This window comes from Schistocerca gregaria, chromosome 6, assembly GCF_023897955.1.
Source record: "Schistocerca gregaria isolate iqSchGreg1 chromosome 6, iqSchGreg1.2, whole genome shotgun sequence".
Classification (NCBI taxonomy): Eukaryota; Metazoa; Arthropoda; class Insecta; order Orthoptera; family Acrididae; genus Schistocerca; species Schistocerca gregaria.
In genome coordinates, this window is record NC_064925.1 from 460264054 (window position 1) to 460336142 (window position 72089).

General features: G+C 37.3%; 1 long non-coding RNA gene across 1 annotated transcript; it reads right to left on the minus strand.

Annotated features, from left to right (window-relative positions):
- Window positions 1-21162: 21162 nt before the first annotated feature.
- Window positions 21163-37550, minus strand: LOC126278122 (uncharacterized). The gene is made up of 2 exons (XR_007550649.1): window positions 36778-37550; window positions 21163-21312 (listed from the first exon to the last, which is right to left on the minus strand). It is a non-coding gene; the product is annotated as an uncharacterized LOC126278122 (long non-coding RNA).
- Between the last annotated feature and the right edge of the window lie 34539 nt (window positions 37551-72089).

The following is a 72089-nucleotide window of genomic DNA, read 5'->3' on the forward strand; positions in this document are numbered from 1 at the left end:
CATCGTGGACATGAACCGTATGTGCAGTTGACGGACTTTGAGCGAGGGCGTATAGTGGGCATGCGGGAGGCCGGGTGGACGTACCGCCGAATTGCTCAACACGTGGGGCGTGAGGTCTCCATAGTACATTGATGTTGTCGCCAGTGGTCGGCGGAAGGTGCACGTGCCCATCGACCTGGGATCGGACCGCAGTGACGCACGGATGCACGTCAAGACCGTAGGATCCTACGCAGTGCCGTAGGGGACCGCACCGCCACTTCCCACGAAATTAGGGACACTGTTGCTCCTGGGGTATCGGCGAGGACCATTCGCAACCGTCTCCATGAAGCTGGGCTACGGTCCCGCACACCGTTAGGCTGTCTTCCGCTCACACCCCAACATCGTGCAGCCCGCCTCCAGTGGTGTCGCGACAGGCGTGAATGGAGGGACGAATGGAGACGTGTCGTCTTCAGCGATGAGAGTCGCTTCTGCCTTGGTGCCAATGATGGTCGTATGCGTGTTTGGTGCCGTGCAGGTGAGCGCCACAATCAGGACTGCATACGACTGAGGCACACAGGGCCAACACACGGCATCATGGTGTGGGGAGCGATCTCCTACACTGGCCGTACACCTCTGGTGATCGTCGAGGGGACACTGAATAGTGCACGGTACATCCAAACCGTCATCGAACCCATCGTTCTACCATTCCTAGACCGGCAAGGGAACTTGCTGTTCCAACAGGACAATGCACGTCCGCATGTATCCCGTGCCACCCAACATGCTCTAGAAAGTGTAAGTCAAGTACCCTGGCCAGCAAGATCTCTGGATCTGTCCTCCATTGAGCATGTTTGGGACTGGATGAAGCGTCATCTCACGCGGTCTGCACGTCCAGCACGAACGCTGGTCCAACTGAGGTACCAGGTGGAAATGGCATGGCAAGCCATTCCACAGGACTATATCCAGCATCTCTACGATCGTCTCCATGGGAGAATAGCAGCCTGCATTGCTGCGAAAGGTGGATATACACTGTACTAGTGCCGACATTGTGCATGCTCTGTTGCCTGTGTCTATGTGCCTATGGTTCTGTCAGTGTGATCATGTGATTTATCTGACCCCAGGAATGTGTCAATAAAGTTACCCCTTCCTGGGACAATGAATTCACGGTGTTCTTATTTCAATTTCCATGAGTGTATAAGTCTTACATTAAGTTCAAGGACATATTTCATGTGTTTATATTGTTACAAAATTTTATATAAGGCAAAGATAAAATATATGTAGGGTGGTCCATTGATCATGACCGGGCCAAATATCTCATGGAATAAGCATCAAACAAAAAACTACAAAGAACAAAACTTGTCTAGCTTGAAGGGAGAAACCAGATGGCGCTGCCATAGGTCAAACAGATATCAACTGCGTTTCTTTAAATAGGAACCCCCATTTTTTATTACATGTTCGTGTAGTACGTACAGAAATATGAAAGTTTTAGTTGGACCACTTTTTTCGCTTTGTGATAGATGAAGCTGTAATAGTTACAAACATATAAATACGTGGTATCATGTAACATTCTGCCAGTGCAGATGGTATTTGCTTTGTGATACATTACCCATGTTAAAATGGACCGTTTACCAATTGCGGAGAAGGTCAATATCGTGTTGATGTATGGCTATTGTGATCAAAATGCCTAACAGGCGGGTGCTATGTATGCTACTCGGTAACCTGGACGACACCAACCAAGTGTCTGGACCGTTCGCCGGATAGTTTAAGGAAACAGGAAGTGTCCAGCCACATGTGAAACGTCAACCTGCAACAAATGATGGTGCCCAAGTAGGTGTTTTAGCTGCTGTCGCAGCTAATCTGCACGTCAGTAGCAGATAAATTGCGCGAGGATCTGGAATCTCAAAAACATCGATTGCAACCGTACCATATTTCTATGCACCAGAAATTGCATGGTGACAACTTTTAATGTCACGTACAGTTCTGCCACTGGGCACAAGAGAAATTACGGGATGATGACAGATTTTTTGTACGTGTTCTATTTAGTGACGAAGCCTCATTCGCCAACAGCGGTAACGTAAACCATCATAATATGCACTATTGGGCAACGGAAAATCCACGATGGCTGTGACAAGTGGAACATCAGTGACCTTGGCGGGTTAATGTATGGTGCGGCATTGTGGGAGGAAGGATAATTGGCTGCCGTTTTATCAATGGCAATCTAAATGGTGCAACATATGCTGATTTCCTACGTAATGTTCTACCGATGTCACTACAAGATGTTTCACTGCATGACAGAATGGCGATGTACTTCCAACATGATGGATGTCCGACACGTAGCTCGCATGCAGTTGAAGCAGTATTGAATAGCATATTTCATGACAGATGGATTGGTTGTTGAAGCACCATACCATGGCCCGCACGTCCACTGGATCTGATGTCCCAGGATTTCTTTCTGTGGGGAAAGTTGAAGGATATTTGCTATCGTGATCCACCAACAACACCTGGAAACATGCGTCAGCGCATGGTCAATGCATGTGTGAACATTACGGAAGGCGAACTACTTGCTGTTGAGAGGAATGTCGTTACACATATTGCCAAAGGCATTGAGGTTGACAGACATCATTTTGAGCATTTATTGCATTAATGTGGTATTTACAGGTAATCACGCTGAACAGCATGCGTTCTCAGAAATGGTAAGTTCACAAAAGGTACATGTATAACATTGGAACAACCAAAATAAAATGTTCAAACGTACCTACGTTCTGTACTTTAATTTAAAAAATCTACCTGTTACCAACTGTTCATCTAAAATTGTGACCCATATGCTTGTGACTATTACAGCGTCATTTATCACAAAGCGAAAAAAGTGTTCCAACTAAAACATTCATATTTCTTTACGTACTACACAAATATGTAATAAAAAATGGGGGTTCCTATTTTTTAAAAACGCAGTTGATATCCGTCTATCCAGTGACTTTCACATAATAGGTATGGTAACAGGACACGCCAAATGAGAACACATATATAAGACTACAAACAGTCTAACCTATTCTAATCACATCTCAGTTGTAAAGTGATAGAATGTCACTATAACAGCACAGATATCTTAAGTAAACTTCACACCAACTCTTAACATTTTCTCAACTTTTCACAAAATCATCAGCAAAATGAGAGTACAACATTATCATCACAGTGAGAGTATCATATCCAAAATGTAATGTAACAGAACCTCATAATAACAGTACAGACATCATAAGTAAATATTACACCAACTCTCCTCAAAATTCATACTCTGGTTGTATTATTAAACCACACATTATTAAACCCGCCCAAAGTTTGTACTCATATCCAGATAACTAGAAAAAGGCAGCTCGCTTAGTATAAAATGCGTGCATCAGTTCCTTTTGGCATCCAGTCTCTAACTATTTGTTCGAATCAGAAAGTGGAAAAGGGTGAGTTTGCACAGAAAAGTAAGAGAGGATGTGATTTGCAAAGGAAATAGTCACACCAGCTCGGAGCCTTGGGTTCGCCACCCGATAAATTGCAAAAAGAGATTGCAACCTCCTGAGGATACACAAATCTTCTGATATTATACGAGTGATGGAGGCTGTTTGTATAATTTCAGCTGTGTAACATTCCTGAGTCCAAATAATCTTTTGGACTTAGGATACGCACGTCTATAAGCATTTGGCTGTGGGTTTTCAACAATTTCAAATGGTCCTATACAAATATCAAAAAAATTCTTTATTTCTCTGTTTAGTGCTTTAGATTTGGTGTAACTTTTTGTCAAAACTAGATTCCCAACTTTGATTTCTGTGTATTTTTTTCTGTTTGTCATGCCCTTCCTTTCTCTTTTCATAGTAATCTTTCATAGTTCTTCTATCTATCTCCTCTCTTTCAGCTGCTGTTATATTTTTACAATCTGGAAACTCTGTAAGTTCTTTGATTAGGAAAGGTGGTTTTTGGTCAAACATGATCTCATAAGGAGAGTATCCAGTGGTAGTATGTTGTAGACTATTCATAATGTCTTCAAATTCATTAATATAACATAGCGACTTTGTGTGATCTTTCTGACAGTAAGTTTTACATAATCTACCAATTTCCCCTCATGTACTGTTTAGTTGTGTTGCATTTAGGTGACTAGAATGATATTAAGACTACTTCAATGAAGTATAAAAGGATAAAATTTCATATATTTAGAAAACAAATCTACAACGATGAAAATATACTGAAATCCCCCTTTAGCTCTTGGAAGTTGACCATTCAAATCTATCCCTACCAAATCCAACTGTTTATGTGGCACCACATTTTTAAAAGTCCCTTGCTGGTTTTGTTACTAACTTTTGTTCTTTGACATCTATCACAGCAGGCAAGTAAGGTCCTAACTCTCCTAGACATATTATGAAAATATATACACTCTTGTATCTTTTGAATACATTTCAATGGACCACAGTATCCGAAGCTTTCATGTGTGTATTTTATCAAAGTATTTATGTGAGAATCTGGCCAGCAAACTTTCCAAGCATCACTATCTGTGCTGTGTCTATAAAATAGAATACTTCTGAAGACCTGATAGTACATTTGTACTTTCTCATGACCTTTCTTCCCTAAATAACTTTTAACAAGCTTCCAGTGATCATCACCATTTATATATCTTCTCAATTGATTACAGATTTTTCTAATTTCACTTTTCTCTTTGACATCTTTAAAATACATTATTTTAAATTCTCTCTCCTGGCTATTGGTTTCATCATCATTTCCATTCCCCACTGGCATTCTTGACAAGGAATCAGCGATGACATTTTAATTACCCTTTATAAAATGAACTGTGTATTTGAACTGCTGTAAGAACATTGACCACCTGGTAACAGTTTACACTCTTGTAAGTAAGTTAATGCTTTATGATCTGTATAAAATTTGACTTCATGACCAAACAAATAATTTTTAAATTTTTTGAATCCCCATACAATTGCCAAAAGTTCCTTTTCAGTTATCATGTTCTCTCATGTTTCTGTAAGGTTCCGCTTGCAAATGCTGTAGAATCATGTTCAATTTTCCCATTATTTTCTTTCTCTTGGAATAAATGTACCCACAGTCCATAATCACAACTGTCTGTCATCAAACAAAATGGTAAAGATAAATCAGGTTTATGGAGGATTTCACTTTCTACCAATTCCTTCTTAATTCTGTCAAAAACTAACTGGCAGTCATCAGACCAATATACATTGCATTTTTTCTTAACAGGTTATTCAAACATTGTGCATTAAGTGCCTGTGTTTTCACATATTTTCAATATAAGTTTACTAATCCCAAATAAGACTTTAAATCTTTTTTATTTCTAGGTTTTGGCAATTTTGTGATGGGCTCAATCTTTTCTCCATCAGGCAAAATCCCTTTTTCATTTATGCAGTGGCCAAGAAATTTAAATTCTTTCATTGCAAACATACATTTTTCTAATTTCAAAGTCATACAACACCCCCCCCCCCCCCCCCGGCTCGTTTCTCTCCAATTTCCTTTAAAATTTGAATATGTTCCTTCCAGGTCTTACTTGAAACCAAAATGTCATCCACATAAATAATTAACTTTTCTAAGAGTTCTTTATCCAAAACATATATGTCCAATCTCCTAATAAATTCCACCACAGATACATTTAAACCGAATGGTACTGTAGTGCCCCCAGAATTTTACGTAAGTCTGGAGACACTTGTGTTCCAGCCGTTTCGAACACACGTTATTTTAAAGCAGGGCGTAAGGATGAGCATGGGATACTGCACCCATTTATTGTTTGTGCAGGCGAAACTGGAAGGGAAATAGTTCATCAGCACTGGCAAATGTTCGGCGCGGCCTGCGAAGATTAAACACATACGGCCCGGAAGCTCCGTGGCCGGCTGCAAAGAGTAATGTAGTTTTGTATTGTTGAAAAACAAATGGAGTGACTCGAGATAGTGACTGTTTTAGTAAACGTTGAACTGCTGTTGAGAGTACATGGACTGGACGTGGATAGTCAGCTACGATAAAAGCTTCTGTATTAATTGTGTTCAAAAATGTGTAATTAACTGATCTTGGGTGCCCGGTAATGTGTGGTCTTACGTCATAAAGTTTAGTTGTTTTTTTGTACAAAGTGGAAATAAATATGTTCTGGTGCATTGAATGATATTCCATAGCCACTGGCTTTCCGGGTCTGCAAAAAAAATTGTTGTACTGGAGGTTTTCTCTTTTTTCTATTTCCTCGCGCAGGACTCGTCTTTTCTATGTAAAAAAATTTTAGATTTCAAATTTACCAGGAGAAACTTTCCACCACAATCTCAGGTCACTATACCACCCTTTCCCTTGGGTTCCAATCTACATAAGGGTTGATACTATGAAAACATCTTCTTCCTCATCCTTGGATAGGTATGCCCTTTCCTTTTATACTAAATTATGGTACACGTCAATCCCCTTTTTGGTGCCCCTGCCCGCACAGTATAGGTCAGCCTCCTCTGGGTCTGCCTACCTGCCTCTCTTTCTCTCATTTTGTCTATATCAGATGCACCCTCCCTATCTTCTCTGACAATGATTCATAGTCTTGCCTCTTTCGTACTGCTCTGCACACTATTTTATTTAAAATTTCCTGGTAAAATTTCTATCTACCTCTCCTTTCCTCCTCCCGAGTCCTTCAGCCTACTTTCTTAAATTCTGCACTTGTTCATTGCTTACAGCTCACTTACATAGCCTTAATAACTAAATATGTTTCATCCATGGTTGTAACTTTACTTCTTTTCATCTGGCTGTTCGGTCTGCACAATCCCACTATCCATCAGAAACTTATTTGACTCTATACCTCTGGCTTGACTCTACACCTCTGGCTTTTCATCTCTATTCATATTACTTTGTACTACTATAGCTATGAACACAGGTGGATATACACTATGTCCCCCCCCCCCCCCCTTGTTCCTTTAGCTTAAGCTTACTATACCATTTCACTTGAGATGTGCAACCGTCATTACTTAGCACATGTGCTCGAGCCCTTCCTGAGCACTACCTCCCCCCTTATCTGTGACGGTTGTTACATCTCCCTGTGTATTACTTGTCTGCATTTTTGTATTTAATTGTTTGAGTGTGGAAGTGTGATCATGCGTCCTGATTCTTCGGCGCACTAAGGTTCTTAGTTGAAGATTTCTAGAAATCACAGAAAAGAGAAGGACTTCAGCGATGGAAGTATATGAACGTGGAAACACGGAAAGATAGATTGGTACTCTTAAGCGGAGTAAGAAAGGAAATAAAAGAATTGGTTGCTTACATCGAAGAAAGGAAGAAGACAGCCCCAAAGACAGGAAACTCTTCCCACCCCCCTTCCCCAGGATCCCCACTTCTCCAGTACTTAAGTGAGAAGCAGGAGGAGGTATGATGTTCGGCGTCTCCTGCAGAATGGACATTCTCACCGTCACCTTTGAAGTCCCCAAAGAAAAGATCTTAGCAACTCCTATGGAACGGCAAATGATGATGAACCAGTCACACATGTTTGCGAGGGTTGTATGAAGGGCGGGGTGTGTAGGTTGTGTCTGTGCCTATGCTACCAACCCCTTTCAAAATTAGATATAAGCCCACCCCAATCCCATCACACTTTACAAAAAATATAAAACATTCTATAAAAATAGAAATTATATACACTATAATCAAATAGTTATTCAGTTAGTCACTTCATTTTATATTCCATACACATGTTCAGTTTATACCATCTAGGTATCATTCTTCCTAAACAGTACCACCATATTATATCTCCTGTTAGAATGTTACCCTGTTAATTTTATCTCGTGCTTAGAGGTTACTGTTTATTGTAACTCCTTAAATTAGTCATAATCGTGTAGTCATAATTGGTCTCTTTTAATACTAATATGATAGGATAGCTTAAGGGCTATAAATAGATTACAGGATAGTCGAAGATTTGAAGGGAGTTCGGTGTACGAAAACTAACGTGGAAGCAACACTGAACTCAACTCAGGAACTGGTGGACGTCACTCCGTCCGTTGACACAGAACGTCAACGTCCCTGGGGGTTTTGTACATATTGTTTTATATCCTTAACATTATACATTCCCTTTTCCTCTCCCGTCACAGGATCTACTAAATATGCGTTTTTTTGTGTACTATTGATTGAATATGATAAGGTATGGCTTGGTTAAACCGTTTTAAGAAATGGGTGGGGTGTACCTCCCCATCTGGTTTGAATTTAGGCAACTGTCTCGACAAGCCTGAATTTGATCCCCATTGCAAATCAGTTATCATGTCCTTATTTAATATAATATTTTGGGGAACTGTGCCTTTCTCTAGTTTCTCCTGCATAAGCTTGAATTCTTTCCTCAACGTTTCTAAGTCTTTCTTAGTGTTATCTAAATCGGAAGTTATAGGCGAAGAGATATCAACACTTTGTTTCTCTTCAACCTTCCGTCCTATTAATCCTTCTACTTGTTCTTCTAAGCCATTCAAATTTATAAGCTCTGCAGTCATTAACTTTTCTTTGAAGTTCTGTTCTACGGTTTCCACCCATGATTTGACCCCTGAAAATTGCACCTGTACTAGGGGGAGCCAATTATCTTGTTTCTGGACATTGGTTTTTAGCATAGTTAATTCTTGTTCGACCACATCAAATGTAACATTACATACAACACACAAACACACACACAGAATTTCTAGCTTTCGCAACCGACGGTTGCTTCTTCAGGAAAGAGGGAAGGAGAGGGAAAGTCGAAAGGATGTGGGTTTTAAGGGAGAGGGTAAGGAGTCATTCCAATCCCGGGAGCGGAAAGACTTACCTTAGGAGGAAAAAAGGACAGGTGTACACTCACACACACGCACATATCTATCCGCACATACACAGACATACTTACCCCTAAGGTAAGTCTTTCCGCTCCCGGGATTGGAATGACTCCTTACCCTCTCCCTTAAAACCCACATCCTTTCATCTTTCCTTTTCCTTCCCTCTTTCCTGAAGAAGCAACCGTCGGTTGCGAAAGCTAGAAATTCTGTGTGTGTGTTTGTGTGTTTTATTTATTGTGCCTGTGTACCGGCACTTTCCCGCTTGGTAAGTCTTGGAATCTTTGCTTTTAATATATTTTTCCCATGTGGAAGTTTCTTTCTATTTTAGTAACATTACATACATTTTTCAAAGAGTTGTATTTTTCGTTAAACTGTGTTTCCAAATTACTACATTTACAGTCTACATCATATTCTAATTTTTGAACTAATCCTTTTATATTCTCTTCATTTCCTTGTTCTAAATCCTTAAATAATTGTCAGGGAATCGGACAATTCTTTTTTCATTCTTTTTTTCCATTCTTGCATCTAATTACTTAGGATATTAACTTGATCCCCTAGTTTTGTGTTTTGTGATTCAAACTGCACTTTGATAAACCTCATTAATTCGCCCAAATCTGGCCCCTGTTTTTCAATCCCCATAGCCCCAACAGACTCTTTTCCATTGAGTTTTGCTTTGCCTTTAATCTAGTTATCATTAAAAGTACACTCGCTTATTTCCACAACACTTCACAAACAAAGGTCAGTAGTAGCTCACCCGGCGTCGGTGGAAGGCGGCATCGGCACTGGTGTACGGCGATGTCAGCGTCTTTGGAAGGCGGCATTGGCGTAGGTGGACGGGTGCATCAGCATTGGTGTGATGCGACGTCAGCGTCGTTGTATGGCGGCGGTGACATTGGTGTACAGCGATGTCGGCGTTGGTGTACGGCGGCGTCAGCGTTTGTAGATGGCAGTGTCAGTGATTTGAGACTAACTGCAGTGTTGTGCAATTTTCTTGATTCCCTGTTATGCAGTAATCTCTTTCTTTAGAAGTTACTTTCCACTGACTGAATGCCATGGAGGTCACTCACATTATGAACTGTTCTACTGGATACAAATCTATCCACAGTTCATGGTCAACTATTCTTTTAAACTTGAGCCAGAGTTCCTCTAAATGCTCCTGCCCTGTGCTGAAAGTTTCAAGTTCCTCATTGTGACTGACACTTCTGATTTTTTTTTATCTAGTTTACTGAACACATATATCACATCCTCCAAAGGTCTGGTTCATTTGTTCCATTTGGTCCAATATATTTCTGAACTATCTGTTCGAGGTAGTTTTCAGAGAAGGCATTTAGTTAAGTTTCACAGGATGTCTTATCACGCCCACCACTAACGAAACTGTAGTTTTCCCAATTGATTGTTGAATGATTAAAGTCTCCACCTATGATTAAAGTAAGATTGGGGAACTTACTTAATACAAGTGAGCTGAGGTCTTCTTTAAAGTATTTGGTTATATGAGAAGATGAATCTGGTTGGCAACAGATGGATCCAGTTATAATTTTATGCTCACCCTTGACACTGAGTTTTGTCCAGTCTCCCATGCAGCTTCAATTTCTATCTCAGTGGATATGAGTTTCTTGTCTACTGTGACACCACCTCCATTCCCCATTTACCTATCCTTTCGATATACACTTAAATTTTCCCCAAAAATCTCACTGCTATCAATTATATGTTTCAACCAGCTTTGTGTACCTAGTATTACATGAGCTTCAGTGCTTTTTCAGGAACGCTTCAAACTCTGGCACTTTGGTGCAGAAACTTCGGCAGTTTACCATTAAGATTTTAAAACGCCCACTTCTAGGAGACATTTACTTCGACCTTGCTCTGATACTTCTGAGTTTCCTACAGCTATCATTATCTGGATTGGATGGAGAGTTGCCTAATCTAAAAAAAATCCTTGCATGTACCCCACAAACAGCTACTTGAGTAGTAGCTTCTGATGTGTAGTGCACCCCTGACCCATTTAGGGGGTTCCTACAGATCTCAACCCTATGGCACAAGTCTAGGAAGTCGCAGCCTAGCTTGTCACGGAACCTTTGAAGTCTCTGGTTCAGTCCTTCTCCTCGACTCTGAATAAAAGGGACACCACCACTTCCGGGGACAAGCTGCAAACTGTGAGCTTCATTGAAACTCCACGTGCAAGCTGACCTTCTCAACCTTCTCTGCCAATCGCTGGAATGATTCAAGTATGACTTCAGTGCACAGATGACAGTCATCATTTGTTCCAACAGTGCCACAATCTGCACTTGGTTGAACCTTGTTCCCTCGATAGCAGCTGGAATAGTCTCTTTAACATGCTGAATGAGGCCCCCAGGTAAACACACTGAATGCACCTCGTATCCTCTCCTGTCCCTTGCTGCCATTTCCCTAAGGGGTATCATCACTCGCCATACCTTTCAACTGCCGATTAATAGACCCTACCCGTTTGCATTTGCCTCTTCCTGACACTGGACAAAACAGGTTTCAGTGAAAGACAGCACCTCAAACGTGTTGGTTAGGGGAATCAGTACAACACCCTGAGTCCTCCGTGATCCCCAGACACCCTCTACAGGATGCCTAGCTCTACCATTGAAACACCAGTCACAGTCAAGTGGATGTGCAATAACAGATCCCCTACTTTCCTTAGAGGAGGCAGCATCTACATCAACGAACAGTATTTGGAAGTATCTTTGGTGCCAGTACCATAAATACAAGTTGAGCTTAAAGTTGCTAATTCCCTATAAGAATTGAAACAAATACAATAAATGAGATTTCTATTAAGGCAAAAACCATCTGGTAAAAATTACTAGTTTCATAAGACTTTTGAAGTTAATTATAGTTGTTAGTAAACTCTATACAGAGTTGGTTTACAATGACTGTACATAATACATAGGGTTACTCCTCTTTAAGGGAAAACTAGATGTAACACAATATGTTAGGTTAAATATCTGCTAAAGTAACTAAATCACAAACACTGATTTCTACAAATTAGATCATGCACAGGACATTAGTAGCTTCCGAAAATTCACAAAAATGCACATTTATTTGTGTCGATATTCCATAAAATCCAGGGGTGCTATTAGATGTTTCCTGTAATCCTTTCAAAGACTCATCACCTATTTTGCACATTAAAGGTGCATCCTCAGGTGCATATCCATATAAAAGATTCACAATCTTTGTATCATAAAATGTCATAAATTCATTTTAAAAAAACTTAAAAACCTTTCACCATAAATGCTATTCTGTATAGGTATTGTTAATTACCACTGTGTTTATTAAACTTCAAAAAAATTTTGTTACAAATGTGATGTCATATGTTGCTGCTGATCGTCAGTTTCCATATTCATTATTTACACATGATCATTTCATGCCTGATGAGAATTACAACGTTCCAAGGTGCAACTATAAATGAAATTGAATGATCCTTCAACAGTTGTCATGAAACTAAATGTTAGTAAACACAAATGGTGGCTGCGCTAAATAAAAGAATAATGTGGAATAATGTTCTCTGCCAAGAACCAGGTTGCTACAGCCATTGGGTAAGAATGAAAATATAGCTCACCAACAAATGGGAGGAGTGCTCAGCGAAATCCCCAGAACAACACATTTGGTTTGTTGAACAGTAATGCTTGTACAAAATTCAATAATGACCTTTGTCAGATGGATAAAACTGGCTTGCCGAGACTCTAATGGGTCCCTATTGTAGAAATAAACCATAATTAGTGTTGATATTGTAGAGGTGTGTTAGATTCTCTGTGGGCTGATTTGATCCAGCCAATGAAGGCCATTATTGATTTTTGTACACTCATTCCTGTCAAACCAACTGTATGTGTTGCTGTGAGAAATCTAGTGACATTCCTCCCATTTATTGGTGAGTTACATTTTCATTCTAAACCTGTAGCTACTGACCCCACAACTGCTGTTCATTTTATTAATTTACTTACTTCAATAAATGATTACTGGTTCCTGAAAAAACACATCCTTTCATTACAGGAACTTCCACACCCCTATTTTCCCAGCTTATGAATTTTATTTCAGATGCCCACCATTATTCCTTAACAACCTTTCAGTTTGATGACAACAGTTGAGGGATCAGTCAATTTCATTAATAGCTATGCCTTGAAACCTCATAATTCTCATCAAGTTGACCATTCGTAAGTACTGAATATGAAAATTGACATACGACAGCACCATATACTATTGCTTATGTAAAAAAAAATTATCAAACCTGACACTGTTTAGTGATACCTTCACAGAATAGCTTTTGTGATAAAGGTTTTTTTTCCAACTCATTTATGAGTTTTTTCTCATACAAAGACTTTATTTCTTTTATACAGAAATGCACCTGAGGATGTACCTTTATGGTGCGAAACCAGTTGTGGGTCCTTGACATGCCTACAATAGACAGCTAATGTGCTCATATGGACTTTCATCTATTTTAATCCTATTTTGCTTTTAACACCTTGCATAATGTTATGGTATCAAAGTTCCACTTCCATCAATGATGTATTATTTTATTTGTGGCTGCTCCACCTGTTGAGTAGTTTGTATGATAAGTTGAATACTATGCTAAAACACTTATTAACATCTATGTAGTTACCGGTACTGGAATACTTGTTTACACACACACTATTGTGAAAAGGAAAGTTGCTACTCATCATACAGAAGAGATGCTGAGTCCCAGACAGGCACAACAACAAGACAGTCACAAATATAGCTTTCAGCCAGTAAGGACATCGTCAAAATTAGATGACAAACACACTTATACACACTCGTGCAAAAGCAATTCGCACAACTGCAGTGTCGGGTAACTGTGGCCACACTCAGAATGTTCGCGTGAGTGTGTATATATGTGTTTGTCGTCTAATTTCGACAAAGGCCTTACTGGCTCAAAGCTATATTTGTGACACACACACACACACACACACACACACACACACACACACACACACACACACACACACACACACACGATTAACTAGAACTGTATATTAATTACATACACAAACATATTAGTTACCTACATTTACAGTTTACAATTCCTTATTGCTACTTTAAACAATAATACTAGTATACATAAACTGTGGCCAAGAGACAGCAGGAGCACCCAGTTGCTGAACATGCTGCCTAACACAAAGTGCTTCACTTCAATGACTACTGCACAGCTTGCACTATCTGGATCCTTCCTACTAACACCAACTTTTCTGAATTGAACATGTGGGAACTCTGACTGCAATATATCATATGTTCCTGTAACGCCCTGGCCTGAACCCCAGCTAGTCCAATCTTTCAACCACCTATCCCCTTCACTGCCCCCACTCCAGCACTACATGGCCCTCTACTCCTTAGTCTTTTTGCCCTCATCTATTTCTCTTCTTTTCCATCCACCTCCCTCTCCCCCCCCCCCCCCCTCACCCAAACCTCCTAACTGCACCAAACAGCCCTACCCTGTCTCCACCCTATCTGTGCTGTGCTCACACAAGCTGTACTACAACCTTCCTAAACCCAACCCTGCTATCCCTTCCCTTCCCAGCCCCAGCCACCTCCTTAAACCCAAGACTCAATTATCACTTCTCCCAGTCATTACTGACATCGTTTCCCAAAATTTTTGAAAATGTGACATATTCTGCACTAGTGTGCTCCCTAAGGAACAACAATACCCTCAGTAAATCACAGTTTGGATTACAGAAGAGTTGTTCAACTAAAAATGCCATTTATATGGTCACACACCAAATTTTATAAGTATTAAATAACAAAAATGCACTGGTTCATATTTTCTGTTACATAAAGGATTTGACAGTGTGAATCACAATACTCTTAGAGATAAGTTGATGATTTGTGCAACTGATGGTATAGACAGCCAATAGATAATGTCATGCCCAGCCAGACTTCTTAGCAAACAAACTAAACAGCCTAGCTGATGCAATGAATGTCTTATCTGGTACCACCCTTATGGACACCAGGAATGTTGTCTTCCCACAGATAATTTCGAATTACAATTCAATATGGAACAATTTTTTCTGGGGAAACTCTATAAACAATCCGAGATTACTTGCACTTCAAAAGAGAATCATAAAAAACATGTTTACTTAAAAAAAGAGCATCATGTCACCCATTGTTTAAAAAATTTAAAATACTACCCATTCCTTCTCTGTACATCTACCAAATTTTTATTTTCATATATAAAAATCAAAACTCACTTAATAATTTTCATTTCAACCACAATTACAGTACTCATGACAGACACAGTTTCAAATGTCTCTCTCATAATTGAAAACTTTACGCTCAAACACCAATCTACATGGGATTAAAAATTTACGATAAATTAAATAACACAAATCTGTTAAATATGGACTTAAACCAAATAAAAAGTTATTTAATACACTAGTGGAAAAGGTTGTTGGGCATATTCAATTGAAGAATTTATGCAGGGCAGTTTGGCAATTTGAAAAGAAAAGAAACAAAGATAAATTAGCTTACTATGCCTGCTTTCATTCACTGCTTTCGTATGGCATCATATTCTGGGGTAATTCATCGTTGAGTAGAAAAGTATTCATTGCTCAAAAACATGTAATCAGAATAATTGCTGGAGCCCACCCATGGTCATCCTGCAGACATCTATTTAAGGATCTAGGGATCCTCACAGTATATATATTCACTTATGAAATTTGTTGTTAATAATCCAACCCAGTTTAAAACTAATAGCAGTGTGCAAAGCTATAACACCAGGAGAAAGGATGATCTGCACTATGCAGGGTTAAATCTGACTTTGGCACAGAAAGGAGTAAATTATGCTGCCACAAAAATCTTTGGTCACATACCAAACAGCATCAAAAGCCTGACAGATAGCCAACTAACATTTAAAAATAAATTAAAAGAATTTCTAGATGACAACTCCTTCTACTCATTGGCTGAATTTTTAGATAAAAAATTAAGGGAAAATAACAACATTAGTGTCATGCAATATTTTGTGTAATGTAACATCTTGTACAGATATCTTTTATTAACCTGACACGTTCCACACCATTATAAAGTGTCGTATTCATGATCTATGGAACAAGTATTAATCTTATTTAATTTATCATACAATAAATTGTTAATAAATGGTTTTGCAAGCTGTAAAATGACCATAAACGTTACCGTTATATATGTTCTTGTTGATGTCTAAAAATTCAGAAATGCCTGCTTATATATGTTAATTGTTATAACCTCATTTTTTAAAAGTAATCTGACATGTCTACAGTAGAAAAATCTTTGATTTGTAACTGTACGTTATGAGATGAAGAAACTACATTAGACACTCCAACGTAGTCCAGAAATGAACAACAAATAGGCCAGGAAGTTTTACTTACTAAGTCAACCAATATATTCAGGGGAGATTCTAATGGCACAGGAGAAATTGCATAGGGGGTCCACCAAGGATCAATCTTAGATCCACTATTGTTTCCCATAAATGTAAACTATCTCCCATCTATTACAGAACATGCAGAAGTAGTTCTTTTTGGAGATGACATTAGCATTATAATCAATCTTAACATGCATACATACAGCAGCAAAATAAAAGGCAAAAAATATTCTCAAAAGCATTACTTACTAGTTTTCTGTGAAGTGTCTCATTCTCAGTTTCAAAAAGCAAACATTCAACACCATACACCTTTGGCAATTACACCAGTTATAAGTGTAACATGTGGTGAAGAAATAACAAATAGGATGGAAACTTTACAATTTGTAGGTGTCCATAGTGATGGGAATTTAAAAGCACATTTTGGAACAGCTAAAGCAATTTAGTTCAGCCACATTTGCAGCTAAAATCGTTATAAACATTGGGGAGACAAATATCAGGAAGTTGACATATTTTCACTCAATAATATTATATGGAATAATGTTCTGGGGTAAATAATCTTCAAGGTAGAAAGTTTTTAATATTCAATATATATTATAAGAATAATACCTGTTGATCATATTGTAAACATTTGTTTGACGATTTAGGAATTTTAACTACTCCTTTACAGTACATTTATTGCCTTATGAAGTTCATTATAAATAATCGACTTCTGTTAAAATATAATACTAATGAACATAATTACAATACCAGATGAAAAAAGTGACATTCATTACTCCACAGAGGTTGTCCCTAGCACAAAAAGAGATGCATTATGCTGCAACGAACACTTTTGATCACTTAGCCACTGTTATAAAAGACTGACAGGCAACAAAGTAAGATTTGCAAATAAATTCAAAAACTCTCTCATTAACAACTCCTTCCATTCTGTAAATGAATTTCTAATATTGTAACATGTAAAAGTGTTGGGTAGGTATTACTAACTCACATATGTATATTTTTTTTTAAATGGTCACCATTTAGCCACGTTTACAAGTTAACTGTTTTTTAAATAAATTTAAAAAAGGCAGCTGGTTTCACGTCATTAGGATTTATAATACACCATCCAGGCAACAAAGAACTAGCTCATGTACAGTTATATGTAATTTTTGTTTTTGTATGTGGTATGTCTATTTCTGTGTATGTGCATACATGTGTGCAACACTAATCTGCACAGTAACGCAAAACACAGCATTTCTTCCCTATTTTTAGGATGTCGTGCATGGCATAATGTAAAATTATCTAAGGACAACTAAATAAATTATATCAACTGAATGTCACATAGCACTGATTCCAGTCAAACGCAAAACTCAGAACGCAATAAAAAAATCGTAGAAAATCAAAGCTTACGTAATTCGGCGAAACCCAGACTGCAAAGCAGTTTTTCTGACTTAAGAAGTTTATGAAATTTAAAATCACCATCAAGTAAGAGTGATTTTCAGCGTTCTGTAACATGCGGAAAGTCACCATTTATTTTTTGTTAAGCACAAAACACAATAATATTACTGTCACATAGAAATTAGGTCTTACACATTCAAATGGCTGAAGAACATTGCGAAGTATCCTATCGAACTGCTCAAGTGTGTCTTTTTCAATCACAGGCACTTCATCGCTACATTTATATAAGTAACGCTGCAATTTTAAGACATCTGCCGGAACATTTACCGATTTCACAACTTTGCACAGCCATGAAACTTTTGACCCTCTGTCCATCGCGGATGTTTACGTGAGCCACTAAATATGTAGTATAAGCATGCTAGTTGCAATAGGTATTTTTTTAACCTACCATCCGGATACAAATAGAAACTGACTATTATAAGGCAATTATTATAACATAATCAAGTTATCGATTACATACAACGCCACAACATAATTCGAAACTCCCTCTAAAACCTATTCCAGAGGTATTAGAAAATATAAACACCTCTCATTATCGATACATATCCTTGTTAAATTACATGGATGCATGGTTTCGATCTGTGGCAAAAAGTTCATGTTTTTGGAATTGTTTATTTCTCTGGGATGAGGTGTATCAGGAATATGATGCTAATTTAAAATATAACCTATTACGGTATATGATACGTGTGTGAGAACTTTGGAAAAACAATTTCCCTTTGAAAACAGTGAAATATCATTGTAGGAACCCATGTAAGAGAGCATGGCTTACCAAAATAACAAAAATACCTTATCCTGTAACAGGAAACAGGAAATGTATCTAATACCTAGAAAGACTAACGACCTGCAAACAGTCAAATATTATAAGACTAGGAAAGTCATCAAAAATCCAGAAGTATGTGCATTATGTCTGAGATTGACGACTCTGATAATTGGAATATTGTTGAAAAGGAAACAGGGCCACAAAGAACACAGGAAGACTGTAGTACCATAACATTGAATGAAACGTTCATCAACTAATAGGCAGAGATTGAAAATATTTTTAATGATCATTTCTTAAATGTTGTGAAGAAAATCGGATCGAGAAAAACGCAATGCTTTGTATGGAAGAGGCAATACCTGACCAATTTGATAAAACACTAGTTCTACCCAATTCTCCTTAAATTATAAACTCACTTAAAAGTAAAAGCCCTATGGAACTGATGGCATCTCCAAAAAAGTATTAAAAGCTTGTACCCAACAGATAAGTAGGATTCTTACATGTCAGGTAATTACGTAATAGTGCATTGAATAGGATCATTTTTCTTCAGAGACTAAAATACGCTATCGTTAAACCATTGCATAAAAAGGAGGATAAATCTGATGCCAACAACTACAATCTCACTTCTGACAGCTTTGTTCAAAATTTTTGAAAGAATAATGTATTCAAGGGCAGCTTCACATTTTTGTAAAAATAAAGCCTAACAAAATGCCAATTTGGCTATCGAAAGGCTTTTCAACAGAAAATACCGTAAACGTTTTCACTTATCAAATATAAAATGCTCTGAATAGCTGACCCACCAAATTGAATTTTCTGTGACTTCTCAAACCCTTTGACTGTGTAAATCATGGAATTCTCCTAGATAAGCTTAAGTATTGTGGTATGAGTGTGACAGTGCACAAATGTTTTAATTTGTATTTAACACGAAGAGTAAAGAAGGTTGAATAAACAGTTCACATAATGCACAAAAATCAGCACATTCCTCAACTAGGGAGGTATCAAGATTGGGGTCCCACAAGGTTCAGTCTTGAGCCTCTTATTGTTCTTAATATACAACTACATCTACATCTATATTTATACTTCGCAAGCCACCCAAGGGTGTGTGGCGGAGGGCACTTTACATGCCACTGTCATTACCTCCCTTTCCTGGTCCAGTCGCGTATGGTTCGCGGGAAGAACGACTGCTGGAAAGCCTCCATGCGCACGCGTATCTGTCTAATTTTACATTCGGGAGGTATAAGTAGGGGGGAAGCAATATATTCGATACCTCATCCAGAAACGCACCCTCTCGAAACCTGGAGCTACACTGCAATGCAGAGCGCCTCTCTTGCAGAGTCTGCCACTTGAGTTTATCAAACATCTCCGTAACGCTATCACGCTTACCAAAGAACCCTGTGACGAAACGCGCCGCTCTTCTATGGATCTTCTTTATCTCGTCTGTCAACCCGACCTGATACGGATCCCACACTGATGAGCAATACTCAAGTGTATGTCGAACGAGTGTTTTGTAAGCCACCTCCTTTATTGATGGACTACATTTTCTAAGGACTCTCCCAATGAATCTCAACCTGCCACCCGCCTTACCAACAATTATTTTATATGATCATTCCACTTCAAATCGTTCTGTATGCATACTCCTACATATTTTGCAGAAGTAACTGCTACCAGTGTTTGTTCTGCTATCATATAATCCTACAATAAAGGATCCTTCTTTCTATGCATTCACAATACATTACATTTGTCTATGTTAAGGGTCTGTTGCTACTCCCTGCACCAAGTGCCTATCCGCTGCACATCTTCCTGCATTTCGCTGAAATTTTTTATTGCTGCAACTTCTCTGTATACTACAGCATCATCTGCGAAAAGCCACATGGAAGTTCCGACACTATGTACTAGCTCATTTACATATATTGTGAAAAGCAATGGTCCCATAACACTCCCCTGTGGCATGCCAGAGGTTACTTTAACGTCCTCCATTGACATCAACATGCTGTTTTCTGTTTACTAAAAATTCTTCAATCCTGCCACACAGCTGGTCTGATATTCTGTAGGCTCTTACTTTGTTTATCAGGCGACGGTGCAGAACCGAATCGAACGCCTTCCGGAAGTCAAGGAATATGGCATCTACCTGGAAGCCAGTATCTAATATTTTTTGGGTCTCATGAACAAATAAAGTGAGTTGGGTCTCCACGATCGCTGTTTCCGGAATCCATGTTGATTCCTACAGAGCAGATTCTGGGATTCCAGAAATGACAAATGAACTGGAACATTTCTAGGACTATTATTAATCCCATCACTATTTTGACTTACACCATCACGAATTAACATTATCTGAAATAAACTAAACTTTACCTTACTTAATGAATTTAAAACACTACTTGGACCAAAATCAATTAATGGAACAACATTCATTTTCATCTCAATTTTTATTATAATATTATTTAACAATTTTATAGGATTATTCCCTTATATTTTTACTAGAACAAGACATTTAGCATTAACATTTGCAATTGCCCTACCTATATGACTAAGATTTATATTATTTGGATGAATTAATCATACTAATCATATATTTACACACCTTGTACCACAAGGTACACCGCCTGCATTAATATCATTTATAGTACTAATTGAAACAATTAGTAATGTCATTCGACCAGGTACATTAGCAGTACGGTTAGCAGCAAATATAATTGCAGGACACTTATTATTAACCTTATTAGGAAACACAGGACCATCTATAGCAATAAACTTAATCTCATTACTAATTATTGGACAAATACTTCTATTTATTCTAGAATCAGCAGTAGCAATAATTCAAGCCTATGTTTTCTCAATTTTAAGAACTCTATATTCTAGAGAAGTATATTAAACCTATGTTAACAACTCACTCAAACCACCCATTCCACTTAGTAGACTATAGACCTTGACCACTAACAGGAGCAATTGGAGCAATAGTCCTAGTATCAGGACTAGCAAAATGATTCCACCTATTTAATATTAACTTATTCATAATTGGATTTGGAATTACCCTACTAACCATAATTCAATGATGACGAGATGTAGTCCGAGAAGGAACATATCAAGGATTACATACAGGATTTGTATCAATTGGATTACGATGAGCAATAATTTTATTTATTGCATCAGAGGTATTATTTTTCGTTTCTTTTTTTTGAGCATTCTTTAGAAGAAGATTAGCACCAACAATTGAACTAGGAATACTATGACCTCCAATAGGAAGTCAACCCTTCAACCCTACACAAATTCCATTACTTAATACAGCTATTCTTTTAGCATCAGGAGTAACAGTAACATGAGCACATCATAGTTTAATAGAATCTAATCATACTCAAGCACTACAAGGATTATTCTTCACAGTGTTATTAGGACTATACTTTACAATACTTCAAGCATATGAATATTGAGAAGCACCTTTTACCATTGCAGATGCAGTTTATGGATCAACATTCTTTGTTGCAACAGGATTCCATGGTTTACACGTAATTATTGGGACAATCTTTTTATCAACATGTCTACTTCGACACTCAATAAATCAATTCTCACCAAGACACCACTTTGGATTTGAAGCAGCAGCATGATACTGACACTTCGTAGACGTAGTATGATTATTCTTATATATCTCTATTTATTGATGAGGTAGATAATTGTTTTTCTAGTATAAATAGTACATTTGACTTCCAATCAGAAAGCTTGATATAAATCAAGAAAAACAATTCTAATTCTATCTACAAGAGTTTTCATTAGATTTATTATTCCAATAATTGTTATAATCCTGGCAACAACACTATCAAAAAATTAATTAATGATCGAGAAAAAAGATCACCATTCGAATGTGGGTTTGATCCAAAAAGATCAGCACGAATACCATTCTCACTACGATTCTTCCTAATCGCAGTAATCTTTTTAATTTTTGATGTAGAAATTGCACTAATTCTACCAATTGTAATTATTTTTAAAACATCAGACATTATAATCTGAACAGTATCAACAATAATTTTTATTCTAGTACTACTAGGTGGACTATACCATGAATGAAATCAAGGAGCATTACAATGAGCAGAATAAAGGGTTGTAGTTAAACATAACATTTGGGTTGCATTCAAAAAGTATTGATATTATCAATCAACCTTAAATAGAATAAGAAGCGAAATATTGCAGTCAGTTTCGACCTGGAAGATTGGTATGTACTACCCTTATTCTTATTAATTGAAGCCAAAAAGAGGCGTATTACTGTTAATAATATAATTGAACTATAATAGTTCCAATTAAGGAAATGTAAAGCCAATATGAAAGCTGCTAACTATTTTATATTAGCGGTTAAACTCCGTTAACATTTCTAAAATTTATATAGTTTAAATAAAACATTACATTTTCACTGTAAAAATAATATATCTATATTTATAAATACCTAAAAGTAAAAATACTTCCTTAACATCTTCAGTGTCACGCTCTAATTATAAGCTATTTAAGTAAACGAAAAATAATATTACTAAAATAAATATTCAAAAATAAAAGTTAAAAGATAAATCTTGAAATTAGAATCATATCAACCTTGAATATAACCAATTAAATAAATAAATAATCTATATAATCCTTGACCACCAAGTAATTCACCTCAACCATAATCAAATGACTTAGATGAATAATAACCTATTTTTAAAGGAATATATCTAATAAACTTAGTTGAAAGAAAAGGTATAAATCATATAGAACCGGCAAATCTGACAAAAGAAAGTATACTTAAAGAAAATAAATTATGAGAAAAATCAAAATTAGAAATAAGATATCCTAAATAAGCACCTAAAATAACGACTGTAATAGTTAAAAACTTTAAATAATAAGGTAAAGCAATCACATGAGGAATAGGAAAAATTAATCAAGATAAAAGACTACCACCAAAAACAGCAACAAACAATAGACCAATTATTCCAAACGAAATATAATAACCCTTATCATCAAAAGAAAATCTAGAATAAAAATTATTATCACCAGATATTGAATAATAAAACAAACGAAAAGAATAAGAAGCAGTTAAACCAGTAGAAAAAAAATTAAACAATTAATTCATCTAAAACAAACCATCTCAAGAATTAAATCCTTTGAATAAAATCCCGCTAAATAAGGTATACCACACAAAGATAAACTAGAAACATTAAAACAAACTGAAGTTAAAGGTATGAAATTAACAATTGATCCTATAAAACGAATATCCTGAGAATCCTTTAAATTATGAATTATTGAACCTGTACATATAAATAATAATGCCTTAAATAAAGCATGAGCCAATAAATGAAAAAATGCAAGCTTTGGATAACCCATAGCTAAAATTCTTATTATTAAACCAAGTTGTCTTAAAGTAGAAAGAGCAATAATCTTCTTCAAATCAAATTCAAAATTAGCGCCCAATAGAGCCATAAATATAGTTATACAACCAATTAAAAGTAAAAATCAACCACAATTATAAGTATCTAACATTGGTCTAAAACGAATTAATAAATAAACACCAGCAGTAACAAGAGTAGAAGAATGAACCAAAGCAGAAACAGGGGTAGGAGCTGCTATAGCAGCAGGAAGTCATGATGAAAAAGGAATCTGAGCTCTCTTAGTTATAGCTGCTAAAACAATTAATATAGTAATGAGTTTTATTTCAAAAGAATTAGAAATAAAATCATAATAATAATTATAATTTCAACCACCAAAATTTAACATTCATGCAATAGAAATCAAAATAGCAACATCACCAATACGATTAGAAAGTGCAGTTAATATACCCGCACTATAAGATTTTACATTTTGATAATAAATAACTAAACAATAAGAAACTAAACCTAAACCATCTCAACCTAATAAAGTTCTAATTAAATTAGGGCTAATAATTAAAAAACCTATGGAAAGAATAAATATTAAAACAATAATAATAAAACGATTTATATTCTTTTCACCAGACATATAATCCTCTCTATAATAAATAACCAAAGAAGAAATATGTATAACAAAAGACATAAAAATAAGAGATATTCAATCCAAAATTCAAGTTATAACAACTATAGAACCATTTAAATTGAAAAGCTCTCACTCAACAATAACTCTATAATCAATTATTAAATAATAAATACCTAAAATAAAAATTATAGTTCTCGAAAAAAACAAAGGAAAAAACTTAAAGAACAAATAGAAAATAAATTCACGGCCTAAGATGAAAAACTTCATATCATTGATTCCTCAAAACAATATTTTTAATTAAAATACTTAAGCAACCTAAACAAAGAAATATTCACCCTTTAAACAGAGAATATTTAAAGGCAATCAAAGTAAAAGTAAAAGATGATATTCACGAAAATTACCAAGAGAACAAGTATAAAAACCAGAATAATAATTACCATGCTGAGAATAAGAATATATATACAAAGTATAAACAGCTCTAAAAAAGATAAAAAAATCAAAGCAAAGAATCTAAAAGAAGATCAAGATATAATTCTATTTAATAATCTAATTTCACCTACCAAATTTAAAGAAGGAGAAGCAGCCATATTTGATGATCTTCAAAGAAATCATCATAAAGCCATTCTTGGTATCAAATTAATTATACCCTTGTTAATTAATAATCTTCGTCTACCTAAACGTTCATAAATAATATTAGATAAACAATATAAACCAGAAGAACATAAACCATGACCGACCATTAGAGAAAGAGAACCTACACAACCTCACCAATTCATAGTCATATATCCACCAATAAGCATTCTTATATGAGCAACAGAAGAATATGCAATTAAAGACTTTAAATCAACCTGACGAAAACAAATAAATCTTACAATAACACCCCCAGATAAACCTAAAGATAATCAAAAATAATTAAACTTTAAACCTAAATAAGAAATAACCTTTATAACACGAAAAATACCATAACCACCTAACTTCAATAAAACACCAGCAAGAATCATTCTACCTGAAATGGGGGCCTCTACATGGGCCTTAGGAAGTCATAAATGGACCAAAAATATAAGTATCTTAACTAAAAAAGCCAAAATTATAAATACATAAAACATAAAATAATAAGAACCAAAATCAAATAATAAAGGAAAATATAAAGTATTAGAAAAATCATAAACCTTAAATAAGACTAATAATAAAGGTAATCTAGCAACCAAAGTATAAAAAAATTAAATAAACACCAGCCTGCAAACGCTCAGGCTGATAACCCCAACCCAAAATTAAAAGTAAAGTAGGAACTGATCTAGCCTAAAAAAAAATATAAAAAAAAGAAGACTTAATCTAGCAAATGAACAGTAAAGCATAATTATTAAAATTAAAACCATAAAAACAAAAAAATTAGAACGATATGAACTTAAATAAACTGAACCTCTAGCAGTGATTATTAAAGAACAAATCCAAAAACTAAGCAAAATTAAACTAAAAGAAAAATAATCAATACCAAAATAATATCTAATTATATTCAAATCAGCATATGAATAAACACAAATTATAAAAACAAAACTCGACAGAAACATTAAAGAATGAACCAACCATCAACAATTATTTAATAAACAAAGAGGGATCAAAAAATAGTTATAAATAAATACTTTAACATAAAGATAAACCAAAAGATTAAAAAAATCATTACCATGAGAACGAATTATTGAAACTAAAATAGAAAGAACCTAAAGCACCCTCACAAACAGAAAAAACTAAAAAAATAACAGGAACAAAATTATCATAATCAAACTCAATAAGAAAAACAATAACTAATATAAACAAAGAAAGAACAATATATTCTAATCTCAAAAGAACCATTAATAAATGTTTATGTTTAGAAGAAAAAACATAAACACCAACAAAATAAATCAATAAAGAAGTAAAAATAGAGAATATAAACATTAGTTTTAATAGTTTAAAAAAAACGCCGGTCTTGTAAAACGGAAATAAGTCAAGCCCCCACTTTTAAAACTTCAGAGGTGGAAAAGCTTCCATCATCGGTCCCCAAAACCGATATTTTAAATAAACTAACCCCTGAAATGATCAAAATAATAATTATATCATTATCAAATGTAATATATATTAATTTTATTAAATTAAGACACCCAATATCAATAATGCTTTTTATTATCCTTCAAACCTTCCTAGTTGGATTAATAACAGGAACAATAATAGAAAGATATTGTTTATCATTTATTTTATTTTTAACATTTCTTGGTGGTATATTAGTATTATTTATTTATATTACAAGAATTGCATCAAACGAAATATTTCAGCCTAAATCAATTACTATAATCATTACATTAACAATATGAGCATTTATCATATCAACATTAATTATTCTAAATATATCAATATTTATAGACTTTTTCAAAAACAACGAAACTATAAATATTGATAATTCAATCAATAATCAAGAAATAACAATATCTTTAGAAAAATTATATAACAGACCAACATTCATTATTACAATAATAATAATAATTTATTTATTTTTAGCACTACTAGCAGTTGTTAAAATCACTAATATTAATCAGGGACCTATTCGTAAAATAAGATAAATTACTAATGAATAAACCCTTACGATTAAGACATCCTTTAAATAAAATTATTAATAACTCTTTAATTGACTTACCTGCCCCAACAAATATTTCATTTTGATGAAATTTTGGATCCCTATTAGGGTTATGTTTGGTAATTCAAATCGTAACTGGACTATTTTTAGCTATACATTATACATCAAATATTGAAATAGCATTCAGTAGTGTAGTACACATCTGCCGAGACGTAAATAATGGTTGAATTATACGAACCTTACATGAAAATTTAGCATCTATATTTTTTATTTGTATTTACTTACATGTAGGACGGGGAATTTACTACGGATCTTATATATATATACATACCTGAATAATTGGTACAGTGATTTTATTTTTAGTTATAGAGACTGCATTTATAGGATATGTCTTACCCTGAGGCCAAATATCTTTTTTGAGGTGCAACAGTAATTACTAATTTATTATCAGCAATCCCATACTTAGGAACAGATTTAGTCCAATGAGTATGAGAAGGATTCGCTGTTGATAATGCAACATTAAATCGATTCTTCACATTCCATTTTGTATTACCATTTATTATTGCTGCTATAGCAGCAATTCATTTATTTTTTATTCACCAAACAGGATCTAATAATCCTCTTGGACTAAATGGAGATATTGAAAAAATTCCATTCCATCCATACTTTACCTTTAAGGTTTCTATTACATTTGTATTAATTACATCATTATTAATTATACTATGTTTAATCAATCCTTACCTATTAGGAGATCCAGACAACATTGTACCAGCCAACACATTAGTAACACCAGTTCACATTCAACCAGAGTGAAATTTCTTATTTGCATATGCAATTTCACGATCAATTCCAAATAAGCTAGGAGGTGTTATTGCATTATTTTTATCAATTAGAATCTTAATAATCTTACCATTTTATAATAAAACACCATTCCGAGGCATTCAATTTTACCCTATTAATCAAATTTTAATCTGAATTATAGTAGTTGTTGTATGCTTACTAACGTGAATTGGTAAACGACCTGTTGAAGAACCTTATATTATAACAGGTCAAATCTTAACAATTATCTACTTTAAATACTTCTTAATTAATGTCCATGTCGCATGAGATAAATTAATTAAGGAATAAAAAGTTAATTAGCTTAGGAAAAGCATATGTTTTGAAAACATAAAATCAGAAGTTTAACTCTTCTATTAACTTTTCTCAAAAAATTTCACTAAACAAATGAGATCAATAAAATCTTTAAACCAACAAAGAAAATAAAAAAATTTAAAGATAAAGGTAAAAAACTTTTTCAAGCTAAGTACATTAATTTATCATAACGAAACCGTGGTAATGTTCCACGAACCCAAATAAAACCAAAAGATATAATAGCAAGCTTAATAAAAAATATAAAAGAATAAAAATCACCGCCTAAAAAAATTAAAGCCAATAATATTCTTATGAAAACAATTCTAGTATATTCAGCTAAAAAAATTAAAGTAAATCCACCCGCACCATATTCAATATTAAATCCTGAAACAAACACAAATTCCCCTTCAGCAAAATCAAAAGGAGTACGATTAGTTTCAGCTAAACAAGAAGCAAAACAAGCTATAGCTAAAGGAAAAGAAATAATAATAAACCAACAATAAAGCTGATAGTTTATAAAATCAAACATATTAAAACTACCAATTATTATAATTAAAGATAATAAAATTAAAGCTAAACTAACTTCATAAGAAATTGTTTGAGCAACAGAACGAAGAGAACCTAATAATGAATAATTTGAATTAGAAGATCAACCAGCAATCATAACAGTATAAACACCTAATCTAGTACAACATAAAAAAATAAAAATCCATAAGAAAAAGAACACATATAAGTTAAATAAGGAAAAATTACTCAAACGGCTAAAGAAATCATTAAATTAAAAACAGGGGAAAAATAATAAAGTAGGTAATTAGATATAATAGGAATTGGCTGCTCCTTACAAATTAACTTAATAGCATCTCTAAATGGCTGAGGAATTCCAACAAAACCTACCTTATTTGGACCCTTTCGAATCTGGATATAACCTAAAACCTTACGCTCTAATAAAGTTAAAAAGGCAACACTAATTAAAACACAAATAACCAATAAAAGAAAATTCAAAATAAATATAAATAAATCATAAAGTATCAATACTATTTGTAGAAAAAATCTACAGAGATGAATTATAATTCAACACATTAATCTGTCAAAATAGTAAATAAATTAATACTAATCAATATAACAAAATATATTTTAACCATATGGTCCTTTCGTACTAATATGGATTAATAATCTTAGGATAGAAACCGACCTGGCTCACGCCGGTCTGAACTAAGATCATGTAAGAATTTAAAGGTCGAACAGACCTAATCATTGGGCTCCTGCACCCAAAATTTTTCTTAATCCAACATTGAGGTCGCAATCTGCTTTGTCGATATGAGCTCTTAAAAACAATTACGCTGTTATCCCTAAGGTAACTTAATCTTATGATCATAAATTATGGATCAAAATAACAAAAATAAATAAATGATATAATAATGAAGAGTTTATCTATTCTTCATGTCACCCCAACAAAACATCATCATTAAATATAGAAAGACAAACAAAAAACTATATAAAAGTAAAATGTCAAGCTCTATAGGGTCTTCTCGTCCTAAAGAAGAATTTAAGCCTTTTGACTCAAAAGTTAAATTCAAAAATTTATTAAGAGACAGTTGATTTCTCGTCAAGCCATTCATTCCAGCCACTAATTAAGAGACTAATGATTATGTTACCTTTGCACGGTCAAAATACCGCGGCTCTTTAAAAATACGCTCAGTGAGCAGGCCAGACCTCAAAGTATTAAAAAGAGGACATGTTTTTGATAAACAGGCGGAAATCAATTTTGCCTAGTTCCTTATAATAAGTTCACAAGGTAAAAATTTTATACAAATAAATATACTAATTCTATCATTATTACAAAAATTTTAAAATTAAATTAATAATCTTAATAGAAAACCTAAAATATTTATAAAATCAAAATAAAAAATAATGAACTAAAACGTAATCTTAAAGATAGCTGGTTTAAAGCTTACTATTATATTTCTATAAAAGAAATTATAGGTTATTAACTTCAAAGCTTATCCCTTAAAGAATAAATACGTTAATATTTTTCTTAAAAAATTAAATAAAAACAAATAACTTTAAAAAATTATTTTTTTCTTATGAAACTAGATATCTTGGAAAACGATTAACATCTCATTTCTATAAATAATTTAATAATAATTATGATACATTAACTATAAATTATTTATAAATCAACCCAAATCGAGACAAGTAAAATAAATACTAAAATTTTGATAAACCCTGATACAAAAGGTACAATAAATAAAATCTACTTAAAAAAATTTAAAATAATATTTCATAAAACACTTACATTACCAATACACTATAATTTAAAAAATCAATTCTATAAAATATAATAAGACAAAATCCAATAAAATTATTTGTATTAAATAATTAAATAAAAAAAATAAATATAATAAAATAAATAATCAAGAAATTATGATTTGCACAGAAAAATTTTCAGTGTAAATGAAACACTTTACTAATAAGTTATACCTTGAAACTCTTCCTAGATACACTTTCCAGTACATCTACTATGTTACGACTTATCTCATCTAAATTGAAGCTACTTTAAAATAAAATAGAATAATCAATAATGAGAGCGACGGGCGATGTGTACACATCTCAGAGCCAATGTCAGTTAAATTAAATAAATTAAATTACTATCAAATCCACCTTCATTAAAAGTATTTCACTATCAAATCCGATATAAACAAAAATCTATTGTAACCCACCTCCTCTTAACTATAAGCTGCACCTTGACCTGAAATATTTTATAATTATAAATCTTCTCTGATAATGGAGATAAACAAACAAATAAATTAAGTAGAGTAAATCGTGTATTATCAATCACGGGGTAGGTTCCTCTGAATGGAATGAGATACCGCCAAATTCTTTGGGTTTAAAGACCTTATCTAACAGTACCCTGGTAAATATAATTAACATTTAAAATAATAGGGTAACTAATCCTAGTTTATTATTTAAATTTCACAGATTCATAAAAAGGGCCACAAATAAATTTTAACATTTCACTTTACAAATTTAAAATTTCAACCCTAATAGTATAAACAACTGTTTTAACCAATAATATTCACTTGTATCAATCGTATAACCGCGGCTGCTGGAACGAATTATGCCGATACTAAATCAATTGCTAAATCCAAAATCACTTGATAATTAAATCAAATTACTGCAAAAAGAAAATTTAGTCTAACAAAACTTACATATAATACAAAGAAAAAGTGAATAAACAAGCAAGAATAAAACTTTTAAGAATAAAAAATAAGAAATTTTTAAATTTATTCAATCAAGAAAACATAAAAGATTCAAATATTTAAAGAAAAAAAAGAAAAAAACCACAAACATTAACAAAAAAAAGAAATGCACCCCGTATGACCACAACAACTTCTCTATTATATATAATTAAAGATTAATAAAGAACATGTATAGCAATAAATGTATTATATTCTTTCTTATTTAATCTTTCTTTTCACTAATAAATAAAGAAAGATTAAATAATATAATAAATATATTTTATACAAAAATGTAATTTAATATAATATGTTATTAATATTAATTCTGTTTTTTATATTAAGTTAATTCATATATTTATTAGTTAAATAATCTAATTATGGATAATTTATATTAATTATATTATTATAATTAATATAATTATTTATATTAATTATAATATTTTATATTTAAAACTAATAATTTTATTTATTATATCCAATTATAATAATATAAAATATTAAATTACATATGATTATATATATTATTTTATAATAACCTATTTTAAGCTAAAAACATAAGGAGCTATAATCCTAGGTAAATAAATGTATTACAATAATCAATTAATAATAATAAAATAAACTTATAATTTTTTTAAATTTAGTTAAATTTAATATATTAATATAAATTATTTATTATATATATATAAAAAATAAAGGAGCAGGATAAATTAATCCTAATTAAACTAAATAATACATAAAAGAATTTCAAAAAAAACTTTCAATTTATGTATTAAATAAATGAAGTGCCTGATTAAAGGGTTACCTTGATAGGGTAAATAAAGTAAATAAAATTACCTTCATTAAAATTACATAAGATAGAATTAAACTACCTCCTTTAGTATCAAAAACTAACGTGCATCATACACCTTAATGTAAAAAGGTAAGGTAAAGAAGCTAATGGGTTCATACCCCATTTATAGAGGTATCAATCCTCTCCTTTTTAATGACCAACAACTCTACAAAACTTCTCTTCCTATCAACATTAATGATAGGAACGATCCTGTCCATTTCATCAAATTCCTGATTTGGGGTTTGAATAGGACTTGAGATAAACTTACTTTCATTTATTCCGCTCCTAACAAGAAATAAAAATATAATAATAAACAAATCATCAATTAAATATTTTATTGTCCAAGCAATAGCATCGACAATACTATTATTTTCAATTTTGCTGATTCAAATAAAATATCCCATGGGATGGGAAACAGAATTTATCCCATCAATAATAATTAGATCTAGATTATTATTAAAGATTGGAGCTGCTCCTTTCCATTTCTCATTTCCAGAAGTAATAGGAGCCTCAAGATGAAATAATTGTTTAACATTAATAACATGAGAAAAATCGCCCCAATAATTGTCTTATCCTATTGTATTCAATTAAGAACTTTCATTTGAACAATTATTATCTTAAGAATTATTATTGGGGCAATAGGAGGTTTAAATCAAACATCCCTACGACAACTTTTAGCATATTCATCAATTAGACACCTAGGTTGAATAATTAGATCATTAACAGTCAGAGAAAACATCTGAGAACTATACTTCATTATATACTCACTATTAAGATTAATTATAGTGTTATTATTTAAGCAAATAAATTTATTTTTCATAAATCAGATCTATTCAGCCAGAAATATAAAAACCGAGATTAAATTCATAATATTCTTATCTTTACTATCTTTAGGTGGCCTACCACCATTCCTTGGATACTTACCAAAATGAATTGTAATACAATCGTTAATAGAAAACAATATAACAACTATTATAACTATCATAGTTGTATTAACTACAATTACACTCTACTATTATATACGTATTAGATTCTCAGCTCTAATTATATCATACACAGAAAATTCGTGATATATAAAGATAAAGTCCCAAAAATCAAGAATCATTCTTCCTATAACAGTAATAATTTCAACAATAGGATTGATTTCAACATCAACATTAATTTCATTATACTAAGGACTTAAGTTAATCAAACTTATAACCTTCAAAGTTATAATTAAAAGAATCATCTTTTAGGCCTTAGTAAAATTTTACACCTCTAGAATTGCAGTCTAGAATCATAATTGAATATAAGACCTAAATATGGTAAGAGAGAAAACATCTCATAAGTAGATTTACAGTCTACCACCTAAAATTCAGCCATCTTACTGCAAAAATGATTATTCTCAACAAACCATAAGGACATTGGTACTTTATACTTCCTATTTGGAGCATGAGCAGGAATAGTAGGAACATCAATAAGAATACTTATTCGTGCTGAACTTGGTCAACCCGGATCTCTAATTGGGGATGACCAAATTTATAATGTTATTATTACAGCTCACGCATTTGTAATAATTTTCTTTATAGTAATACCTATTATAATTGGGGGATTTGGTAATTGACTTGTTCCACTAATAATTGGTGCACCAGATATAGCATTTCCACGAATAAATAATATAAGTTTTTGATTACTACCACCTTCACTAAGCCTTCTTCTTACATCTTCTATAGTAGATAATGGTGCTGGTACAGGATGAACAGTTTACCCTCCTCTAGCAGGAGCTATTGCACATGGGGGTGCATCTGTAGATCTAGCTATTTTTTCATTGCACTTAGCAGGTGTATCATCTATTCTTGGTGCAGTGAATTTCATTACAACAGCAATTAATATACGATCAGAAAGTATAACTTTAGATCAAACACCTTTATTTGTATGATCTGTAGCTATTACAGCATTACTTCTCCTTCTTTCACTTCCACTTTTAGCAGGAGCTATTACTATATTATTAACAGACCGAAATTTAAATACATCATTGTTTGACCCTGCAGGAGGGGGTGACCCAATTCTATATCAACATCTATTTTGATTCTTTGGACACCCAGAAGTTTATATTTTAATTCTACCTGGTTTCGGAATTATTTCACACATTGTATGTCAAGAAAGAGGAAAAATTGAATCATTTGGAACATTAGGTATGATTTATGCTATACTATCAATTGGACTAATAGGATTTATTGTATGAGCACATCATATATTTACAGTAGGAATGGATGTTGACACACGAGCATATTTTACATCAACAACAAAAATTATTGCTGTACCTACAGGAATTAAGGTATTTAGATGATTAGCTACATTATATGGAACTAAATTCAAGTTCAATCCACCATTATTATGAGCTCTAGGATTTATTTTCCTATTTACAATTGGTGGATTAACAGGATTAGTATTAGCAAATTCATCACTTGATATTGTATTACATGATACATATTATGTAGTAGCCCACTTTCATTATGTATTATCTATAGGAGCAGTATTTGCAATTATAGGAGGTGTTATTCAATGATATCCACTATTTACAGGATTAACTATAAATAATACATGATTAAAAATCCAATTTACAATTATATTCATTGGAGTAAATTTAACATTCTTTCCCCAACATTTCTTAGGATTAGCAGGAATACCTCGACGATACTCAGACTACCCAGACGCATATACATCATGAAATGTAGTATCAAGAATTGGGTCTACAATTTCTATTGTAGGAATTATTATATTCATTGTAATTATATGAGAAAGAATGGTTACAAACCGAGCAATTATATTTAGAGCTAACATAAGAAGATCAACAGAATGACTACAAAATAACCCTCCTGCAGAACATAGTTACACAGAATTACCATTAATCTCTAGATTCTAATATGGCAGATTAGTGCAGTAGATTTAAGCTCTACAAATAAAGGTTTGACCTTTTATTAGAAAATATTCATAATGGCAACATGATCAAATTTATCTCTTCAAGATGGAGCTTCACCATTAATGGACCAACTATCATTCTTTCATTATCATACTATGGTCATATTATTATTAATTACAGTAATTGTAGGTTATGCCTTAAGTTATATATTATTTATTGCCTATACTAACCGTAATATACTCCATGGACATTTAATTGAAACAATCTGAACAGCTTTACCAGCAATTACATTAATTTTTATTGCCCTTCCATCATTACGACTATTATATTTACTTGATGATTCAGTAGATGCAATAATTACAATTAAAACCATTGGACGACAATGATATTGAAGATATGAATATTCAGACTTTATAGACGTAGAATTTGACACTTACATAACACCAGAACAAGACTTAGAAAATGATGGATTTCGACTGCTAGATGTAGATAACCAAACAATCCTACCAATAAATACAGAAGTACGAGTATTAACAAGAGCATCAGATGTTCTACACTCATGAGCAGTTCCTGCATTAGGGGTTAAAATCGATGCAACGCCAGGTCGATTAAATCAAGGAACATTCATAATAAATCGACCTGGATTATTCTTTGGACAATGCTCAGAAATCTGTGGAGCAAACCACAGACTTATACCAATTGTAATTGAAAGAACTTCAGTAAATTTATTTATTAAGTGATTATCTAAGATAATTTAAGGAGTTAGTTAAAATAAATAACATTAGAGTGTCGATCTAAAGTAACTAAACAAGATTAGTACACCTTGAAATTCATCAGATGACTGAAAGTAAGTAATGGTCTCTTAAAACAAATAATAGTAAATTAACGACTACTTCTGATGGGGAAATTATATCCAAATCCCTCAAATATCCCCTCTTATATGATTCTCACTATTCATCATATTTTCAGCTACATTAATCTTGTTTAATGAAAATAAACTTCTTCTCATTTAAGCCTAACCTTATTAAAAGAGCAGAAAAAGGAACAATTGAAATAAAAAACTTAAATTGAAAATGATAACAAATTTATTCTCAACATTTGACCCATCAACTAACATCTTTAATTTATCATTAAATTGAACTAGAACATTTCTAGGACTATTATTAATCCCATCACTATTTTGACTTACACCATCACGAATTAACATTATCTGAAATAAACTAAACTTTACCTTACTTAATGAATTTAAAACACTACTTGGACCAAAATAATTTAATGGAACAACATTCATTTTCATCTCAATTTTTATTATAATATTATTTAACAATTTTATAGGATTATTCCCTTATATTTTTACTAGAACAAGATATTTAGCATTAACATTTGCAATTGCCCTACCTATATGACTAAGATTTATATTATTTGGATGAATTAATCATACTAATCATATATTTACACACCTTGTACCACAAGGTACACCGCCTGCATTAATATCATTTATAGTACTAATTGAAACAATTAGTAATGTCATTCGACCAGGTACATTAGCAGTACGGTTAGCAGCAAATATAATTGCAGGACACTTATTATTAACCTTATTAGGAAACACAGGACCATCTATAGCAATAAACTTAATCTCATTACTAATTATTGGACAAATACTTCTATTTATTCTAGAATCAGCAGTAGCAATAATTCAAGCCTATGTTTTCTCAATTTTAAGAACTCTATATTCTAGAGAAGTATATTAAACCTATGTTAACAACTCACTCAAACCACCCATTCCACTTAGTAGACTATAGACCTTGACCACTAACAGGAGCAATTGAAGCAATAGTCCTAGTATCAGGACTAGCAAAATGATTCCACCTATTTAATATTAACTTATTCATAATTGGATTTGGAATTACCCTACTAACCATAATTCAATGATGACGAGATGTAGTCCGAGAAGGAACATATCAAGGATTACATACAGGATTTGTATCAATTGGATTACGATGAGGAATAATTTTATTTATTGCATCAGAGGTATTATTTTTCGTTTCTTTTTTTTTTTTTTTTTGAGCATTCTTTAGAAGAAGATTAGCACCAACAATTGAACTAGGAATACTATGACCTCCAATAGGAAGTCAACCCTTCAACACTATACAAATTCCATTACTTAATACAGCTATTCTTTTAGCATCAGGAGTAACAGTAACATGAGCACATCATAGTTTAATAGAATCTAATCATACTCAAGCACTACAAGGATTATTCTTCACAGTGTTATTAGGACTATACTTTACAATACTTCAAGCATATGAATATTGAGAAGCACCTTTTACCATTGCAGATGCAGTTTATGGATCAACATTCTTTGTTGCAACAGGATTCCATGGTTTACACGTAATTATTGGGACAATCTTTTTATCAACATGTCTACTTCGACACTCAATAAATCAATTCTCACCAAGACACCACTTTGGATTTGAAGCAGCAGCATGATACTGACACTTCGTAGACGTAGTATGATTATTCTTATATATCTCTATTTATTGATGAGGTAGATAATTGTTTTTCTAGTATAAATAGTACATTTGACTTCCAATCAGAAAGCTTGATATAAATCAAGAAAAACAATTCTAATTCTATCTACAAGAGTTTTCATTAGATTTATTATTCCAATAATTGTTATAATCCTGGCAACAACACTATCAAAAAATTAATTAATGATCGAGAAAAAAGATCACCATTCGAATGTGGGTTTGATCCAAAAAGATCAGCACGAATACCATTCTCACTACGATTCTTCCTAATCGCAGTAATCTTTTTAATTTTTGATGTAGAAATTGCACTAATTCTACCAATTGTAATTATTTTTAAAACATCAGACATTATAATCTGAACAGTATCAACAATATTTTTTATTCTAGTACTTTTTTATGATAAATCCAGACAACAGGTTCCCCTGCCTAAAGAGTATCTCTAGCAGTTCAAAAAATACTGAAACAATCACTCACAAGACAGATTATAACACTTCAAAAATCACACATACCAGATGTCACAAAGAAAAACAAACCATCGGAAAGAGTAACATGGGGCATTTCACAGACTTAACAATCCTCCATCAAAACATGCAATCAATAAAAAATAAAATACAAGCATTAGAAGTTGAGCTCCAGTCTTTGAACTGCACAGTAGTTTGTATTACTGAGCACTGGTGTAGAGACACAGAAATCCAACATGTAGTATTATCATTGTATGAAAGGGCAAACTCGTACTGCAGAACTACTTCAAGGGGTGGAGGATCATGCATTTATATCAGAAAAGGAACACAGTTCAAATCTAGACATGACCTCAGTACAGTAAGTGAAGACAAACACATTGAAATATCAGCTATTGAATTATCAGGGCTCGATATCACCAAGAAATTAATCATTTTGTGTGTGTATAGATCTCCCAGTGGTAGTGTGGACACTTTTTTCAATAAACTAACAGAAGTTCTAGATAAAGTCTCAAGTACAAAGGTCAACATAATTCTGTGTGGGGACATAAACATCAACACTAATATCATAAATGAATCCAGCAGCACCTTCATAAATATCCTTCAAAGTTTTGGCATGTCCCTATTGGTCAATAGTGCAACAAGGGTTACTACAATGACTGCATCAGTAATTGACCATGTGGCCACAAATATAGACAGGGAAAAATGTGATGTAGCTGTAAAAGATCTCGGACTATCAGACCATCTCTGTCAAATAACAACAGTAAAATCAGGCATCGAATCATTCCCTAAACTACAAGCCTATAAACGACATCTATCAGAAATCAAAATAAAAGATTTTTCAAAAGAACTAGAAAAACAAAGCTGGGATGAAGTGTATAAGGAAACCAATGTGAATATGAAATTCTCCAAATTCTCCACATTGTTTAAATTGAACTTTGAAACAGCATTTCCAAAAGTATGCATGACTGTATCAACATCTCACAAAAACAGATGGATAACAGCAGGTATTAAGAAGTCCTCCCAAACACTTAAACACCTTAGTTCCATGAAAAAGATTCACAATGATCCAGAATTCTTAAATTTCTATCATAGATACAAAAAGATTTATAGGAAGGTGCTGATTGCTGCAAAAAGTCATTTAATGACAAAATAATATATAATGCAGAGAATAAAAGCAAAGCAGTCAGGGATGTTATAAAAAAGGAAACGGGGAGAGGCAAACAAACGCAGAATAACATACTGCTAAGGGAGGGGGATAAGGTAATAAATGATCCACAACACTTAGCAAACTATGTAAACGAGCATTTTTCAAGTATTGCAGAGAAGTTACAGCAAAAATTCCCCAAAACAAATATAACACCTGCAAAAATTGTTGCACTAGATACAATGATGTTACTTCCAACCACAGAGAATGAAGTCAATAAAACTGTTCAAAAGCTAAAAAATAAAAAGTCAGAAGGCTTAGATGATGTACCAATGTGTGTACTGAAACAATGCATAGGGATTATACAAGGCCCATTAACAAATATAATAAATGAATTCCTTCACATCAGGGACATTTCCAGAGCAGCTAAAACAGGCAAGAGTTGTACCTTTGCTTAAGAAAGGTAATGCAGAAGACATAGAAAATTACCGGCCCATTTCCCTGCTGTCAGCATTCTCAAAAATAATAGAAGCAATTATAAAAGACAGATTAATGAATTATCTGAATAAATACAATCTTTTAAGCAAATCACAGTTTGGTTTTCGAAGTGGCAAAAATACGGAGTCAGCCATAGTAGAATTCACAAAAGTTGTACTTAATGCTCTTGATAAAGATGAGTGTGTCACAGGCATATTTTTGGATCTGTCTAAGGCTTTTGATACAGTCGACCACAAGATTCTATTAAATAAATTAGAAGCATTAGGAATAAGAGGGGTAGCTAATGACTGGTTTCGATCATACCTAACAGATAGGGTACAAAGAGTAGAGATAACACATACTTCAAATAGATCTAAACATTTAGTAAAATACTTATCAGAACCAAAACATATTAATATAGGGGTTCCACAAGGTAGCATATTAGGACCAATACTATTCCTGATATACATCAATGACTTTCCCAGTAGTGTTACTCATGGTGAGAAAATTCTCTTCGCTGATGACAGCAATATTATAGTCACTGAGAGAACAAGAGAACTCCTTACCGAGAAAGCAAATGAAACTCTCAAGGAAGTTTACGATTGGTCAATAAGCAACAAATTGACATTAAACATAAAGAAAACTAATGCCATGAACTTCAGTTTGAAGAGGAAAAATGACAATGTTAAATTAAATGTAGATGGCACCTCTATAGACTGTGTAACAAATGCAAAATTTCTAGGAATGAATATTGACTCTCAGCTGAAGTGGTGCGAACACACAAAGGTACTTGCAAACAGAATGTCATCAGCATGTTATGCCCTTAGAATTCTATCATCTGTGTGTAACATGCAGTGTCTTTTAGTTACATATTATTCATATGTACACTCAATTCTTAGCTATGGCATTCTTTTTTGGGGAACAAATCCACAAAATATGAACACAATTTTCAAACTCCAGAAAAGAGCCATAAGAATAATAACCAGAAATAGTAGTCGAGCTCATTGTAAAGATCTGTTCAAAACACTGGGAATTTTAACTGCTCCATGTGAACACATTTACCAGTCAGTTGTACACATCAAAAGTAACATTGGCAATTACTGCACAAACAGCTCTGTCCATGACCATGCAACAAGAGATAGACTCAACTTACATTTACCAAGAAAAAATAAACATAAAACTCAAAACAGCATTTTCTACCAAGGAATAAAACTGTACAATAAATTACCAAAAGAGATTAAAGAAATTTCAAAAATACACTTATTTAAGAAGGCAGCTAAAAAGTACCTGTTATGCAATACATTTTATACATTGAAGGATTACTTAGATAAAGCAGAGTAGGGGTTTGATAAAAAAATGTTATACAAACAAATAATAATAATAATGATGATTATAAAACATCCAATATTCCACATAACACCTTCACTTTATTATTTTTCTTCTTTTTTCCTTTCTAGAGACACTCTCCCCTCAAGCTATGCATAGCACAATACTAACACCTCTTCCTCTTTCTGAGCTCAACATCTCACTCTTTATGAAGGGATGCTGACTCAGTTTTTCAGGATAGCAAATGGGAACTTGCAGTACAGAAAATGGCCCAAGGATCACCTGTGTGTGTGTGTGTGTGTGTGTGTGTGTGTGTGTGTGTGTGTGTGTGTATGTAGTGAGTGAAGTGTTATGAAACAATGTGTGTATAGTGTGTGCAGTGACTGATAGTGAAATATGAGTGAATAGTGTGGCATTACATTATTTAATGAGTTATTTGTAAATAAATTATTGTATACCAGGAGTAAAATCTAATGATTGTCTCTAACTAGAAGTCTGTAAATATATGTGTATACGAATTAGCTTATTGTAAATTGATCTAAGCTTGTAAATACTTTGACATGTCCTATATCCTTGTAAAAAGAGATCTACAGATGAATAAAACTACTACTACTACTACTATGCTAGCAAAAAACCTATTCTAAAATTCTACAAAAGATCGATGTCAGAGATATAGACCTATAGTTTTGGGCATCTGCTCGACGACTCTTCTTGAAAATTGGAACTACCTGTGCTCTTTCCCAATCATTTGAAACCTTGCGTTCCTCTAGAGACTTGAGCACACAGCAGTTAGAAGGGGGTTAAGTTCTCTCGCGTACTCTGTGTAGAATCGAATTGGTATCCCGTCAGGTCCAGTGGACTTTCCTCTGTTGAGTGATTTCAGTTGCTTTTCTATTCCTTGGACACTTATTTCGATGTCAGCCATTTTTTCGTTCATGTGAGGATTTAGAGAAGGAATTGCAGTGTGGTCTTCCTCTGTAAAACAGCTTTGGAAAAAGATGTTCAGTGTTTCAGGTTTACGCGTGTCATCCTCTGTTTCAATGCCATTATCATCCCAGAGTGTCTGGATATGCTGTTTCGATCCACTTACTGATTTAACGTAAGACCAGAACTTCTTAGGCTTTTCTGTCAAATCGGTACATAGAATTTTACTTTCGAATTCACTGAACGCTTCATGCATATTCCTCCTTACGCCAACTTTGACATCGTTTAGCTTCTGTTTGTCTGAGAGGTTTCCGCTGTGTTTAAATTTGCCGTGAAGCTCTCTTTGCTTTCGCAGTAGTTTCCTAACTTCATTGTTGAACCACAGTGGGTTTTTCCCGTCCCTCACAGCTTTACTCAGCACGTACCTGTTTAAAACGCAGTTTACTATTGCCTTGAACTTTTTCCATAAACACTCAACACTGTCAGTGTCGGAACAGAAATTTTCGTTTTGATCTGTTAGGTAGTCTGAAATCTGCCTTCTATTACTCTTGCTAAACAGATAAACCTTCCTCCCTTTTTTTATATTCCTATTTACTTCAATATTCAGGGATGCTGCAACTTCCTTATGATCACTGATTACCTGTTCTGCGCTTACAGAGTCGAAAAGTTCGGGTCTGTTTGGTATCAGTAGGTCCAAGATGTTATCTCCACCAGGTTCTCTGTTTAATTGCTCGAGGTAATTTTCCGATAGTGCACTCAGTGTAATATCACTCGATGGTCTGTCCGTACCACCCGTACTAAACATCTGAGTGTGCCAGTCTATATCTAGTAAACTGAAATCTTCACCTAAGACTATAACATGCTGAGGAAATTTATGTGAAATGTATTCCAGATTTCCCTCAGTTGTTCTGCCACTACTGCTGCTGAGTCGGGAGGTCCGTAAAAGGAGCCAATTACTAACCTAGGTCGGTTGTTTGATTATAGCCTCCACCCATAATAATTTACAGGAACTCTGCAATTCTATTTCACTACAGGATAAACTACTACTAACAGCGACAAACACGCCACGACCGGTTGCATGCAATCTAACCTTCCTAAACACCGTCTGTGCCTTTGTAAAAATGTCCTTAGAATTTATCTCTGGCTTCAGCCTCCTTTCCGTAACCATAACGATTTCAGCTTCAGTGCTTTCTATCAGCGCTTGAAGTTCCAGTACTTTAGCAACGCAGCTTCGACAGTCTACAATTACAATACCGATTGCTGCTTGATCCCCACATGTCCTGACTTTGCCCTGCACCCTTTGAGGCTGTTGCCCTTTCTGTACTTGCCATAGGCGATTTAACCTAAAAAAACCGCCCAGTCCACGCCACACAACCCCTTGCTACCTGTGTAGCCGCCTGCTGTGTGTAGTGGACTCCTGACCTATCCAGTGGAACCCAAAACCCCACTACCCTATGGCGCAAGTCGAGGAATCTGCAGCCCACATGGTCGCAGAACCGTCTCAGCCTCTGATTCAGACCCTCCACTCGGCTCTGTACCAAAGGTCCGCAGTCAGTCCTGTCGACGATGCTGCAGATGGTGAGCCCTGCTTTCGTCCTGCTAGCGAGACTGGCAGTCTTCATCAACTCAGATAGCCTCAGAAGCCCTAGAGGATTTCCTCCGATCCACAGCGACACACATCATTGGTGCCGACATGAGCGACCACCTGCAGATGAGTGCACCCTGTACCCTTCATGGCATCTGGAAGGACCCTTTCCACATCTGGAATGACTTCCCTCATTATGCACATGGAGTGCACATTGGTTTTCTTCCCCTCCCTTGCAGCCATATCGCTAAGGGGCCCCATTATGGGCCTGACGTTGGAGCTCCCAACTACCAGTAAGCCCACCCTCTGTGACCGCTTGGATCTTGCAGACTGAGGGGCAACCCCTGGAACAGGACAGGCAGCCATGTGCGGCCGAAGATCAGTATCAGCCGGAGACAGAGCCTGAAAGCTGACCGTGAGACAAACTGGACAGGCCTTCTGTTCAGCTCTCCGGAATGTCTTTTGGCCCTGCCACACCTCGAGATGACCTCCCGCTCTACCATGGGTGAGGGGTCAGCCTCAATGTGGCAGTATCCCGGGCAGCCACAGCCGTATTCCGATTGGGGGATGCGTTGGACGAGCTGGCCGTCTCCGACAAACCCTCGTCCAGACCCCCACAGTGATGCCCATTAGCAACAGCCTCAATCTGTATGACCAAAGCCAACACTGTCTGAAGCTGGGAGAGAAGGGATGCCAACGCAGCCCGCGTTTGAACACAGCAGTCGCAGTCCCTATCCATGCTAAATACTGGTGTACAAAGAACATCTGAACTAATCTACAAAGAGCAGAAACAATTTCTACACAAAATTTAAACGTTTATTAAAATACAAGACTGAATAGTAAAAGCAGTAATGCTGCTACTTGCACACTGCTCGGCGGCAGAAGGCTAACTGTACTGTCAATAACTGTTCGTTACAGACTTGCCACTCTATATCCATGAAGAAGTGAAGCCAATTCATTTTGATGATTACTGCACATGTATAGCTGAGGAAAACAAGATTTAGTTGAGGAAATTGTAAATTAAGTCTTTTAAAGAAGTATTAAGTGCTTCTTAACAGGTTGATTTATGAAATTTTTTATAGTAGCCCATCCCAAATGAAAAGCAATAGCAATGTGCATAGCTACAACACTAGAAGAAAGGCTGATCTTCACTGCTTTGGGCTTAATTTAATTCAGAGCAGAAAGGAATGAATAATTTGGTCACTTATCAAATAGCAATAAAAGTTTGACAGGTAGTCAGCCAACATTTAAAACAAATTAAAAGAATTTCTCCATGACAACTCCTTCTACTCAACAGGCCAATTTTAGGTATAAATTAGTAATCACACAACTAAAAATAAAACAAAATGAATAAAAAACTTGAATTATGGTAGGTAAAGCAACTTTTTGTTAAACTGACACATTCCACACCATTACAAAGTGTGGTATTCATGATCTATGGAACAAGTATTAATCTAATCTAAGTGATCTAATCTTTGAGTGCTGTTATGAAGGGATGATTCACCCTAGTACAAGTGGTTTTGTATCTCCACGCTAAAGAATGTGTGTTCACACTCAATTTAATTGAAGTCAAATATCGAATGCTGAGGATTCCCAAAGTGAAGCAACAAAATTTGCGCCAGTCCTTATTCCAAAAGAGTCGAAGGAAGGAATTGTACTATCTCTTGTGTAATGCTAATAATATACAAAAACACGTTGATGTCTTTATGGAGTAATCGAATAAGTATTAATCTAATCCAATAGAGGTCGAATCACACTTGACAGAATGGAACAGCACGTCTAAGTCAAGGTTTCCCCTGGAGAAAGTTTTGAAATTTATTTATTTATATTTTCTTTGCATGGAGTCAGCGCAATGGGGGTTTTCACGACTTCATGAACATTAATGAGACAATAAACATTTTTACAGGAATTGATACATACTACAATTGTTGCATCTTATGTCAAATTTTTTTTTCATTTACGGCTTATGTACTCCTGGTTCATATCACAGACAGGGAATTGGAATTCACTGAACGAGCTCAAACATTTTTCTTTCAGAAAATTCTTTTATTTTGTATTGAAATAAACCCCTTTATATATTCTTAAGGGTATACGGAAAGAGTTTTTCGATAAAAAAATCGATTTTGGGGTAAATGCATTTTCGAAATATTTAGACTCTCCCGTTTAATACCATGTATAAAATATTTAGATGACGTGTATAGAACTATTTTAAATATTTTTTTAAAATAATTTCGACACACGATGTTCCGCACCCTATATATGAGACGCGAAATATACCTGATATAGACAGCCTTGCCAGAGATATAATTGAGCACAAGGGAGTTAGTTTTCCTGTTGGCTACACTGCTAGACAATTGACAATAGATTCTGCACCATTTGTATTGTTTCCTTTGTGAGTACATCCATGTCATTGTTGTGAAAGTCGTATGTGGAGAAGTCATTGAGTTTTCTTTCCTTCAACATGCCAAGACCTAGTCTGAAGGTATTTAGAAAGCGAGTACATTGGCGCAAGAAAGTAAAGTGAACTAAATATTCGTCTGATTCATCTTCATCAGTATCTGATGTCCCAGTAGCGACTAACCTCAACACTGGTAGTGATACATTGAGTGATGCTGCTGCCACTACACCGGAAAGTGCTTCAAGAGGAAAACTAGCTAGAATTGAAGAAGAATACAAGAAACTAAATGCTGGGACTACAGAATATGAGGTAATTAACGTCTCTTTATTATCAGACGTTTTGGAGAACAATGTGTGCTGCAAACAATGTGGAAAATGTGCTGTTTCATTGAAAACAAACTTACATGTAGGACTCGCTTGTGAATTAGAGTTGATGTGCAGTTATTGCAAACACAGTAAGTTTCTTCAGTTCCTCACGTGTTACTGCAGATACAGGTAAACTATACGGTATAAACATTAGACTGGTTAATGGATTATGGTGTATAGGAAAGGGCTGGGCTGCAGGTGCCATGTTGTGTGGTGTGACGAACCTCCCTCCTCCTTCTTCAAAATTTATCAGACACATAATTGCAATAGTCTCTGCTGTAGAAGATGTAGCACAGGAAAGCATGAAAGATGCTGTTGAGGAAGCAGTTGTTGAAAATAATAATAGCAGAGACTTGTCCATAGCTTTTGATGGAACCTGGCAGAAGAGAGGCTACACATCTCTGAATGGTGTAGTAACAGCTACAAGTGTGGACACTGGTAAAGTAGTTGATGTGGCAATACTTTCCAAGCATTGCAGATGCAAGGAGAAAATGAAAAATTAACGCGAAGAGGAATGCATGGCAAATTACTATGGGTCAAGTGGTGGTATGGAAGTTGCCGGTGTAAGAAGTATTTATCAACGCTCAGTAAAATGGTACAACGTTAGATATATAAATTATCTTGGAGATGGTGACTCAAAGGCTTTCAAATAAATTGAGGAACTGAGACCCTATGGTAACGATGTGAAAATTTCCAAACTGGAGTGTGTTGGCCATGTTCAGAAAAGGATGGAATCAAGACTTCGACAGCTCAAGGCTAGCATGAAAGGCAAGAAATTGAGCGTTGGAAAAACTTTAGATGGGAAAAATAGACTGACAGATCCTACCATAGATCATATTCAGAAGTGTTATGTTCCAGCAATAAGACATAATACAGCAGATGCAGAATTAATGAGAAGAGCAGTCTGGGCGCTGTTTTTTCATACAGCTTCAAACAGTGAGAATCCCCAACATGGGATATGTCCAAAAGAAGACGATAGTTGGTGCAAGTACAACAGAGGCAAGGTAACTAAGAAACAATACACTCACCCTCATCACCTGCCACCTGCCATAATAGATTAAATAAAACCAATATTCCGAGACCTCACAGGTATTAGTCTACTAAAGAAATGTCTTCATGGGCGGACTCAAAATCCAAATGAGTGTGTGAGCCATGTGATATGGAATAGACTACCTAAAACTGTCTTTGTGGGTATAAACTTCTGCAGAAGTTGGGGCTCTGTGTAGGACTACGAAATGCCGCAGCTATGCTTTGTTTGGACAAGGAACGGCTCAGGTCTTCAGATAATGCCATAAAAGTATATTCAAAGATGGCTAGACAGCATAGCAGAGTCATCAAGAGGAATCTGTTGGACGATTCTGACGATACAAGCTATGGAGCAGGCCTGTACTGAAGTAAAAACTTTGAAGCTATTTTCCCGTAACTTTTGCTTTTCTGTGTATAAGGTACATTTTCGCAGGGCCTATTTATAGTAGAAAGATGAAATTTTCTGTAGTTGTTTCATAAGATCTTCTAATATATCTGAATTAAAATATATGTGGAACTATTTTATATTAATGGATGTAAATTTTAAAATAGTTGTTAAAATGTACAACATTTTGTAACATTTCCAAAAAAATCTGAAAAACTATTTTTTTTTCAAAATTAATAATTCAGCATAAAAACAAAACATGTCTCTGCATTCTGTGCAAAAATCAGGAGTATCGTCCAAATAACAAAGGAAAAAATGTTCCTAACTTTTAGCTCAATTTAACTTTGCATAGGGCATTCCGTATACCCTTAAGTAGTTTGGTAGTTTGTAACGCCAAATCAGACAACTACAGTTTGAATTTTTATCATTTATTTTTAGTCTTATTCTTCTGCAAAAATTGTAATATTTTGTTCTGGTGCTGTGCTCATGTATATCACTGCCTTTGATAACTTCAGTTGATTTACTCACAAAGATGTTGGTGTGGGAACTGATTGATAAACTTCCATTAGAGGGACAAGTCTATGAGATGATCTTGTGGTGCTAGTATCCTATTGTGAGAACATGAGATGTGTTCTCAGCTTGTTGTGGGCGGTATGCGTTCTTGGTGTAGGGTTGAAATACCACAACCCCTTTTTGGATCCTATGTCCTTTTCCAGTCTCATCCCTACTCTCCTGGAGAGGGCATATAAACAATATCAGTAATTTACACCAATTTAAACTGCTGCTTTGATTTTGTCTTTTCTGGTTATCTTGATTCGAATACACCGAAGATTTTTTTTGGAGAAAATTAGTAATTTTCACTAGTCTAAGCTTTTATTTTGACATTGTTTACGTTGGGCCCAACCAGTATGCAGAATGAAGGAAACATGTTGGATTAAAAGCTGATGTGCCATCAAAACGCAATTTGTACATTATAAAAACTTCAGGCACATGGTAGGAATAATTTTGCTATTGTAATTATGGAGTAATTAACGATTAAAGTTACGATCCTATATTTCTAGTCATCGAAAGACAGATAATTTTATGTTTTCAATCTAAAACTATTGTTTGTATCTCTAACAGAAATATGAAATGATGATTTTTCAATCAGAACCAAATTTGCTCATGTTCTAATTGGTCCTAGTTAAGAGAACTGTAATTACAACTATACATAAATGTCAAATTTTACTTGTACAAAATTTTGTTAATTGAATCTATGCCATTCATTTTATAAAACTAATTGCTCTGTTCACATGTAAATCATAAGGTGATCATACTTTAAGTAAGTAAAATGATATATACAAATTAACGAAATATATTGTTGCAATGATGAAACATGTAATTCTTTCTTGTATTTGTATGAAATTATTCACTTTTATTTCATGTAAATTTCTATGTAATTTGGAAAGATGTATGTAAAACTTTAATTGTATAAATCTAAAACTTTAATATGTAACAAGGATAGTAATTGTTTAAAATCACATCAATAGAGGAGAATTGTACACCACTGTAGGTGAGTCAGGTCAGTCTTACATCAGCCATGAGACAGTGTTACGTCAATTTTACATGTAGTTCGTTGCCAAACATCTAGTGTACGAAATAAAACACATTGTGAACAAGAAATATTGTAATTTTTTAACCGTTGCATGATTCCCATGTGGTGACGCAGTAACATCAAGATGAACCTACAGCAGCATTAAGAAGTAGCACCCTGCATTACAAAAGATAGATATTATCTATTTGGTGGAGGATATCCATAATGTGACGTGGTATTATGTTTTTCTTGTGTTAAGTAACGATACACACTCAATCTTAACCACACTGAAACATTTTCGCCACATTATATTAAAGAGTGCATCAGAAGCTGTGCAACGATTGTCATAACGCTTATGTGCAAACTTTAGTTTTTCCTCTGTCATGGCACACTCACTGAGTGTGGAAACATATGCAAAACTCTAACTGTATACCCGAAAATAGACGCGAATTTCATCACTGAGTGTGGAAACATATGCAAAACTCTAACTGTATACCCGAAAATAGACGCGAATTTCACCTGCTGGCTGTAGGCGATAGCGGCGTCAGGGCGGTTGCTCGTGCCTCGGCGTTCGTCATTTTGCTGGGGTCGCTTCCCGACTCCTGGCTGTGTAAGCGGAGTCGGTGTTGTCGGCGTCGTGGATCGGGTGGGGGACGTGTTTTTTTACTAAAGGTCTTTTGTTTAAACTACACTCCTGGAAATTGAAATAAGAACACCGCCTCAGTTGGACCAGCGTTCGTGCTGGACGTGCAGACCGTGTGAGACGACGCTTCATCCAGTCCCAAACATGCTCAATGAGGGACAGATCCGGAGATCTTGCGTGCCAGGGTAGTTGACTTATACCTTCTAGAGCACCTTGGGTGGCACGGGATACATGCAGACGTGCATTGTCCTGTTGGAACAGAAAGTTCCCTTGCCGGTCTAGGAATGGTAGAACGATGGGTTCGATGACGGTTTGGATGTACCGTGCACTATTCAGTGTCCCCTCGACGATCACCAGAGGTGTACGGCCAGTGTAGGAGATCGCTCCCTACACCATAATGTCGGGTGTTGGCCCTGTGTGCCTCGGTCGTATGCAGTCCTGATTGTGGCGCTCACCTGCACGGCGCCAAACACGCATACGACCATCATTGGCACCAAGGCAGAAGCGACTCTCATCGCTGAAGACGACCCGTCTCCATTCGTCCCTCCATTCACGCCTGTCGCGACACCACTGGAGGCGGGCTGCACGATGTTGGGGCGTGAGCGGAAGACGGCCTAACGGTGTGCGGGACCATAGCCCAGCTTCATGGAGACGGTTGCGAATGGTCCTCGCCGATACCCCAGGAGCAACAGGTCCCTAATTTGCTGGGAAGTGGCGGTGCGGTCCCCTACGGCACTGCGTAGGATCCTACGGTCTTGGCGTGCATCTGTGCGTCGCTGCGGTCCGGTCCCAGGTCGACGGGCACGTGCACCTTCCGCCGATCACTGGCGACAACATCGATGTACTGTGGAGACCTCACGCCCCACGTGTTGAGCAATTCGGAGGTACGTCCACCCGGCCTCCCGCATGCCCACTATACGCTCTCGCTGAAAGTCCGTCAACTGCACATACGGTTCACGTCCACGCTGTCGCGGCATGCTACCAGTGTTAAAGACTGCGATGGAGCTCCGTATGCCACGGCAAACTGGCTGACACTGACGGCGGTGGTGCACAAATGCTGCGCAGCTAGCGCCATTCGACGGCCAACACCGCGGTTCCTGGTGTGTCCGCTGTGCCGTGCGTGTGATCATTGCTTGTACAGCCCACTCGCAGTGTCCGGAGCAAGTATGGTGGGTCTGACAAACCGGTGTCAATGTGTTCTTTTTTCCATTTCCAGGAGTGTATATTCCATCGATTTCCCCTATCGATAGAATGCTGGGAATTAAAAAAATTATACCCCACACATGTGAAGGATATCGATTTAATTAATTTGCATAAATTTTTTATATCAACGTGGTGTTAGCTGTACAGTAGTTAAAGGGGAATGTGGGTGACATGGAGCAGAGCAGCAGGTTAACTGCAGAACACTAGGTTAATTTGTATAATTAATTTGATTAATTTTTACATAGAACGAGGTACAATAGTTTAAGAGAGTAGGGGTGGTTGACAAAGAAGAGTGCACCAGAAATGGCATTCAAAAGCGTGTGAAATTTGTACCAGAAAATGGTGGGAGGACATAACTAGTAACTTAATATGATATCAAAGGCGGTACAATAGTTTAAGGAGATGGAGGTGACATGGAAAGCCCCTTAATAGAACAATAGGTTAAGTGCCGACAAAGGGCCGAACATTTAGTTAAGACACCCATAGTGCAGTGCCGTACATAGGTTATGCAATATGTTTGCCCCATGTAATTACTTCTTACAAAACCTACATCTTTCCAAACAGCTGAGAATGATGAGAAAGAGATTTCCAAGCCCTGAAAACTGAATGTTTAATAAATAAACAATATATCGTTGAATTTCCTGTTACGAGAGCCTTCCTCTCCACCACAGAGACACCAGTTTCGATATCTTCCATACATTGCATTGAATCCCACAAATTGTTTAAATAAACAATATTCCACACATTGTCTAAATTGCTTAAACAATATTCCATACATTGCAATCGAATTTCCTCTAAATGACCGATCAACTGAGCGTTTTTCCCGCCAATTTCCAGGAAAGAGTGTGGGAGGGGAGGGAGTGGTTTATGAGAGGAGGAGAGGTTAATTAATTGATAAATTTAGTTATACAGTCAATCAAACTGATAAGAGTGAGAGGGGCTATTCCAATAACTCAGACCTGAAAATGTACCTGTAGCAGTGAGGGGAGGGGGTGGGTTGGAGACTTCCTAAGGGTGGGGGAAGGGGGCCAGGGGAACAATAGGTTAAGGACCAGTCAATCAAAGGAGAGCAATAGATTAATGACCTGTCAATCAAAGGAGAACTGTAGCATGCCCGTGAGTGCATACCTGCCCCCGATGTAGGTAACCTGCACTAACAAAATACACCAGAACATAGTTTGTCCGTCTATTAATGAGTATTTGCGTAATTACTATCAAACTGTCCTCAGTTACATGCCCAAATAACCATAGATTGCTAATTAAGTTCTTAACCATTACCGTTCACGACAGACGACACGTCTCTCCTCTGAGACTGCTGAACCAGCTCTTATCTTAACAGCCATACCTCTTCACACACCAGCTCAGCTAGTAGCGATCCAAGGATCTCTGAAGTGCTTTGTCTGCTTTTTTGTTTAGCTATTGTTTATTGTTCTGCTAGTAACGATCACTTTTGAAATAAAGGAATGATAGCCTACTACTGAGAAATTCTTTTATGTGAAATGCAAGTAAATACACTGTTTTAGTTTTTCTAGTACTAATAACAGAAGTTTATCATTCTGCCACGCTACTACCACATGCAGTACCCAGGCGTGGAGGAGGACCATAATTTCAGTGGTCTGTCTCGTGATACCCCTACTGAACAAACCATCTGTCATTGGCACCTTATACCATTACACTCTCTTCCTACTTCTGGGTTTCCAACAGCTCTAAGAAGAGGTTCTTGTAGCATAATATGATGGCTGTCCAGTCAGAAATATTACAGTAACAAGTGAAATTTGTGACTGGATTGAAGTTTTTGTAGTAGGCAGGATGTAGCATATTACTTTGGATGCAAAGTAATCGACAGAAGTAAGTACCTACAGGTCTGCTCTAGCAAAGTGTGTTGGCGTTCTTGCTGATCATGTGATATACCGACTACCTTGCAGACAATATCGAAAGTAATCTCAGACTTTCTGCAGACAATGCAGAAATGCATAATGATGTATAGTCCGATGAAAGCTGCACAATTATTCAGTTAGATCTTGACAATATTGTAAAGCTATGCAAAGACTGGCAAATGACTTTAAATATTCAGAAATATACAATTTTGTGCTCCACATAACGCAAAGTAATACTGTTCTATTAGCTTAGCATCTGCTACTTCACTAGTGTAGACTATATATTCTGCACAGATTCTGTTTGTTTTTCTTTAATGGGATTTTTATGTTGTTCATAAACTGCAAATCTTCTGAACTTTTCCTTGTAATCAAGGTCATACAAGCATGGTGTTCTCCAAATGTACTCTGACCACAAAGCGATTCTGGTAGATGGAGTCCAAGGTATTTGTTAGTCATACCTTTTTCGGTCTTGCGGTGATAGTTCCACAGAAACTTCCATCCTCTAACACATATATCTTTACATCCAACCGATTTTTGTAGTTTCAAAAATTTTTAATATAATGAAATATTTTCTTAAAAATTTCAAACCCCTGTGTCATCCCCTTAGAGGTTGAATTTCCAAAAACAGTGAAACATGTTTTTTTTTAATTTCTAACAAACAATGCAAATACAGATTTTCATGGAAAATAATTTTATAATGAAATAATTTCATGAAACTTTTCATCTCCTATTTCACACCCTTAGGGCTTTGAATTTCCAAAAAACACTGAAACATGTATTTATTTTATTTCTGACTGAGAAACCAAATTCCAGTTTTCGTATTTCTAGCTTCAAAATTCCCTTAATAGCGACATATTTTCTAAAAATCTTTCATCCCCTATTTCACCCTATAGAGGCGGAATTTCGAGAGTACCTTCTTAAACATTGCCTGCAGTATAAGATTCACGTCTTCTCCAGTCCTATCCATAGCTGTTTGAGTTGGGCAGTGGTGAGTCATTGAATCAGTCTGGCCCTATTTTAACCCTTAACTGGCAGACTTCAAAAAATAGTGAAACATGTATTTTTTTTCATTTCTAACCAAAAAGCAGATTCAGAAGGATGTAGGTTGCAGTAGGTACTGGGAGATGAAAAGGCTTTCATAAGATAGAGTAGCATGGAGAGGTGCATCAAACCAGTCTCATGACTGAAGACCACAACAACAACACCAAACAACCAAAAAGCCAAATACAAGTTTCCAATTTTTTAGCTTTAAAAAACTTTTCAAGTTGAAATATTTTACAAAACATTTCACCCCTTGTTTCAACACCTTACTGGCTGAACTTCCAAAAACAATGAAATCTCTATTTTTTTCTGACAGAGAAGTCAAAAACAAATTTTCATAGATTTATCTTTAAAAAGTTTGGGTAATGAAATATCTCCATAAACCCTTTGTGTCAGGCTCCAGTTCTCGGTTGTGATATAAGTGCATCTACAAAGCGAGAGGTTTTTCTATGTTTTCCACGTAGTATATTTATTAAATTTCGTGCGAGTTTCCCTGTTTAAGAGGATTAATATCGCGTTTTGTAAGTGTAAATTCATGCAGACTTCCGTGCAATAGTTTCTCTCTGAACAGCCAGCTACATAACTCTTTAACGAATCAGCGTCCATTGGTGACACATCAGGAGAGTAGTAAGTCGCATATCTAGGATTGTCTGCTTTTATAGTTCACTTCTTCAGTTAGTCTTGCTAGGATGCGTAGTATGTGTGCATGATATGTGCGGACACAGGAGGAGCTGGCTGAAGATTGTGAACAGCTGAACGTGCTGTCGGCTAAGGTCAGTCACCTTCAGGCTGCTGCTTTGGGGTGTAGCGGTGGTGGAGAATCTGACACGTACCATGGGGCACCTCAGGTGCCACCTGTTTTTACCACGGGCTTTGCTTCCAAGATAACTCCTAGTGCACATGACACAGTGTATCCACCCTCACAGCAGAGTAAATGACAGGTGGTAACGTGTTAGTGTTGCTCAAGGCAGAAGGCTAATGTGGAGACTGGCCACCTGGCCTCACCCATTCACCCTGTGAGTGAACAGGTGGACGCTCCTTCAGCATGGTCCTAGCAGGCAACCAGGAGGAAGAGGTTTACTGGTTATTGGGAGCTCCAATGTTAGACGTGTAATGAAGCCCCTTAGGAAGATAGTGTTCAGGGCTAGAAAGGAAGAGAATGTATGTTCGGTATGTCTGCTGGGGGGTCTCATCTGAGATGTGGAGGCGGCCTTGCCGGTGGCTGTCGAGTGTGTAGGGTGCACTAGTCTACAAGTTGTAGTTCACATCAGCATCAACGCTGCCTGTTGCATGGGTTCTGAGATGCACAGTTCGTACAGGCTGCTGGCGGGGTTGGTGAAGACTGCTGGTCTCACCCTATGGTGCAAGCAGAGCTGGCAATTTCCAGCATTGTTCCCAGACTTTATCGGGGTCCTTTGGTTTGCAGTCAACCAAAGGATTCATCGACTCTGTGATGGCCTTGGCTGCGGATTTTTGGACCTGCGTTATAGAGTGGGGATTTGTCGGACTAACCTTTATAAGTGAGCGGTGCGCTACACAAAGGAAGCAGCTACTCGGTTGCCAGAGTAATTGTGTAGTGCACATGAGGGTTTTTTAGGCTAGGCAGTAGTTTGATGTGTTCTAATGAACATTCGCCAGTCGATTCACAGCAGGAGGAATCAAACGGCGTTCAGAATAAAGACACTTCGACTGTCACAATTTTATCACTATGCTGTCAAAGTATTCGTAATAAAGTTCCCGAATTTATTACCATCCAGGAAAGTTCTCGCGCTCAAATTATTCTCGGAACTGAGAGCTGGCTGAAACCCGAAGTGGAAAGCTCTTAGATATTTAGCGAATCGTAGAACGTATATCAGAAAGACAGATTAGAGGCCATAGGAGGGTTAGTTTTCATTGCAGATGACAGAAATATTTTCTCTATCGAGGTCCAAGTTCAGTGTAACAGTGAAGTCGTCTGGTCACATATAACAGGTGTAGGTGAAACTAAGTTAATTGTTGGATGTTTTTACCGGCCACCCGATGGTGCTGTGGCAGTCCTAGAGTCATTCAAAGAAAGTCTACAGTCAGAGCGTGTAAATACTCAGATTATGCAATACTAGCTGCTGACGACTTTAACCTGCCGAGTATTACTGGAATGTCTATGGATTCATTGTGGCGGGTACATAAAACAGTAATGAGAAATACTTTGAACACGTTTCTGGAAATTGTCTTGAGCAGCTAGCTCGGCAGTCCACACGCCATGGACATATCTTAGAGCTTGTAGCTACAAATAGGCCGGATCTTATCGACAATGTCAGTACAGAAATGGGGATTAGCGATCATGACGTCATTATAGCAACAATGATTACGAAAATTAGTAAATCAGTCAAGAAGGCTAGGAGAGTGTTTCTGCTAGATAGAGCAGATGAAAAGTTATTAACATCTTACCTATACAGTGAATTGGCACCACTTAGTACCAGTACGATTTATGTTGAGGAATTATGGGCAAAGTTATAAATCTTGGTCTGGAGAGTTACGTGCCTAGTAAGAGGATAAAGGGTGGAAAAGACCCACCATCGTTAAATAACGGGATTTGTAAGATGCTGAGGAAGCAGAAGCTGTCGCAGTCTAGGTTCAAAAGGGGATGCACAAAGGACGACAAGCTAAGTTTGCTAAAGTTTCGCGCGTCAATTAAAACATCTGTGGGCCAAGCATGCAACAGTTACCACCGTCACACATTAGCAAAAGATCTGACAGAGAACCTGAGAAAATTCTGGTCGTCTGTAAAACCGCTAAGCGCGTCCAAAACTTCCATTCCGTCCCCTGTTGACCAGTCTGGCGTGGCAGCTGAAGACAGCAAAACTAAAATTTCACATTCAAGAAATTGTTCACACAGGAGAACCGTACAAACATACCGTCATGTGACCATCGGACAGACTCGTTTACGGATAATTTAGAAATAAGCATACCTGACATAGAGAAGCAACTTAAAATTTTGAAAACAAATAAATATCCAGGTTCAGATGGAACCCCAGTTCGATTTTACAAAGAATACACTATGGCATTGGCCCCTTACCTAGCTCGCATTTATCGTAAATCTCTCGCCCAGCACAAAGTCCCAAGCGACTGGAAAGAAGCGCAGGTGAACCTAGTTTATAAGAAAGGTAAAAGAATCCTTGAACACATTTTCAGTTCGAATATAATGAAGTTTCTTGAGACTGAGAAGGTTATGTCCACGAATCAGCATGGTTTTAGAAAGCATCGCCTCTGCTAGACTCAGCTTGCCCTTTTCTCACATGATATACTGCGAAATATGGATAAAGTGCAATTCCTAGATTTTCGGAAAGCTTGTGACGTGGTGCCCCATTGCAGGCTGTTAACGAAGGTACGAGCATTTGGACTAAATTCACAGATATGTAAGGGGCTCGAAGACTTCTGAAATAATAGAACCAGTATGTTATCCTCGACTGCGAGTGTTCGTCAGAGACAGGGATAACGTCAGCTATTGTTCTCTATACACATAAATGATTTGGCGGACAGGGTGGGCAGCAGTGTGCGGGTGTTTGCTAATGATGCTGTTGTGTATAGAAAGGTGTTGAAGTTGAGTGACTATAGGAAGATACAATACGACTTGGACAACATTTCCAGTTGGTGTGATGAATGGCAGCTTGTTCTCAATGTGGAAAAATGTAAGTTAATGCGGATGAGTAGGGAGAAAAAACCTGTAATGATCGGATACAGTATTACTAGTGTCGAGCTTGTCACAGTCAGGGCGTAACGTTGCAAAGCTATGTGAGGTGGAACGAGCATGTGGAAACTGTGGTAGGGAAGGCAAATGGTGGACTTCGGTTTATTGGGAGAATTTTAGGAAAGAGTGGTTCACCTGTAAAGGAGATCGCATATAGGACGCTGGTGTAACTTGTTCTTGAGTACTGCTCCAGTGATTGGGATCTGTACCATGCCATGTCAGATTGAAGGAAGATATCGAAGCAATTCAGAGGAGAGCTGCTAGATTTGTTACCGGTAGGTTCAAATATAAAGTGTTATGGAGATGCTTTGGGAACTCAAATGGGAATCTCTGGAGAAAAGGCGGCGTTCTTTTTGGGAAACACTATAAGAAAATTTAGAGAACTGGCATCTGAAGCTGACTGCAGACCGATTCTGCTCCTGTCAACATACATCAGGCATAAGGACCACGAAGATAAGATACGAGAAATTAGGGCTCATACAGAGGCTTACACACAGTCAGTTTTCCCTTGCTCTGTTTTTGAGCGGAACAGGAGGGGAATGAAAAGTAGTGGTCAGTGCACCCTCCGCCACGCACCTTACGGTGGTTTGAAGAGTATCTATGGAGATGTAGATAATGGCTGCTGGATCAATATGGTGTCCTTATAAAATATTTCATCCCCTATTTTGGCCCCATAGGTATTGAATTCCCAAAAGTAGTGAAACACGTATGTTTTTATTTCCAGCTGGGAAGCCAAATAGAAATTTTCATAGGTTTAGCTTTAAAAATGCTTTCACAATTAATATTTTCATAAATCATTTTATCCTATTTTACACCCCTTAGGAGTTGAATAAAAATGTATGTTTTATTTCTAACTTAGAACTCAAATACCAATTTCCATGGTCGTATCGTTAAAAATACTTTAGTTCATTTATATTTAAAAAATCTTACACCCACTATTTCATCTTTGTAGGGACTAAATTTCCAAAAATGCTGTAACAATTATTTCTTTATTTCCAATCAACAAATCAAATACCAATTTTCGTAGATCTCATTTCAAAACTGCTTTAATAGAAAACAATTTTCAAAACCTTTCATCCCCTATCTGACCTCCTTAGAAGTGGAATTTCGAAAAATCCCATGTTAAACAATGACTACAGTATAAGATTAACGCCCCCTCCAAATTTCAAGTTTCTATCCTTAGAGCTGAGAATGTATGATATTTTACTTGATTATTTTATGTAATCTAATCAAAGAAATGAAATACTTTTATTTCTTTATTAATGATAGTCCTTTAAGACAGTCACCTATTGGAATGTTTCCCGAAAAGAGCTTCTGTTATAAATATTTATGATTCATTTCTATTCTTAGTTACTGTTGCAAAAAAGGTTCAAATGACTCTGAGCACTATGGGACTTAACATCTGTGGTCATCAGTCCCCTAGAACTTAGAACTACTTAAACCTAACTAACGTAAGGACATCACACACATCCATGCCCGAGGCAGGATTCGAACCTGTGACCTTAGCGGTCACGCGGTTCCAAACTGAAGCATCTAGAACCGTACGGCAAACTGTTGCATCAGACTTTGAAAATAAAAGCTCCTTAGGCAAAGATGTGTGTAGAAATACGGAAAAATGACTTCCCTTTCTTCCCAATCTGCAAATGAGTTGTTTTTAACCCATAACTTACGAGGTGTGGTGTGTCAGACTGCGCGAAAATTTTCAAACTTGCACTCCAAGATTGCTTCTAGCGGAATGCTTTTATACGGAGTTTACCCTCCTTTATTCGCCAACGCTACAACATTTTGCTGTCACCTGCATTATCACCTTATTTGTTTGTTGTTGACACATGTGTTCATATGTGTTGGTGTCTCCTAGGCTGTGCCTTGTAAACTACATAACTGTTTTGTTCAGTATAGCGCAAAATGTTTTTGCAGAAATGTGTTAGTTTTAACGATACTAAGTTAGTTGGAGGATGGAGGAAGATGTCAGTGTTATACATCAAGAAATACACGAGAAAGGCGACTATGTTACCTTAGCCAGTGATCACAGATCTGCTAGCGGAGGATCATTCGGAGGAAGAACTTGAGGATGCCCCATGCTGGGGGCCTTTATGCTTCTTCAAGTAAATACTTAAAGTGTTAGTTAAAATCAGATGTGTTGTGAGTGGTAATCACGAAAAATGTAGGTCCTAGAACTGAGTTTCAATATTGCAGACTCTTTTTTATGTACTTACTGAGAACAATTTTTTGTGCAAGTTCAGTTTTTGTGAATATTTAGTTACTACAGACCCACTCTAATGTTTAACTATGTAAAATTCCGTTCTCTAATAGCTCGTATGCATGTACTGTTAAAAACTGCATAAAAGGTATGTGATTTTGTGAGATAAAAAGTAAAATACTGCAAGCTTCGTATTGTGTAATTATATCAATAACTAGTATTTAAACAATCCTTAAGTGATTCTAAAAGTATATGTTATACAATTTAAATTCAAAATTTCAAATGATTTGCACTTTAAATCTGAGTTTAAACATAGGTTCCCCAGAGATCCTATCTTTTAGTATATGTTACAGAAATGTCGCCTTGTGACTTAAAGGTTAAAGATACAGGGTTTGACAAATAAAGAGATATTACTTCATCTTAGTGTGTTTCTCTTTTCTTTTGCATCGTGCACTAGCTGTTTTTGATGTTTACAAAAGTTGCATTCCTCTGTAATCATAGCACCATTTCCCCCAATTTCCACTGTTGCTCATAAACCATAAATTTTATTTTTTATATGGCTTGTCTGCATACTACTGGATCTTAAATATTGGTCTATAATCCTTAGATCCAATAAAGTAGCATAGGCTGCACAGTCATTTAATTCAGTTAACCTATACATTTTCTTCATCTCTGTCCATAAAACGTACCAGCATTGTTTGACATTTGGTGAGACTGGTGTGATACTATTAAGTTCTGTTGATAAACGATTAATCATTGGTGTAGTTTTGGATACTGAAAAATAGTTTTGTCCAGACGCTTCTCTTGTAGCATATCAATTACCGTTCCAAATTTCAACTTGTTTTAAGGTCAGTGTTTCGTCCAGCCTCGTCTTCAATCTTGTAGGGACTAAGAATCCAGCATGCTCAGTTCGCTAGGAACACAATCAATGAGTATTAATGAGTTTTATTACATTAAGAAAATTACAGCTACTTAACTTTGGCAATTATACAGAGGTGTCGCAAGCAAAGGGCAACATGCGAAATAATCAATCTTCTTCAATATGGACAATCCCAAATCTGTGCTACATAGAGAATACAAGCGAAGTGACTAGCATTGACGGTGCTATCGAAGTCGCTAATCTTGAAGTTTCTGTTGAACTCGGCCGCTACCAGTCGGTCGCTCCGCTGACTTCTTCTCACAGCCTTCGCTCCCCTGTCGTTCCCCACTGGGTCGCTCGCACTTGAGTTTACACTGTACGATTCCTCCCCAACAAAGCGACGGATCGACGACGTATATGGAGCACGACAATGGAGAAGGACGCTCTGATGAACTGGAAGCTGTGGCTGCAGGGTATATCCAACTTCTAGTCGTAGCCCGCCATCCAGCCTTCGCTCTGGTGGAAACGTCCCCCAGAAAATGCCCAGAAAGGTACACGTCCACCTCCTGAGGCCCACAGCAAGATGTAGAAAGTGTCAGCCGCTGGAGCGTGGAAAGGTAAATCTCCATCGGTAGGATCAGAAGAGGCAGAGAAGGAGAAGACTCTCTCTCCATGGGGTCGCCATGCGGTCTCATGATGACACCCTCTGGCGGATGCTGTGGCCACGCTGTCCTCGGAATCCGTGAATCTGAGGGAAGAGATACAGAAGGATCACAGTGCACAGGACAGTGGCGAATTTGATTGTGATGTCGAGCTGCAATCCGTCTGAGCCTGAACTGGGATACATGTATGCTCCGAGTCGACGAAGGATCTCGCCACGCGCCCACCGTCTGCTGCCGCTGAAAACCCTGAAGAACACAATCTCATGTGGTGCGAAGCGATACTTGCGGCTTCCTTTGGCGCCGGATGCTGAGGAGGGTGGAGCAGGTAGAACAGTGTCCGATGGTGCCGACCTTAGAGCAATTCCACTGCCGATGACCCATCACACAAATGCGAAAGTTAGGAGGCGAGAAACAGTTGCAATGCTTGATCCCTGGTTTGTGCGGTTCGAAGTTTGGCCATCTGCTGCTTGAAGGTTTTGACGAAACGTTCCCCTTCGCCGTTAGACTGTGAATGGAACGGTACACTAGTTAGATGCTGTATGCCACTGAGTTCACATAATGTTTCAAATTCATGTGATGTGAACGGAGGTCCACCTATCGAACACTATTACGCCAGGTAAATATTCTAGACAAAAAATCGAAGACCATACCTGGATTGAACATGTGACGTTGTCGAGTTCATTGGCACAGCAAAAGGAACGTTGCTACAAGAGTTTACCACAAGTAGAAGTTTGTTGGACTGGCATAGCGCTGAAGAAACTGTTTGCTTGCTAGATTTGCTAATGCCTGCAGCAGGCTTTAAATACACTGCATTGATTACATGGGACTTGTGACTAGATTTTTGCGAGTGGGCTGAATTTTTATGTTTGTTCTGTTGCAAACATGTGGATTGTACACGACCTTTTATGCCACAGGCATAACACGGTTCTTGTCTGGATGGGCGGCCTTGGCGTTTGTGGCGTGAATAGCACCGAAGGCATGACTTAGTTCTGTTCGCCTGTTTAGAGAACTCTTTAAGCAGGTTGGCACGCACATGCTGTTGCTGCCCACAGGGCCGTTCGTTAGCAAGGGATGACTCAACTGGACAAATTGATGGCTGCTCGAATGTATTGGCCACTAAGGCACGTAACTCATACTGACCTAGAATTCGCACTACATGCTGAAATGATGGATCTGACTGTTTCTTGCAACTAAAGAATTGGTACCTAGCTGCCACCACATTCACTTGTTGTTCATAATAGTTAATTAGTGAATCTACTACCTGATGATAGGGAAGTCCACTCGGAGTGGCGTTAGGGAACAATTTCTGAATGAGGCGAAGGCCTGAATTTCCTACTGTTGACAAAAAACGATGTAGTTTCACAGCACCTGATACTTTGTGAGAAATGATATGGGCTTCATACTGTTGCAACCACTCGAGCCATTCCTCTTCTTTTTCATCAAACTGGCGAAAAGGCGGCATGACACTTGGAGCTACAGTTGTTGCAATATGCGATGCGTTGGCCGCTTGAGTCGTTAGTAACTGGTGTACCATGTTTAGAAGCGTTGTAATCTGCTGTGTCTGAAACTGAAATATCTGCATTAGTTGTGTTGCGTCTGAGCAGATGGTGGGAGAGGTGGGTTGCTCATTTTGGAAGAGGCAAATGCAATAAACAGACAATGCAAACAATAAAAATAAGCACACAAGATAAGAATATTTCTTCAATCCCCCCCTGAAAATACTAAATAGAAAAAGCACTATATGAGACACTGTTAAAACATGTAAACACACGCCTGCAAAGAAAAGACGAAGTAGAATTAAGGCCCCAGCAAAACACAAAAGCTCATGGCAAACATAACTGTGGCAGCTGGTTAGCAGGTTGTCGCTATGGGATTTGTTCACCTCGTCGCCAATGTTTCGTCCAGCCTTGTCATCAATTTCGTAATGTCTATAAATCCTGCGTATTCAGTTTACAAGCCCAACATCAAACAAATCGTATTAATGAGTTTTATTACAATAAGAAAATTACAGATTCTTAACTTTGACAGTTACACAGATGTGTAGCAAGCAAAGGGCGACATGCAAAATACTCAATCTCCTTCAGTATAGACAATCCCAAGTCTGCGCTACACAGAGAGTACAAGGGAAGTGACTAGCGTTGATGTTGCTACTGGTCGCTAATCTTGAAGCTGTTACTGAACTGGGTAGCCACCAGTTGGCCATGACAAGTATGACCTCTCCACATAGGGGCCGCTGCTGTCGCGTTGTGGTTCTGGAGGGAGGTCTGGTCAGAGTGTGACTGGCTGACTTCTTCTCACAGGCTTCTCCTCCCTGTCGTTTCCGACCTGCCTGCTGGCGCTTGACTTTTCGCTGTAACAACCAGCAACAGGTTTCAAAAGTGAACCTTCAGGTGTAATATTATGTATTCGATTTTTTAAAAAATTTCCTGATTGCATAACACTTTTTAATTCAATGTACTATTTTTCGAACTCAAGATATAACTGTTTTAATGCGAGGTCAATTTAAAGCCTCTTATTCAATGAGGCTTTTGCTAAATGCAAAACGCAGCAAATGTTTCTCTTCACTGATTGATGTTCATAAGGCTACTAACATACAACTGTCATCAGCTGTCACCATAGTATGAATTTCACTTTGTAATATATTCCAATTATGAAGAGTATCCAGAAGTGTTTTTGATATATATTCAGCCATATGAATTTCGTTAAGGGCATGAGTGACTGGGTATAACATACATATTCCGCCATTTTGTAGAAAATGGTCTGTCACACCTATAAAACCTCGTTCATTCATTGTTTAAGTCCAAATATCCAGGGTGGGACAAGTATCCGCCATTTTGTAGAAAATGGTCTGTCACACCTATAAAACCTCGTTCATCCATTGTTTAAGTCCAAATATCCAGGGTGGGACAAGTATCGTCTTTAATCGACACTCTAGATCTAGCTGTAGCCCACAAGCCCCATAATTTTCTTAAGTCATCTTTTTTTAAATATTTTGCGCTAGGCACTTTAAAATTAGATAGTAGCTCCTTCACAGGCAAAAAACCTCATTATTGGGTTCTGACATAGCTTTCAATTGTTTATCAAGCTCAGAGTCACTGTTAACATTCCCTTGTTTTCTTTCATCAGCAGTTCCATGAAAACTAGCATGTTTAAATAAATTGGAAGTATCGCAACAAAACTTCATATTTTTGCAGCATTGTTTGTAATTTACAGTGATGTGATTCATTTTAGTAAAATACCCCCATACTTTCCATTTTATCGACGCCATGATGTAATAAAAGCTAAAAAGCTTTAGACAAGAAACTTGCACTGCATGACTGACAGCCACAAGAAACAATATGACTGATAAGCAGATGAACATGCCCAGCAGAAAAACGCCAGTGTGGGTGGTGGAAGGCAGTACCATAGACACAAGCGAACAGTCACTCCCTCACTACTCGGATAAGTATGTAAAATGGATTCGATAGGAGTACTTTTCTTTCGATGCCGAATAAGTATCGAAAGATTGATTCTATTCTAAAATTGCTCGGTATCGAAACATAAGTATCGAATAATTACTTATATTTAAACATCCCTATCCCCTCCCCCAACAGCCCATCTGCCAGGCTTTGGGAACACTCTGTTCACTTTCCATCAGGCCAGCTGGCATGGCCGCGGTGGTCGTGTGGTTCTAGGCGCTCCTGTCCGGAGCCGCACTGCTGCTACAGTCGCAGATTCGAATCCTGCCTCGGGCATGGGTGTGTGATATCCTTAGGTTAGTTAGGTTTAAGTAGTTCTAAGTTCTAGGGGACTGATGACCACAGCAGTTGAGTCCCATAGTGCTCAGAGCCATCAGAGCCAGAGCCAGCTGGCATGACAGTCAGAAATGTTAAAAGCTATTTAATCTACTGGCCTCATGCCCCTTTCGCCACCATCATCTAAGAGCTTCAGAAACTGCAACTATGTGTTTTTTTTTCTCATTTTGATTTATTTCATTCGACAGAACAGTTTTGATACATTTGTTTATGTAAGTAAGTAATTATCATCATTAGAAAAAAAATGCCTTTGTCTCAAAAAAAGCAAATGCATTCCTTCTAAAGTGCAGTATGCACCATATTCCAGAGGTACTGTAACTGAAAGATTGGAGTTGCTGAGATTCACTTTACTACAGAACTGTCAACGTTTTAAAAGTATTTTCATTTCAGTTTAACGATAGTAAACTGTTCCTTTAGCCACTGAGTGTAAATGTCGCAATGAAGTGGAAATATAAAATTTTGTCTTTTTTAAGAGATTTAAAGCTGTTCTTGAACTTAAGCGAAATCCATGTGTAACACACAGCGTAATTATCCACATAGTCAGTGAATGATCACTAGTTCTGCACAATCGTACAAAGTGTGAGTTAAAATTAATGTACAGGAATATCTATTTTATACTTGCATCATCAGTGACTACTCAGACTCCTCAATAAGAACCAGAACCAGTGATTTACGAGCCCTACTTATCGATCTACTTTCTTGGTAGTGTAAACAGAAGCCGTCTTTCCACATACAACTTACAAGCTGTGCTTTTAGTAATTAAATAAACATACTATAGTGATTATATCGGGTATTTCCAATCACTACCTATCCTGGTGTTGCTTTATCTTAACGTAAATTCTCTGGGTAGACCAGGCGCTAGTTTAGTGAAAGCAAATGCAAACAGACACATAGGATACATGCTTTTCCTCAGTGACAATGAAGCATTGGAAAATGTTGGGGTTGTCAAATTTCTTCTGGGTTTCTGCATCCACTTTAAATTAACTTGGAAAGAACATATTGCTCAAGCTTTAATGAGTTCTCTACCATCGGACAGTGTTATAACAGAAGAGTGAGAAAGCAAAGTGTTATAGTATGGCTGGCTGCGAGACACTGAGGGGTTCCTTCAACTGCAAAATTAGAAACGTTTTTCCTATCCTTTGCAAAGTTTTACAGTCAAGTATATCTAGTACATGTAAATCACCTTAGTGTGTGTGTGTGTGTGTGTGTGTGTGTGTGTGTGTGTGTGTGTGTGTGTGTGTGTGTGTGTGTGCATGTGTGTGTGTGTGTGTATGTGTGTGTGTGTTATGAAAAATAAAGTCAAGTTGAAAGAAATTGGATCCTTCACTGCCATTTAAGGTCCCCTAGTACTGAATTTTAACATTAGTACAGCTGATTCGTTTTTCTATGGTGGTGGCTGGTTGTCTGCTGCTATTGTATGGTGTGGAAGCATTTCTGAAATCTGTGGCCTTGATAGTTTTAAGAGAGAGGGTGAAACCCAGGCTGGCACATAGCCTATTTCTCTCGAATAGCAACATAGGAGAATCCAAACTTAACATCCCTTCTGACTGCCGTATCGCCATCGAGAGTGTCACGTGTTCTCACTCCATGAAACACTGAGGAGAGGTTTGTAATTTAGTCCAGAACATTGGTGTAAAGTCTTGTGATCATGAACTTTATCTGACCAGGCCTCCTACAGTATGTGGCACACCCAGATGGTTACCCTTCAAGTGCCGACCATGAGCGACATTGCTTAACTTTGGTGATCTGATGGGTTCTTCACATTCCCAATACATGAATGGAATGAAAAAAAGGCCTAATAACTGATGTAATAGATGCTCCCTCCGGCATGCATTGCACAGTGGTTTGTGGAGTATAGTTCTAGAAGCAGATAAAACCAGTGTACTCAACAAGGCAAGGCTGTTGGCAACTGAACAGTACCTACTAACAGTCCGCTATGTCTTATTTCACAGCCAAATTGGATATATATGTTTCTGCTATGTAACCATTCTACAGGATCCAAGAATGTGCTGCTGCTATAGAAGAAAGCAGCGAAGATAATTACTTCAGCAAAATAATGGATCATTGAGTACCCATTGCTATAAACTAGAGCTTATTACTCTTTACAGCCACTATGTTTTACAGTGCCTTATTTGTTTGAAGCTTAACCATAATACATATAGCAAAAGATGTCAAATTCACTATCACGGCCCCTGAAATCAGTACAGTCTACACAGGCCAAGATATCCATTGTCCAGGACACAAAATAGATTTCCAATAATAGGTGCAAAAATGGTTAGTGCACTATAACTCTCTGCCAATGGAGCTGTATAAAGCAAAAATGTTGAATGACTTTACAACAAGCTGATGAATTCTTTTCAACTGATTGAAAAATGACTACCTCACTTGCAATATTGTACCATGAGACTAGCAATAAACCTGACATTATACTTTTATTATTGTTATAATGTATTTTATTATTGTATTATGATTGTAGATTAATGCAATCCTGATGGTGTGTGTGTGTCCATGTGTGTGTTTGTGTACGTGCACACGTGTATGTGAATGTGTTGTTACTGCGAAGTGTGTATAAAAATAACCGTAAGACAGACACTGAACAGGCTGGTATACATTGTAGGATGTGTTATACCGGAGCCAAAGTAACACTTGAGAGCGGACAACCCATATTACACCACAGAGAACGAGGTTGTCTATGCCCAAGGCGTACCAAAAGCACCGTGGTAAACGGCGGCTATTTACATACAAAATAATGGAAACAGACATTCCGAGCACTACTTACTGCAGGGGAGCTCGGGACACAGCCTGCAGGAAGTTCACTACGCCAAAACCTGATTGGCTGGAGACAACTATTTAGGGGCTAGAACCAGCCCCGAAGTTCAGTTAACGCCAGATGCCGACCTCTTGTACTGCGACCGTTGAAGGTTACGTCTTCATCCCTGAATTGGACTGTTACTATTGTGTGTGTGTGTGTGTGTGCTACCACGAACCTTTGTTGAAAATTAGAAGTGAACTTTTGTTTGCCTCTGGTAGGAGACTCTTACTGGCATCGTTTTTGTTCTTTTCGTTTGTTGTTCAGTCATTAACCTTGTGAACTTACATCAGTAAAAGTTGTTATGGGAAGAATTGCGAATTGTCAGTCACAACACAAGTGGCGACTAGTTGGTGCCTGTGTGTGTCTTCCTCATGGTGAAAGTTGTCATTCAGCAGCTGGTTCAAAGAATGCACGACTTAGTACAAGGTTTTCAACAGTTTTGCAAGAACTCTCAGGATACACAGGGACGTTCATTAACGGAACTCTTACAAAAATGCTCGGTTCCGCCGCCCCCGCCATTTCCCGCTTTCAACTACACTCCTGGAAATGGAAAAAAGAACACATTGACACCGGTGTGTCAGACCCACCATACTTGCTCCGGACTCTGCGAGAGGGCTGCACAAGCAATGATCACACGCACGGCACAGCGGACACACCAGGAACCGCGGTGTTGGCCGTCGAATGGCGCTAGCTGCGCAGCATTTGTGCACCACCGCCGTCAGTGTCAGCCAGTTTGCCGTGGCATACGGAGCTCCATCGCAGTCTTTAACACTGGTAGCATGCTGCGACAGCGTGGACGTGAACCGTATGTGCAGTTGACGGACTTTGAGCGAGGGCGTATAGTGGGCATGCGGGAGGCCGGGTGGACGTACCGCCGAATTGCTCAACACGTGGGGCGTGAGGTCTCCACAGTACAAAGATGTTGTCGCCAGTGGTCGGCGGAAGGTGCACGTGCCCGTCGACCTGGGACCGGACCGCAGCGACGCACAGATGCACGCCAAGACCGTAGGATCCTACGCAGTGCCGTAGGGGACCGCACCGCCACTTCCCAGCAAATTAGGGACACTGTTGCTCCTGGGGTATCGGCGAGGACCATTCGCAACCGTCTCCATGAAGCTGGGCTAACGGTCCCGCACACCGTTAGGCCGTCTTCCGCTCACGCCCCAACATCGTGCAGCCCGCCTCCAGTGATGTCGCGACAGGCGTGAATGGAGGGACTAATGGAGACGTGTCGTCTTCAGCGATGAGAGTCGCTTCTGCCTTGGTGCCAATGATGGTCGTATGCGTGTTTGGCGCCGTGCAGGTGAGCGCCACAATCAGGACTGCATACGACCGAGGCACACAGGGCCAACACCCGGCATCATGGTGTGGGGAGCGATCTCCTACACTGGCCGTACACCTCTGGTGGTCGTCGAGGGGACACTGAATAGTGCACAGTACATCCAAACCGTCATCGAACCCATCGTTCTATCATTCCTAGACCGGCAAGGGAATTTGCTGTTCCAACAGGACAATGCACGTCGGCATGTATCCAGTGCCACCCAACGTGCTCTAGAAGGTGTAAGTCAACTACCCTGGCCAACAAGATCTCCGGATCTGTCCCCCATTGAGCATGTTTGGGACTGGATGAAGCGTCGTCTCACGCGGTCTGCACGTCCAGTACGAACGCTGGTCCAACTGAGGCGCCAGGTGGAAATGGCATGGCAAGCCATTCCACAGGACTACATCCAGCATCTCTACGATCGTCTCCATGGGAGAATAGCAGCCTGCATTGCTGCGAAAGGTGGATATACACTGTACTAGTGCCGACATTGTGCATGCTCTGTTGCCTGTGTCTATGTGCCTGTGGTTCTGTCAGTGTGATCATGTGATGTATCTGACCCCAGGAATGAGTCAATAAAGTTTCCCCTTCCTGGGACAATGAATTCACGGTGTTCTTATTTCAATTTCCAGGAGTGTATAATGCTGAAGACTGGGAAACATACGAGAAGTGGCTCCAGCAGCATTTTCAAATCCACCAGGTTGACCAGGAGTCTGCTCATCGTTTCTACTTTTTGTCCTGGAACCAGTCCAAAGTGTATCTTCTCTTGACAACACTCCAACCTCAACCTCCGGATTCTTTGGCTTTCTCCCAGATTTGTGAGGTTCTCGCGGCTTACTACCAACGACAGTGTGTTGGCTGCCCGTATCGAATTTTACCAGTGTTGCAAGAAGGCTGGCCAATAATATCGCCAGTGGACAGCGGATCTGCAAGGTCTCAGCCAGAAATGTAACTTCAACACATGAGTCTCCAAAGAATCCTATGCAGATAAGACGGTCCGCAACCACCTCATCCAGGCCGCCCCTGACGCTGCTTTTTGGCGCGACGCCCTCAGACTCGACGATCCTACTCTGGACCAGACCATTGATCCTAGCATTCTAGTACGAAGTCTCTACGACGGCCGACAGGCGTTTGGAATCCCGGGCGGAAGTGGCGGCCTTCCGCTACCAAGACGCCTCGGAACCCGTCGCATCACTGGTAGAGGTCGAAGACGTTGCCGCCGTCCGTTCCTATGACCAGCGCCGGCCATCCTGTTCTGCACAGTGTCGACAAGGCAGCCGCGCTGTGCTCGCCAGCGCCGCCAGCACCTCCAGCTGCCGTCCTGCCCAAGATACTTTAAGAACCGAGCAAAGGAGGACTGCCCTGACAGGTGGGCGTATTGTGCAGTGTGTACCTGTAATGGACATGTTAGTTCGGTCTGCCGATCTCGACAGCCCCCTCCTCAACCGACCAATGACCGTCTGGGGCCTATACCCATGGATGTCAACCAGGTGCTGTCTTCGGGATCTTCCAAACTGATGATCGACGTTCAGGTCAACGGTCGGCCGCTGCAGATGCAGGTAGATACCAGAGCTGCAGTCACCCTGATCGACTATTCCTCTTATGTGAGGACTGGTGCCCCCCTCCCTTGGCACCCACACCTCGGCGCCTCCTTACTTATAATGAGCAAGTGATCACCTTCTTGGGTCAGTTCACAGCTTCACTCATGTATAAATCAGTTCGCTGGGAAGTTACCTTCCTTGTGGTCAACAATGCAGCCACGGCAGGTCTCTTCGGGTTGGATGCCTTCTGGGCCTTTGGCTCCGCCATTGACGACAATGTTCATCTGGTATCTTCCCAGGTTCTGTTCCCGGCAGTCGATACCTTGTGCACAGAATTCGAGGATCTCTTTTCGCTGGGTGTCGGCTGTGCTCAAGATTTTTATGCGTTTCTCTAGCTGAAACCGACTGCCCACCCGAAGTACATCTGAGCCCGGCAGGTTTCCCAAGCCCTCCAGCAGCCTCTTCTACAAGAAATAGACCATCTCACCATGGAGGGAGTCGTTACTCCGGTCCGTTACAGTTCGTGGGCGACGACCTTGGTCGTCATCAAACGACCAGATGGCGACTTCAAGGCTATGCTTAACCCTCAACTACAGCTTAAAGACTATCCCCTCCCGCATCCCGAAGACCTGTTCTCCAAGCTCGCAGGGGGACAATTTTTGTCGATCTTGCGCAGGCCTACCTCCAAATACATTTAAATGAGCCTTCTATTCACTTGCCGCACGTGATTAGCCGAAAGGTCTGAGGCGCTGCAGTTATGGACTGGTCCCGGAGGAGGTTCGAGTCCTCCCTCGGGGATGGGTGTGTGTGTTTTTCCTTAGGATAATTTAGGTTAAGTAGTGTGTAAGCTTAGGGACTGATGACCTTAGCAGTTAAGTCCTATAATATTTCACACATTTTATTCATTTGGCCATTGTCAACACACCCTTTGGGCTGTTCCGGTTGAACTGCTTCATGTATGGCATCGCTAGTGCACCGGCCATCTTTCAGCGTTACTTGGAACAGCTCTTCCGGGATGTGCCAGGATGTATCAATTACCTCGACGACATCGTCGTCACCAGCCGTACCATAGATGAACATCTCAGTCATCTGCAACAGTCGTTCCTGCGCATTCAGACTGCGGGCCTAAAATGAGACCTTGCTCAATGCTCCTTTTTTCAACCTGCTATCTCCTACCTGGATCACATCATTTCTCGCAATGGCATATCGCCTATCT